Source organism: Mus caroli, unplaced genomic scaffold (genome assembly GCF_978045245.1).
Source record: "Mus caroli unplaced genomic scaffold, Mus_caroli_1 scaffold_11, whole genome shotgun sequence".
Classification (NCBI taxonomy): domain Eukaryota; kingdom Metazoa; phylum Chordata; class Mammalia; order Rodentia; family Muridae; genus Mus; species Mus caroli.
Genome location: NW_028227266.1, coordinates 58,102,025 through 58,166,071, shown reverse-complemented (window position 1 = coordinate 58,166,071; position 64,047 = coordinate 58,102,025). Strand labels below are relative to the sequence as shown.

General features: G+C 45.8%; 2 protein-coding genes across 5 annotated transcripts; one reads left to right on the top strand and one right to left on the bottom strand.

The window, feature by feature from the left end:
• Positions 1-7,445: 7,445 nt before the first annotated feature.
• Positions 7,446-32,235, bottom strand: Hexa (hexosaminidase subunit alpha). The gene is made up of 14 exons (XM_021171746.3): positions 31,970-32,235; positions 17,707-17,799; positions 16,488-16,553; positions 15,449-15,495; positions 14,967-15,077; positions 14,206-14,307; positions 13,066-13,198; positions 11,467-11,647; positions 10,517-10,600; positions 10,175-10,247; positions 9,492-9,675; positions 9,217-9,307; positions 8,549-8,653; positions 7,446-7,737 (listed from the first exon to the last, which is right to left on the bottom strand). The coding sequence occupies exons 1-14, from the start codon at positions 32,220-32,222 to the stop codon at positions 7,674-7,676; spliced, it is 1,587 nt and encodes a 528-aa protein (XP_021027405.1). The 5' UTR covers positions 32,223-32,235; the 3' UTR covers positions 7,446-7,673.
• Positions 32,200-51,737, top strand: Tmem202 (transmembrane protein 202). Of its 4 annotated transcripts, XM_021172860.2 has the most exons (5): positions 45,319-45,405; positions 45,808-46,054; positions 50,155-50,304; positions 50,643-50,774; positions 51,137-51,737. In XM_021172860.2, exons 1-5 carry the CDS (start codon positions 45,328-45,330, stop codon positions 51,355-51,357), a joined length of 828 nt encoding a protein of 275 aa, XP_021028519.1. In that variant the 5' UTR covers positions 45,319-45,327; the 3' UTR covers positions 51,358-51,737. The 4 variants fall into 4 exon arrangements, with proteins under 4 accessions (XP_085700803.1, XP_021028519.1, XP_029337858.1 ...); XM_085844677.1 differs by lacking the exons at positions 45,319-45,405; positions 45,808-46,054 and adding an exon at positions 32,200-32,278; XM_029481998.1 differs by lacking the exon at positions 50,643-50,774.
• Positions 51,738-64,047: the final 12,310 nt, after the last annotated feature.

The window sequence follows — 64,047 nt, the reverse complement described above, 5'->3', positions numbered from 1 at the left end:
AGGGCTGATCCTGCCTTGGTCTGATTGTCAATCCTCCATCACTCGTTGGGCAGATCAGAGTAAAACCTTTTCCTTTTCTCCCAACATGATGGCTGACCCAGAGAAGGAATTTGTTATGAAATAGGGACTTTTCATACAGGACTTTAGAATGCATCCCTTTCCCAAGTGGGTGCTTTGTGGAGTCAATGGCGGTTGTACAGAACTCAATCCTTTGATCTTTACCCAGGGAGGAGCAGTTGGAAAGGCTTCTTTTACTGGCATCTCAAGATTTGCTCAGTATTGGGGAATACATGATGCGTCCCGGGACTCTTATGGATATACTAATACCAGTGTAGAGATCACTGGGTTCAATAAAACTTTGGTAAACCAGATTAATTATCCACCTACCCCAGTCTGTGTTTACCCCCCTTTCTTGTTTATTCTTTCAAATGATTCATTTGAAGTCTGTTCCAATGATTCTTGTTGGATTTCTCAATGTTGGGATGTAACAAAGAACACCCGTGCCATGGTGGCACAGATCCCATGTTGGATCCCTGTTCCGGTGGAAACACCCTCCACCTTATCCCTGTTTCGACAAAAAAGAGATTTTGGCATTACTGCTGCCGTAATCATAGCAATTTCAGCCAGTGCAGCTGCTGCTACAGCTTCAGGGTACGCTATGGCTAGTATGGTTCAATCAGGCAAAAAATTAAATCAGCTTTCAGCAGATCTGACTGATGCCATCACTGTCCAAACTTCTGCTAGTACCAAGTTAAAGGGAGGGCTGATGATTTTGAATCAGCGCCTTGACCTGGCAGAGGAACAGATAGGCGTTCTATACCAGATAGCCTAGTTGGGTTGTAAAAGAAAATTGGGCTCTCTGTGTATTACCAGTGTCCAATATGAAAATTTTACTCATGCAGCTAATCTGTCTAGACAGCTTTCCTTGTATCTTGCAGGAAATTGGTCCGAGGGATTTGATGAGACTCTTGAGGCCCTGAGGGTGGCAGTTTTAAAGATCAACTCAACGCGAGTGGACCTGTCATTGACAGAGGGCTTCTCCTCCTGGATTTCATCTGCATTTTCTTATTTTAAGGAATGGGTGGGGGTAGGTTTATTTGGTATTGCCACCTGCTGTGGACTTGTGTTCATGCTCTGGTTGGTTTGCAAGCTCAGAACCCAACAAACAAATGACAAGGTTGTGATAGCTCAAGCACTTGCTGCCATTGAGCAAGGGGCCTCCCCTGAAATCTGGCTATCTATGCTCAAGAATTAGTTGACATTGGTGGCTGGCCTCTTTTGTAGAGTTCGCCCTAGGTCATTTAGTAGTTACTGTCACATAGCACTGCGGTATCCAGGGACGGGCAACTTTCCTCATGCACAGATCAACCTAAGACACGGGGCCCGGTGGCGATAGGGTTACCCTATGACGGGAAAGGCTGTGACATTAGAGGAACGACCTAAGACAGGAGCCACAGTGGATGGACATGATTACACAGACCTAGTCCAGCCTCATTTTAATAAAATAAAAAGGGGGAGATGTGGAGAGCCGTGCAGCGAGCAATCACGAGCTGCGAGCAATCGCCATTATAAGATGGCGCTGGCCTCCGGTGTGCCTAACTAGTAAACAAGCCTTGTGCGCAAGTGTGAGAGTGAACTCACGCTTAGTCACTGCCCATCTCAGGACGTAATAGTGGGGTGATGGGCGAGCAACGAATCAGGAGCTGACATGCCACATCAGGTGCTGAAACGCCATGGCTGAGGGCTATATAAGCGACCCCATTTTCCGGGGTCGGGGTCTTCCCTCCTGAAGAAGCAATAAAGCTTTTGCTGCAGAAGATTCCGGTTGTCCAAGTGTGTTCTTGCCGGCAAGAACCGTAGCTCGGGACACCGCCTGTAACCTAACTACAAATAGTTCTGTACTTCATATTCCAAGAATGGCAATGATGTGTCTGCTTCAAAAGGTTATATGGCCACCTACTGACTACCTTGTCGTGACTATGACTACTTTGTTCCACCACCTTGCAACCATGCCTTGGTTTCAAGAGGTCATTAGGACTAACCTGTTTGTCCTGCTCCTATAACCCCACCTATTTTCTCCTATTTGGAAACCCCCTACCCCTAAGCTATAAAAGCCTTGTCTTCCTCATATCCAATGCTGACCTCTCGAACCCTGCCTTAAGGGAAGGCAGCTTGATTTAATTAATTAACTAATTAATTAATCAATCAATCAGTTAATTGCTTTAATTTGACAATGATGATTTGGCGGCTCCTCCCATTTTGGGGATTAATAAAAAGAAGGAAAGAGGGAGGAAAGTGAGGAGGGAGGGGCAGAGGGAGGAAGGCTTCCAGCTCCCAGCATCCAGCCCCCAGCTCCCAGCTCCAGCATTTTTGAGTGGACATAGCTAAAGAGTGCTTGCTGGAGGGTGGCAGGAAGAATTTCACAGAAATCTGGCAAGGGAGATTTTCAAGAGGGAGAAGTAAAAAGATTCAAAGTTCAGAACCAGGTCACAGGATACATAGCTTACTACTTCAATGTGTCCTGGCTTTAACATGCAGCTCGTCCCAGTCTTGCTTAGAAAGGCTCTGGATGGGGCTAAAACCAAACTACAGTGTCCTGGGCATGATGGGAAGGGAAAAGTGAAAACAAGTTAGTGCCAACGAGAAAACCTGCACTGAGAGCCTTTAACTCCATTAGAGAAAGATGGGATGTGTGTGGTGGTTGAGGGAAACTAGGGGTTAACTTGGTAAAACGCCCTACATTCAACTCCCTAGTGTTGCACAAACTGAGCATGGTGGTTCACAACTGGGATCCGAGCATTCAAGATACAGAGGATCAGAAGTTCAAAGGACTCCTCTGCTGCATAGTGAGTTTGAGAGCATTCTGGGATCCATGAGACCCTGACATGGATGAACAGAAAACTTGGCTCAAGCCAAGATCTAGCAGACTAACCGGCATCATAGGTGTGTCGTGTGTGTGTGTGTGTGTGTCCAAACAATAAGACATCTAATGTAGTGGCCAGTGGTTGCATAGCAGAAGGTAGGGTTGAGCTTGGAGCTTCATTCTCTAAGCAAATGCAGACTCCAATTATCTGTATAATCATACTGAGCCATGAAACCTTTCTATCTGTCCCTGTGATGGTTGTCGACTTGGCAGGATCTCAACCCAGCCCTGGGTGTATGTGCCTGCATTAGCTTCTGGGAACATCTGTGAAGGACACCTTGGTTATGTCAATTGCAGTAGGAAGATCCGCCATAAACGTAGGTGCCACCATTTGGAGGGCTGAAGCCCTGGGCCCCACAAACCTGAAATCAAGCCAACCACTAGCATCCTCATTGCAGATGCAATGTGATTTCCTCACCCCATAAACTAACCTCAAACTATGTGCCAGAACACCCCCTCCTTCCGTAGGATACTTTTGTCAGGGTGTTAACCCTAAGAGGAAAAGTAAGGAGCCCAGTGAAGATAATGGTGGCGCTAACACCAAAAACGGGATGACATGGAATGGAGTGGTGGGTGGGCCTCTCCTACCTACACACCAGGCAAGTGCCCTACCACTAAGTTACATCCTAAGCCCAATATCATTGTCGAGTACTCTACACATTTGACATGGCCAACACAGAGGAGTGACAAAGCACTTTGTTGCCCAGCTGACTGTCCAAGAATTCTGACTTACAGAGACTAGATAAACATCAGCAGTGCCCTCCAAATTTCTCCATCCATCAATACTTTATGAGGATAGAATATTCAGGTAACTGACTACCCGCTCTCATTCTCACACTTAGCCAACTGGAACACACTCTACCTTCCTTCAGTGTCTGCCTGTCAACAGCTCTGCCTCCTCTTTTACACCCTTCTGTAGTTTCTAAGCACCCCTCCTGTAACCTGCAATAAAGTGATCCATAGGCAATTTATTAATAGATGGATGTGGTGATGCATGCCTGTAATCCCAGCACTCGGAATATTCAGGGATGAAGTCAGGATTTCAAATCGTGAATTAAGGGTAGCCTAGGTTATATCACATCTTGTCTCAAATTAAAAAAAAAAAATTCTTTTTTGAGACATGTTTTCTTTGTGTAGCCCAGGCTGTCCTGGAACTTCCTCTGTAGACCAGGCTGACTTGGAATTCAGAGATCTGCCTGTCTCTGCCTCCCAAGCATGAGGATTAAAGGTGTGCACCACCCAGCTCAAATAAAAAAAAAAAAAGGAAATAAATCACAATTAAGTATCAGACACTGTAGAAAAAATGTGATTTAAATTAAATTATGGAAAGTGACTTTGGAGAAGGGAATAGGATTGAAAGACATACCTATTTTTTAAAAAAGTTTATGGCACTGTGTGTTGTACACATGCATGCATGCTCATGAGCCATAGAACTTATATGAAGTCAAGGAACAACTTGGGCTCAGCACCTTTACCTGGTGAGCCATCTCAACAGTCCCATGTTTCTTCTTTTTAAAGATATATATCCTGGGCTGTGGATGTAGCTTGGTGGCATAATAGGCATAAACTCTTGGGTTCAACTGGTTACAATGAATGGAAGCAAATAATAGTTGAGATATTATAATCCTGTGTTAATAGCAGTATAAAAAAGGATGTTAATTTTCAACCTTTTAGAGTTTATTTGTAAAGGAAACCAATTTTACTTAACAAAGTTCCTAATTCTTATTTTCAGAGTAGAACAAACAAACACACACTCATCATGCCAGGCCATCAGACCCTGAATCTAGATTATGGGTCAGGTTAACCTAACAAGGTACTGATAAGAATTACACGGATAGACCTCATCGGTGTTAGGGATATTAAATGGGGACTCACATGTCTCATATGAACATAGAACACATTATCCTTACCTTCCCAGTTATTGACTTTCCTCACTTCAATGGTCCCGAAATTCCCGGACACCACCACAGCATTCTTAGTGCCGTAGTGGCACCTGGACCCCCAAGCCCTGATGTGTTATCCCTGCAACCATCCATTGATGTGCACTTGAAGTCATCGGGGACACCAGTTAATCATAGTCCTGGAAGGTGTACTGCCGGCCACTCAGCATCCGCTCATGCCTAGGAGAGGGAGGCCACAAGTGCTCTGCTTCCTTTTAATTCCTATGGGTCCTGCACTTCCTCCTTCTAATCAGAGGAGTGCCAGGGGCAGAATGGGTACTTCTCTGCCCCCTGGTGGTGCATTGAGGACCCTAGCAAGCCTGATTCTGTGCACTGTACACACTGGGTGCCTGGCTGTGAGCCGTTGTTCCTGGCCTATGGGCAGTTTGAGATCTGACAGTCTTCAGGTAAATGACCTCATGGTCACAGAACACAAACAGCGGTGGGCGGCTGGAAAAAACCACTCGCTGTCTTGTCTTGACCAGGTTACCACTTTTTTTTTTTTTTAATGGTAATAACATTACAGAAAATATTTCGGGGCTGGGGAATTTGGCTCAGTGGTAGAGCACTTGCCTAGCAAGCGCAAGGCCCTGGGTTCGGTCCTCAGCTCTGGAAAAAAAAAAAAAAGGAAAATGTTTCGTTGAGTATAGTCACAGAAACTTAGTTCTAAGACCTATTTTTGTGGCTTCTTCCCTCACTGACTCAGATCAGTGCTTGCTCTTTTCCTGAACACTAGGAATGCCCAAGATGTCCTGGGAGAGGTCAGGGGCATTTAAAGTCCATTGACAATGTTTCTGTTAGTTGTCAGGTGAGAGTCTGGGGGCTGGCAGACTAACAGGGCTCAGCCAAACAGCAGTAAATTACAGATTTATTCAGTGTGCAGCAAAGAGGCCTCAGCTCTGTCCTTCCAGCATGATACATGGAGGGCTCCCAGTTTGGGGTGAATTGTCTCAAGAAACCGATACCTGGCCAGGCGTGTGTGGGATGGGTGGGACACACATCTAATCACAGCATTCAGGAGACAGAGACAGATTTCTATGAGGTCCAAGCCAGCCAAGGCTACATACTGAGACTTTTGTCTCAGAACAGCAAAAAAAAAAAGATGTGTGTGTGTGTGTGTGTAGTGGGGTGAGGTGTAGAGGTGGCTCCAGGTTAAGAGAACTCCTGTCCTCAAAGAAGACTCACATAGTTGATTCATAATTGCCCATCACTCCGGTTACAGAACACAGGATTCAGATATACATGTGAGCAAAACACTCAGACACATAAAGTCTAAAGTATGAAAAGGGGGGATACTCAGAGAGGGTGTCAAGTATCCATAGAACTTTCATTCCTGCCTGTATTGGTCCATTTCTGCAGAGTCCTCACCAGCAAGCACCCTCAGGCTTCTGAATAGCACATGAAAGAATTCTTTTGATGAAGAGGTAAAGGCTTAGATTAAGGTTCCAGGCTAGAACTCAGGCTTGGCTAGGTGGGACTGACAATTCCTTAAGAATTTTGCTCTAGAGCCGGGCGTGGTGGTGCACGCCTTTAATCCCAGCAGAGGCAGAGGCAGGCCAGCCTGGTCTACAAAGTGAGTGCCAGGACAGCCAGGGCTACACAGAGAAACCCTGTCTCAAAAAAACAAAAACAAACAAAAAAAAAAGAATTTTGCTCTAGCAGAAGGTAGTCACTCTATTCCTGTAGAAATGGCACGACAGAGGCAAATCATAACGGCCAATCAGGTCCCCAAAGAACCTGCGTGAGGGATTGAAGAGTAGCAGTTAAGGACCAAGATATCTGGCCCTGCCTTTCAAAAGCTTCAGTACCCAGAATGCTGGAAGCTGATACCTGGAACCTCTTCCTTGCCTCTGCAGACCAGGCTAAGGGACCTGCAACCAGCAGGGGGCAGCCTGCATCCACAGCTTGACAGTTCTCTAAGGCAGTTTCTCTTAGAGGATACCAGGTCACACCCTCCTCCAGGGCTCTTCCCCAGGGCTTCACTTTCCAAATCAGCTGTGTCATTCACAAGATGCGATGGGCTGACAACCCGGAGGGAGGAGTGGGGAACCGGCTGCATTATTTTGGATTTGTCCAGACCCCTCAGAAACAGGTCCTTCAAATTCAACACCTTGCTGTGAGTGCTGGTGTGTGGTAATCTCAGAATTTGGGAGGCAGAAGGCTCAGAAATTTCAAGGCCAATATATACATCAAGTTCAAGGCTAGCCTGGCTCACATGAAATTCTTGCCTCAAAAAGAGAATCAAAACACTTTATCACAGTGCCTGAACCACAGTATTTGTTCAACAGTACACAAATGGTGGGGTCAAGGAAATTTAAGAACCCAGGAGGAGAGGAGAGCAGAGGCTCACGGGAAGTGACCACTGGGACCAGGCTGAATCTGGAGCTCCCATAGCATCTTCTTCCACAGACAGAAGCCTTGGAAGGGACACAAAATGAAGTGTCCTTTCTGAGGACAGACATGTGGGAGAACTGGCGAAGCACTGCCTTTAACCTGTACAATCCAGGAGCGGGTCCTGAGTGTAACCAGTGGTGACCTGAGGGCCATTCATTCGTTTTTCTTTTTACATAAGCAACCCAAGCTGATTAGAGAAAATGCCACATAGATCTTTATTGAACACCAGTGCCAGCACCAGCCTCCTTCTCTGTAGTCACAGGGGCACACGGGCAAGGGGTGTTCTCCCCTGGCCGGGAGGCAGTGAAAGACTAGCCCTGCCCCGGGACCTGCTCTCTTAAGGCCAGCACCCTCCTGGGTGCTCAGCGCTGCTGGCTCAAAGGACAGCAACCTCCTGGGTGTTCAGCGCTGGTGGCTCAAGTCTGCTCAAACTCCTGCTCACAGTAGCCTACACTGATGGGCTGGGCCTGGATTCCTCTCCTGGAAGAGAACATAAAGAAATGGAAGATGAATTATTTGGCCTTGGACCATGGTAACACCATCTCCATAATAACCAAAAGCCTCCTTCCCATTTCAGTGAATCTCAAAATATTACTGTACCCAAGTTACTTGGTGACCTCCCTCCAAGATTCTCAATGAGGGCACTCTTTCTATTGTGCAGGTCTCTACTCCCCCACCAGAATTCAGTTACTTTGGAAAAGAGGACAGGGCCTGAGGGATGTCTGATGCTCTTGGCCCACTCAGATGTCCACTCCTGCTTCTAATATTCAATAAGCACAGCAGTGGAAAGGACTGAGTCAGGGATTAAACCCTGTCCTCAAGCTAAGGCTCGGAAGCCCTAAGAACTGACCTTTAGGGGACCGCCAAGCATACCTTCATTATCACAACAACAACAACAACAAACCAAACCAACCCAACATGCTTGGAGATAAACAAAATACCACCTCAATTACCCAGTGTCTTAGAGCCCACGACAGAGGACTCCCAGCCATGTCTGCTCTGCACTAGGCTATGTTTCTATCAAATGACTGCTTACACAAGCCACAGTCAAGAGAGGTACAGGTATTCATGAGTCAGTCAGAGCTTACAGGTTCAAATCCTGCTTCCTGCCGATTTTTAATAAAGTACTCAGGGGCTGTATACTCCTAAAATGGAGACGATATATTCCTACCTATGGGCTGTGATACAAATTCTACAGGATGGAGTATTCAAAAACAGTACCTAGCACAAAAAGCTTCTAAAGTTTTGGCTCTTACTCCTTTCTTCTCAGATCTGCCCAGAGCCCGCTTACCTCACCAGCTCACAACGGAAATGTGACAAACGTTTAAAGGCAAAGTCTATATTAGTTGTCAGGTTACTGCTCCACAGTCTCTCGGCGACGGCACCCGCTCTGGGCCTACAGGAGGGAGGAGACAGAAGATTGGGCCCCGTGTGTCTTCCTTCCCAAACTAGCTCAGCTGTAAATGACGCCTTGTTCAAAGCTGACAACCAGATGGGCGCTCTACGGCAGTTCCAGGGCTCAGTTTCACCCTCGTTAGAACCATCCTCATCAGCGTACAGTGATTCCAAGCTCCTCCTCTCCCAGAGACATAGGAATAAGGGTAATCCTTAGGGCGTGTCAGCTGAAAGTTAACGTGGAATACCCCACTGTATTTGGGGAGGTTGCCAAGAGAATGCCCTTACTCTCATCCCAAGCAAGTACCCCTGGGTTCTTTGCGGAACTTGTGAACTGGAGACGATGGCCATTCTCCTGCACACATAATGCTTTATTGGACGCACACGCAGAAGCCACGTGGGGTGTGAGCATCCCAGACAAAGAGAAGCATCATCTCAGAGCTTCCCTCACGGGTGAAGCACTGGGGAGCTGGAAGGGACTGAGACTGTGAGGCACCAGCCCTACCTCAAGCCTAACCTCTGCACCCTCGACCCTACCATCCTGGCCGCACCCAAAATCCTTACCAGAGTCTGGGGACCAGGTTGGTGCTGTCCACATACTCTCCCCACATACAGGCCTCCCCTCCAATGACCAGGGCCTTCTGTTCAGGCGTACCTGAGGGAAAATAAAACAACAGACCGTGGTGGTGAGGCTCTCCTTCAACTATCCTTCCAGTGCGGCCTCCTCCTCAGAAAGGCCATCTTATTTCCTAAATTGCAGTGTGTTCCTTGCCCCTCTTAACTCCTAGCCTGGATCTCAGCCCAGACTCTGGCCAGCCAACAGAGTACCCCGCTCTCACCATGAAACGCCAGGGGTTCCACTTTGTACATGTCCTTCCAGTCAGGGCCATACTTTACACGGTTCAGGTACCAGGGAGCAGACAGCAGGGCCCGGAAGCCAGCCCTGGTGATATCTTGCATCTCCAACATGTACTCTACTGGCATTTCTTCCCGCCACACCTGTATGATTGTATCTGGCCGAACCTGTCACGAAAGGTCAAAGGGCAGTCATGGTACAGAGTTCAGAAGACTTGAGGTTCATTCTTATGCATGGTACCCAGGCCACAGAGAGCTCCCTGCTTCCCAGCAGCAAAGGATGCTTCTGAGCTGAGGTGCTCACTACTTAACAGAGCCCCATGCTGCTCCCCTCCCAGACCCACTGCAGCTTCCCTGTCTATATAGAAGAGGTGGTAATTACCGGTTGAGAGCTGAGGGGAATGGCAGTGGGGTCCAAAGAAACAGAGGATCTAAGTCTATGACTCAGAAGGAAAGCACAGCACACAAAGCCTCAGGAATCCACAATTAGATACGAGGTTCTGACCTAAACTCCAGCGGTCACACTTCTGTAGCTCTTCTAGAGAGCTAAAGAGATGCCGCCCAGCTCTCTGACCGTAGAGCCTATTTGGCAACATGATTGGTCCCTAGAGAGGAGGGAGGCCCGGGAGATTGAGATGGGTGCCTTCTCTTCTCTGCCCCTGCTCACCTTCACTTTATTATCAAATACCTCCTGCCACACCACATAGCCCTTGTCATAATCAGAGACGATGTCCAGCAGCCTGGAGAGGAGAGGAGCATCAGCAAGGTGTCACTCGGCTGTGTGTGGCAGCCCTCCAGGTGCTGAGCCTGGCAGGGCCTAGCCCTGACTGGACATGAGCATCTATCTCTGGGTAGATCTACCACCTGACCACGCTAAACCTGAACAGATAGGACAAAGGGACCCTTAGGGAGCAGGGAATGGTCCTAGGGACTGACTTTGGTACTGAGAGCAGACACCGTTCCCCATAGAAGGTGATTCCTAACACGCCCACCCTCCTTCCTTCCTCACGTCTGGATGTAGAAGGACTCCAGCTGCTTGAAGTCAGTAAAGCCCTTCTTCTTCATGAAGGCCTGGATGTTGGGGTTGGACTTCCTGGGAAGCCAGAAAAGAGTGGTGATTAGTTCTTCCATCATCCTGAAGCCATGCAACCTCCAGGTTAGGCATCCAGCCTCCTGCAACCTGCCCCTTCCACCTAAAATATCAAACCACCAGAGACAGCCAAAGGTCTCCAGTCAACTTGTAGCCATGTAAGACTGTATAGAACAGACACAGGCTAAGAAAGAAAGAAGCCTGATCTTGAGGAGTCTCAAACCCACGCTCTCAGGGAGAATGCACCTTCCATTTGCTCTCTGGATCGCACTAGTCTCGCAGGCCTATGATCTCTGACCTGCTGCAGATTCCTTAACCTACAGTGCCTGTGTTTGCTTCCATGCCTTCCTCATCATGTTCCCAAAAGACAAACTCTCCTCACACCTAACTCTGGGGCCTACTGCTCAGAAGCCCCTGGCCCCTTGTGGGCGCTGCAGATCTGAGAGTTTGAACTTTATGACCTAACATTAAGTAGGTCTTGTCCCAGGCATTCATGAGCTGCCCAATATGGGTGCTGGGTGGGAACCCAAGTCTTCATTCTCTGTCCTGATACATCAGTAAGTGCTCTCTAGCGCGCACTAGACTCTTGACTGGACTAGTTTAAGCCTTCTTAAGTGGGGACTATTTTTCTTTATCCTCCATTTTTCCAAGACAGTTCTCGGCTCAGAATGAGGATATCCATAAATATCCCAGGATGTGAGGGGGCAGGGAGAGGAGTTCATACCAACAGCCTTGCTCCTCATATAGGGCCTCTCTGGGCTGAGACAGGGCTCCCTTACAAGTGAGCCCGTAAGTAGCAGCAGCAGGCCCATAGTGCTGACGGAGTAACCCACCCTCAGGCTGGTGCATGAAGTCCAAAAGGCTCATACCAGCAGGTGAAGTCAACTTCATCTCCTCCCAGGTGGAGATAAAAGTCCGGGAAGACAGAGCTGATCTCCAGGAAGAGTGTGCTCATGAAGTCATAGGTGCTGTTGAGACTGGGGTTCACCGGTCCAAATGTGCCAGAGAGATGAGGCCCAGAGTAGCAAGGTGTTAATAACCCAGGGGCACCTAATTAACAGAGAACCCACCAGTGTTACACATACACCTGCCCATGGATACTCCTGCACAGTAGGCCCTAGATGGAGTAGACGACTGTTCATCCACACGTGCAGTGCATCAGTAACAACCTGTTTAGTCACAATCAAGTAAATACAGACTTATCTACCCTCAGAGACTGAGGCTGGGCTACAGGCAATGAATGCCGATGTGTACGATCTTACCCTACACACATTTTCCAGCGTAAACCACCCAGCTCCTCGGGGCTAAGGCGATAGCACGTCAGCACCCACTGACAGCCCCTCCACTCTAGCTCCTGCTGCCCATTTCCACATTCCCCGAGGGCCGTGTCTGGGCCAGGAGGCAGCCTATTCCAATCTTCCCAAAGGTGTCATCTAGGGTTCACTTGGGGTTCCTGGATACAGAAGCAAGTGACTGAGCAGCAAAAATGATCATGCAATGGTGATCTCCAAAGACTAGCTTCAACTTCTTTGATTTTTATTTTGCTTTGTTTTGTTTTGTTTTGTTTTTCAGAGAGCATTTCACTGTGTGGCCCTGGGTATCATGGAACTCACTCTAGACCAGGCTGGCCTTGAACTCAGGGATTTGCCTGCTTCTGCCTGATGCTGGGATAAAGGTGTGTGCTACGCCCCAATCCCCCATCTTCTTTCATACAAATTCTACCCTAGGGGTCAAACTCCTCAGTATCTACTTTAAGGTATAAAAAACCTACAACAATGTCTGGGAAACACTTTTGCTTTTGTTGGGGGGTGGGGGTGGCGAAGGCAGAAGCCTGAATCACTTATGTCTCAGGCTGCCATTGAATTTTAGATCCTCTTGTGGTTTCCTAAGTGTTGGGTTTACAGATGTCTATCAATATGCATGGCCTCTTCCCTTAGATACACAAACACGTACGTACATACATACATACACACACATACATAATTTTAAGGCTTATCTGTTTTATGTATATGGATGCTTTGTCTGTGTATGTGTATCTGCACACCAAAAAAATATCCGATCCCATAGGGCTACTATTACAGATATTTATTATCTGCCAGGTTGGTGCTAGGAATTGAACCTAGGATTTCTGGAAAAGCAACCAGTTCTCTTAATTGTTGAGCCGTATCTCTCCAGCCCCATCTGCCCATAATTTTACTAGTTAAAGTCTCTGCATAAATTGAATTTTTCCTAGGAGCAGCCCAGGCAGGAAGACTTTGGGGCCAAGACACCCTTAGGAATAACTTCTGTAGCAGGAGCTGGCTCACTTGAGTCACTTTCTTGCTTTACCTCTGGAAGGAACTCCCTCTGGGCAGGAGTTGATGGAGAACAGTTTTTCAAGAGCCAAGGCCAAGATATAAGACATCTAAGAACCAACGCCCTGGAGCCCCTCTTTGAGCAGACCCCTCCAACTACAGCTCCATTCTTACCTGGCCCCCAGGACAAAGTGTGGCCAGGAGTGTCAAATTCTGCCAGCACACGGATACCCCGAAGCCTTGCATATTCAATGACCTCCTTCACATCCTGTGCCGTGTAGATGTGAGTGACAGGGTTGAAGGACCCCTGAAAGGCAGAAGATACACTTCAGAATCTCATTCCCTGTGGCTACTGGAAAGAGAAGATATTCAAACACCCTGAATTTTAGAACACTCGTCCGAAGCCCATGTGTACTGGTGACTTCTTCAAGAGTCTATTATGATAAAACTATGATAAAATTTCCCCAAAGTTATCACATCTACTGCTTTCTTTTGGCCAGTGTGCATGTCTGCATGCGGCAGCAACATTGTGTGTGTTCCAGTACAACTTTCTTTTATTTTCTGAGATAGGATTTGTAACGGTTTGAATAAGAATGGCCCCCATACGGTCATGGATTTGAATGCTTGATTACCAGAGAGTGGAACTATTAGGAGGTGTGACCTTGTTAGAGTAGGTATGGCCTTGTTGGAGGAAGTATGCCACTGGGGGCAGGGTGGGCTTTGAGGTTTTGGAAGCTCAAGCCAGGCCCAGAGGCTCACTCTCCTATAGATATGCTGCCTAGATATCTAGATGAACACCGCTCAAGCTACTTCTCCACCACGTCTACCTGCATGATGACAATGGACTAAATCTTTCTTCTGTACGAAAGCCCCAATTAAATGCTTTCATTTATAACAGTTGCCGTGGTCGTGGTGTCTGTTCACAGCAATAGAACACTGAGTAAGACCTGAACCTGAACCTGAAACTCAGCACTGGGCTCCAGGTACCCACTCCCATCCCCCACCCTCACCAGTCCTTAGGTTGTTCAGCAGACTGCCTCATCTTCCCAGGACAACATCTACTGCTTTATCTGGGCAATCTAAGGCTAATGAGATAAATAAGAAGGAATTATGCCCATTTAACAGAATGTATGTAAATAACATCAAAAAACAAAACCAGGAGATATTAGCCACTGAAGGTTATAAAACAAATTAATGTGAGGACTTGAATCCTTGGGTCCTGACTTCAGCGCTGTTGCCCTTTCCCTCTGATTAGTTAGGCTGAGAACTGCCCTTGAGAACCTGAAGACCATGTTTGGGTAACGTGAATCATACCTTTCTGGTGAGCTCTGGGAAAGTGAAGCTCTCATATGGGAAGGAAGAGTCGTCCACCAAGTGCCAGTGGAACACGTTGAATTTATTGTATGCCATGACATCCTGGAGGTCAGAGCACAGATCAGAACCCCATACTGGGCAGACTGCTCTACATACAATAGCAAAACTCAACCTTCCTCAAGTTCCAGGAATGCACTTATATTTCTTTCTCAAAGTCAGATCTTCCTGTGAGGAAGCATGTTTCAGAGCCATCTTTCAGATGAATTTTGACTGCAGCACTGCAGAACCCTCTCGCTTTCTATGTCCCCATGGATCTCAGAGCGACATTTCCACCTCCCCCCATCTGACTGAGATGTCTGTTGGGAACTCAGCTGTCCTATAACTTAACTCACAGAAGTCAAGGCTAACATCTATGTCAGCTCCCTTAGTTCCACCACAGGGACAAAGGGAAAGCAGCCCCATGTGGTAGATGAGCAACAACTGCACATCAGATCCAGGAGAGCTAGCAACTTCCCCAGCAAAGGCTTTAGAGCAACCTTCCTATAATCTTGACTTAATTAAACTGCAGTCAGCCGTGCCAGGCAGAGAAATCAATTCCCCCAAACAGTATAAGCAACACTGTATCCAAATCCATCTTATCCTAGAGTAGGCAGTCGTCTATACTTTTCCCAGGGGCTCACAGAGTTACATAGAAAAGCTCTATTATGCCCCACTACCCAGCACCTTCGCATGAAATGAAGAAGGCCCTGAGGCTTGGTTACCAGTGTGTCCAGGATGCTAGACAATGGCAGGTAATGGCGAGATGTATCCAGCAGTACACCCCGGTGAGGGAATCGAGGAAAGTCTTTAATCTTTGTCTTGTTGATAAAGAACTGTGTGGAGCAAACACTGAATGCATCAGGATTCAAAGGAACTTACCATCGGGACAGAGAAAGGAGAAAGGCTCTCCCAAGATCCCCAAAATCCAATGTATGAATGTTCTCCAAAATGACTATCCTTCCACTCTTCCCACCAACCTCTCCACATCAAAGACTACACAGAACTGTCCCATGCCAAACCAACACAGCACCTGATACGCTACTCAATTTACAAACTACATTTTCCTAAGGCCAGCAGGTTTATTTTCTTCAAAGCAATATGGCACCAAGATAATTGCTAAATGATCCACGGGAACCACATTACAGTATCTCCAAACAGAATCCACCCGAATTTCTCCCTAGACTCCTGCTGGGGTCAGACTTACCGTGCCCTCAGCTGATTTCCAAACAAGCTGACTGAAAGTCTCCAGACCTGTGGAGAGGAGGAGAGGCAGAGTAAAGACCCAGGCAGTGAAAAAGGTGTGTCCACTTGGAAAAAGGTACCCCAGTGTGCTGACTACTTGGAAAGGGATACCCCACTGTGCTGTTCATAATGTCTCCCAGTGAACCATGAAAAAAGAATCACAACCCTGAGTTCAAGGAATCTGGATCCACAGCTGGGCCTCTTCTGTTTCTGAGGGGGAGGCCCAGCTGCTGAGGGCTGAGGTATGGGGGGCAGCAGCTACCCTCAGCATCTGCCTAATCACGCCCTCTGACTTGGAGTCTACTGAGACCCGAGTACTGGCAGACTGGGTCCAGAGTGTTGCACGTTCTCAGCAGCTTGGGCCCTACTTCGGGAAACAGAAGTCCCATAAAATATCCTGAGTGTCCAGATTTCAAGATAAAAGACTCCATCAGACCTCAATGGTTAGGCAGGACTTGTAAAGCACACTACTGTGTACTGTCTGGACCTCTTCCCACTTGCAGTAGGGTCTCAAATCTGTAGCCTTGCACCTTTTGTGCAAGAGAGCAGAGGATAGAGCGGGGGTTGTGTATTTCTTTCTTCAAAGTACATAGGACTGGCAGTGCAATAACAAAAACTGAGAATGTGTCCCAACCTTGGCCTCCTAAGAGCACATATTACAGGCATGAGCCACACCCAGCTTGCTTTTTCTTTCTCTTTTAAAGAGATGGCGGGTGGTCTAGCTATATTACCCAGAATGAACTCCTGGGCTCAAGTAATCTTTCTGCTTTGGCTTCCTGAATAGCTGGAACTATCAGCCTGCCAGACTAGCATGCCTGGGTTAGCTTTCCTTCTTAAAGACTTCCCAACTGTGGACTGAGTGAGCAGGACCGTGTCTGCAGCAGGGTCCACTCTCACTGCCACGTCTGCTGCTGCAGCAAGTCATGCCCAGCTGCATAATGCACAGTCGCTCCCACTAGCTCCTTATTTCCTAAGTGTCATCTCCTTCCCCACCGTGTTACCTCGGAGAGCGCCCCAGACAGTCTCAGAGGCGAGTAAACACTGGTCATCATTAATGGTTAGGGTGTCTGAAATGACAAAAATTAGCGTGTGAACCAAGCATTTTGTGCCAATCTCTGAATAAACAAGAAAGCAAACAAAGAGGACTGAGGACAACACAGGGGGTAAGATGTCGGCAATTACAGGGAACCCGAGTTTGGATTCTCATATCCCTGACTCAGACTCAGGGGCACACAAAACTGATGTGCTGGGGGACGAGCGAGGCAGGGTGGAGACAAACATCCCAGGAGCTTATGAGCCAGCTAGTCTAGTGAAATAATGAGCTCTGGGCTCAGGAGAGACACTATTTTAAAAAACATTAGGTGGAGAGTAACTGAGGAAGACACCTGATACAAAAGTCTGGCTTTCATATGCACACACACAAGTGCACACATGAACAAATATACGTATTTCACACATACAAATGAATCAATAAATCAGCAAACATCCAAACAGCAGGGCGGGCACCACCTAGCTCTGTAGGCCTGGCCACTGATGCATGTGGCTCACATTAGGCAAAGCACCATGCAGTCTGCTGGTTAGGTTTCCCCATAAGAATCCAGGGATTCTTCCTATGAGCTTTTAGCTTTTGTGACCACCTTGTGACCGCCCTTCCCTCCAGGCTTCAGCCAGTTTACCCAATAATCTGAGGAAGATTCCAATACTCTAATATTCACATTGGAGACTTCAAAGCCACAAATCTGTTGCTCAGGACTAATGACTTAGCTTCACTGCAGTATAAATGACCCCAAAGGATCTCCCTCCAGTATCAAATGTCCTTGAGAAAACCCAGCAAAGTGTCCACATCTCTCTTTCTCTCTCTTTTCTCTTTTTCGAGACAAGGTTTCTCTGTGTAGCCCTGGCTGTCCTGGAACTCCCTTTGTAGACCAGGCTGGCCTCGAACTCACAGAGATCCCCTTGCCTCTGCCTCCCGAGTGCTGGGATTAGAGGTGTGCGCCACCATGCCTGGTTATGTGTTCACATGTCTTAATCAGTCCCTTGTTCAGTCCAGAAGACAGGTGTTCCATGGGACTTAATGTCTGTGTGACATTTTCTGTGGGTCTTGACACTTGGTGAGCCCCAGTCCCTAAGGTCATTCAGCAGCAGCCTAGCTCAGGATAGCTGGAGGAACAGTCCCAGACAAGAGCTGGCTTTGAAGACAGGGAACAGAATGGTACTTACAATTTTCTACCGACTCCAAAGTAGGAAATTCATTACATTCAGCTGTGACGACGGAGACCACCAGAATGTTCTTCCCCAACGTTTGCTGGTTTTCTGTGAAGACAAATAAGCTCAATGGACTGACCTGCCTCCTCCCCCCAGCCCCCAGAAGCAACAGGCAAACCCACAGCTCTCTAGGACGGTCCCTAGCTCTAGTCCCTCTGAAAGGAAGGGCATTTACCCTCGGCACCGGCACTGCCTGGTCATGGTTAGCCTTTGCTCAGCCTGTGTTCCCACTTCCCCCAGCAGCCTGCTCTGACCATGTTTGAACGAGCTGGCCACTCTCCCTATCAGTCTCTTCTGAACAGCCCAGGCAGTTTACAGTCTCAATAGCAGCTGCCCTCAGAGGGCTTCAGGACACTCTGCTGTGCAGTACCTGCTGAGTGGCAGACTCTGCTGCTACCTGGTCACCACAGAGGAAGTTACAATGCAAATCAACTATGTCACAGAATTCACTAACATTTTTTGCCCCCCAAAACATATTTCCATGATCAATTTGCTTTGAAATAGAATCTTGCTTTGTAGCCCTAGCTGGCTCAGAACTTGCTGTGTGGACCAGGCTGGTCCCAAACTTAGGGCAATCCTCTTGCCTCTGCCTAACTGAGGGTCGGGATTATAATTACGAAGCTGCCACACCTAAGGTCCACATCTGGATGTGGATATGTGCATCGTTACCTCACTGTAGACTAGGACACTGTACGTAGCACTGCTGTTCCAAGTTCCCCATAAAGGAGTTCCCACTTTGTTAAAGCCCACAAGGTAAGGCACAGATGAAACAGTAGCCAGGAGGTCCCCACGATGAGGAAACTAAGCCGGCGGAGATGGCTAAGCCTATCCCACTTGTCCCTTCCCCAGCAGGTTCTCTAGGGTAAATCTGCTCTCAAAGGCAAAAGCCATCCTGCATGAGCCAATCCACTCCGCGATGCTGACTACAGACCCCAGGTCACGCAGATACAAATGCCGAAGCATTTCTCTCCCTCTTTTCTAATCTGTGGATTTCAGAGTGGTCTGATATTATTATTGTCTATTTTGTTTTGTGAGACGAAGGATTGCCCAGGTTAACCTCAAATGTATAGCAGTCCTCCTGCCTTAGTCTCTTGAGTGCTATGATTTCAGGCAGGTACCACCATACCCAGCTTGCAAAGTAGTCTGATTTTACTGCCTTGAGCTCAATGAACCTTCTCTGCTCATTCCTGGAGCTGTTTGTATGCAGCTCCCTACAATACCCTTAACACCCTTCAATCTACAATGTCAGAGAGAGGATGGCTTGGCAGAAGGCAAGGAGCGTCTTCAGAACCAGAACAATCCCAAATCTTACCCGTCTCCAAGCAGACGGGAACTAAGTACCACACACAAGCCTGTGAAGAGAGCCAAACCAGAGATGCTAGGCTTTGCCACGTGTCTACACCTCAGCTCTCAGGATGCCAGTCAGTTAAAGTTGAGTTCTCCTACCCAACTAGAATCAAAGATCTCTTCCCTCACTCTAATCCCCAACCCACTAATTCCTACTCAAACCTCTTGGGGAAAAGACCTGCCATTACAACTCTATTCTTCATAGTCCTCCTAAGCTGTGTAACCAGAGGAGCTGCCTCTCTAACACACATCTACGAGTCCGCCACGCTAGAGTCTGACGACAGACTGTACCTCTCTCTGTGTGAACGAATAAACCTGTCTCCTTAAGCCTTTCTTATCCCAGAATGTCACATGGCCCCAATGTGACACAGAATGCTCCTGTGTCCACAGTCAACAGGAGAGGGAAGGTCCTAGGCCTCCCTGTCATCCTAGGTCCTAGGTCTGCACAATGAGAAGTCACAAGTCACCCACATTTATTTACCATGGCCACTGTCCTGATGAAAAAAATGGAGCCAGGCTGAAAACTCCAGGCTTGTCTGAGCCAACACTTGGAAAGCAGGAAAACTCCTATTTTTTGTTAAATGTCATATTTATCTTTCTAAACACACAAACATTTGCTGTCTATAGGCTGAGTGAGGGGAATGTGTCGCAGACTCTTTTGGAGACCTTGAGCAGGAAAGCCTTTTCCCCCAGAACAATGGCTCTCAGATAAGGCTCCTTCTCCAATACCATGGCAATGAATCCTAGCACTCCTAGGACTGCCTGGCTTTGGGCTGATAAAAGTCAGTGCCAAAGCGTGGATCAAACAAGCACCCAGAGGGAAGGTCTGGGGGAAGTGACAGAACAGGAGGGACGCTGGGTCATCTGGAAGGATGTAAGCATTGTGTCACACTTGTTTTCCTGCCCCTGTGCTGCCACTGTGCCAAGGCTCTGAGGAAAGCAGGAAACAGGTAGGAGTTGGTACAGCTGTCTCTACACTCACCAACACTCCTGGCATCAAGAACTGAGGTGTGGGAGGCTGGGCATGGTAAAGAGTCCACACAGCCAGCAAACCCCGGGGCACCGGGCCATGAGGTCAGCTGGAAGAACAGGAAGCTGTGATGTCTCAGGTGCCCAGCAGCAGCATAAGCAAGCTTGCATAGGGCTGGGACAGCTGGTTCTGCAGTGGCCAAACCCAGCATGTCTGGGGCTTCCACAAACGATGTCAGGGAGGGACCACATTCCTGTTCCTAAGACCTCATTCATGACTGCAGATGGACAAAGTTCTTCAGGGTCCTAAGTCATGTTCTCTACCTCCTACCTTGCTCAGCCATCCTGCTTTCACCGAGCTTAAATGAACTGTTCTCTTCTTTGGGTTCATAAAAAAGTTTGTATTCTTTTCTAACTTAAGTAGCTGAAAAAGTAAAATAGTCCAAAGGTATTTGAATATTAAAACCATAAGCACTGTACCCCGTCCTTGGTCCTCTCCACCAACCCCCACTCTTACAATGCCTTCAAGTTCACCACCAACATGGAAGTCTGACAACAAGGGCCTTCTCATCACACAAGTCCCACGGAGGAAGTTTCTCTGGACTCTATTACACAGCTTCTCCACTTCCTGTCTGTACTTCCTCTCCTGCCCCTGTTTCCTTCCTTGCTAGGCAGATACACAGGTATAATGGCAACAATACTCTCAATAGCCTGTCTGTCATACCAAAGGAACAAAATCCTTAATCCTGATCAACTTCACATCTGCCAGCTGTGCCTCAGCCCTGTTTTCTGCGACTCCCCGGGCCTTGGGGGAGAGAAACAGAACAGCAGGACTGGGTTACTCTAAACATCTATCTTGGTTCTTGAGGTTCCTGTGTAAGTCTTCAGGAACTGGATCGATGGCTCAGTGGTGAAACCCTTGCTGTAGAAGCATGAGAAACTGAGCTCTGATCCCTAGCATGTGCCGGAAAAGCCAGCAGACCTGTGATCACAGGCATGGGAGCAAAGACAAGAGAATCCTGGAGGCCTGCTGGCCAGCCAGCCAGCCTGCCCAATCAGCAAGTTCTATATTCAATGAGACTCTGTCTGAAGAGGAGGCAAGCAACTGCCAATGACATCAGACATCTATCTCTGACCTCTACAAGCACACGCACAGACACATACCACACATACATCAAACAACAACAAAAACCCAAGAAAGTTGTCTCCTATGCCCTCTATTGCCCCCTTCTATTCTCTGGAACATCTACTTCAAGCCTGTGCCACCTTCCTCAAGATTATACCTGGTTCCACCTCCCTTACTTCAGCAGCTTGAGAGCTCCATTCCATGTTCCTTTCCTTTCCCAGTCTCGCAGAACGCCTGCAACACTGCACCTGACTTTACCTCCTCCCTTTCCTCTATGGAAGACATTTATTTCCCTTCGCCTGTATTCTGGACCTCCCCTCAGGCTCCTCTCATATAAATTATCTTCAAGTGATTTCTTCCCACTGCCTCTTTCCTCCCAGCACTCAAGTATTTGCCATCTTCCCAGTCTCAAGTGCACATCAACTTAAACACCCACTCTTGCTCTGGCTTTCCTGCCTTAGAGAACATGGAGAGAAAACAGTCTGGGCGGCTGGGACTGAATTCCAAAGTCAGGCAGATTGAAATTTAAATACTGATGGTAGCTTTTTTTACTGTAAGGCCCTGGGCAGGCTATTCACTGAATTGTGGCTTCTCATCTGTAAAACAAGGATCACCACAGCATCTATCTTACCAGGTAGATAAAAGGAAGATAAATCCGCTAATGTTTCTGGCCCATGGTAACATATCTGCATCTGCTTCATCTTCTCTCTGTAGCCTCTTCCTCACCCTCCATCCACGCTTCTCACTACTATATCTCTACTATGACCTAGTTTCCCTAGACATACTCCTGAAAATGACGTCACCAAAATTCTGTGGTTCTATAACTAAGTTCATGGGGCCTTTTCCAGTTCATTCATTTATTCATCATATATTCACTCAATATTTATTGAGGGCCTACTAAGTGCAAGGCTTATTCACTAAGTGCTAGGAATACAGCAGTGATCAAAACGAACAAAACAAAACAAAACAATCCCTGCTGTCAGGAAGATCCTGTTGTCCCGGAGACCACTCTCTACTTTTTGGATCGTCAAGCATCCTTGACAAAGCTTGAACTGAAACAAAGCTTCCTCTATGTGGCCTCTGGTAGCAAAGGGCTTTAATCCCAGCACTTGGGAGGCAGAGAAAGGTGGACCTCTGAATTCAAGGCCAGCTTGATCTACATAGAGGGTTCCTTGCTAGTAGGGGCTTCACAGTGAGACCTTGTCTCAAAAAGAAAACAAATTTCCATTGGCTTGGGGGGGGGGGTGTCTGCTCTCCTGGTCTTCTCCTACCTCCTTGAACATGACCATTTTCTCTGATGCTAGCCTTCTTTCCTCCTCCTCTGTGGAGAGCTTTTGGGGCTGCTTCTAGGAATCTGGCAGGAATTTGACATTGGGCTAGGGCTAGGAAGTAGGCTCAAGGTGAGTACAGCTGAGGAAAGTGTTCTTTGTATCTTGATGGGTCTTGATGAGACTCTGAATGCAGTAATCATGTGACCTTTGTTTATGCTTTGTTTGCTCCTTAACCACTCGGTTTATGCCTTAGGACTGACCCTGTTCTTTGTATGTACCCAGAATAATATAAAAGCAAACTGGAGAAAAATAAACCCACTTCAGCCTCAGCACAGGCCGGAGTCATGTTATAGTGTTGTCTTTTTCTTTTTAATCCTCCCTCCCTCCCACTACCCTTCCCTCCCAGAAGAGCCAGTTGACTGACAGCTGGCTTGGCCACTCCTTGTTTTACATCCTCCTTGGACAACATCTCTCCTCCCACAATAAGCTCATGACTTCTAACTCTGTTTTTCTAGGCCAACCCCTCTTGTAGAGCTCTACAACTGCACACCTCTGGCGCAGGTGTCTCAAGAACCCCTGGATCTTCAGTGCAGAAGGGAACTCTCTTGGCTGAGCCTCTCTCTCTCTCTAATAATAGCATATATTCACCTAAAAAACACTCCCCTGAACACTTTCCACCAAGTAGATTACAGACCTACTCACTCAAAACAATGTTACATGTTAAACATTGTCCTACGCTCTAAAGGCTCAACAATTAAACACAAAAATCCAATTAAGTCTTATAATTATAGCAATCATCAACTCTTAGCATTGTGCCTTTTCTCACCCTGAGTTCAGCCTGTTGTACTCTCCCACATAAAAAACCACCCAGGTGCTCCCTCCCCACCTCCACCTATTCCTCATTTCAATTTGCTACCTTCTGGGATCTCTTGGCATGAACATCTGATCATGACAATCCCCATGTAAAACCTCTAATGGGCCTGGGGATGTAGCTGGGAGACAGACCACTTGCCCAGCATCATCAAGATCATGAAATTCAAGATTTGACCCCCAGCACCAAAAAAAAAAAAAAACAAAAAACAAAAAAAAAGATCCTCTAGTCTAATAGTAGTGCTCCACGGTTTTCAGGTGAAGCCCAGGGGCCACAGGATGACCTGAAGGCTCATCCTCTTTCTTGCTCTATTCAGGAATTCTCATCATAGCAGAGTGAGCTCTTCCCAGAATCCTGGAATTGTCCTGTCTTATCCATAACTTTATACTTCTCTAGTCACAAATTGCTTCCTGCAATTAAAACAAACTTGGCATTTCTCCCACACTTGTTGGGCTGAGAAATAGTTCTGCTTTTCTTCTTATATAAAACTGTTTTGGCCATTCCCCCACCCTTTCTTAAGAGCTTCCTGTGTGACCATGGAGTACACATACATTTTTCATAACACTTATCTTAATATAAGCTGTCTATCTCCTCACCTAGGCTGTGAGTTCCTCAACAGCAGGGACCAATCTGTGTCTTTGTGTTCCCAGTGCCTGATACACGGTAGTCATTCAATAAGTGTTTGCTGAAAAAATGAATGATGCTAGAATTAAAATATGCACATTTAATGCTATGAATGCATAGTGACTGTGCTACACGATAGTCAACCATAAATGGTAAACAGTAAACCTAGAGAGTCTTTTACACACCCAAATCTAGTATTTCTGAAGTCCTAAGGCTAGGGAAAGGTTGCTAAGAACAGACCCAGGCTTATACAAAGCACCTTTTCAGACACTCTCTGAAGGACTTGGGGGTGTAAATCAAAAGCTTTTAGGCCCTTCCACATCTCGGCAAGGGAAAATTTGCTACATGTAGGTCACCTGGATACTACAAACCTTCACCTTAATACAAAACCATCTCTCTTCACCCAGCTCGCTCTTTCCCAAGTCAAAGCACCCCCATCTGTCAGGCACTGGATACAAAACCCTGGCAATGCAGAGAAAATGAACAGGGCTGTGTTATAAAGCAGTATTTGGTTTGGCCCCTTGAGGACACCTCCCCACTCCTTACTGCCTACCCCGCCCTGTAGGCTCTGGCATTCTAAACTGACATGGTCTGTTCCATGAGCACTGTTCTCCCTCACCCTCCTGTCCACTCATCACACTCTGGCCTCCCACTAAGACACATGGAGCACTCAGTGTGGTCACCAACTGGTCTGAGTGCTGGGGCAGTTAAAGGAACAGCCTGCCCTGGTCCCTGCCTTGAGGAGCTCACAGTGTAGTGGGAGAGACATGCGATTACTAAGCCCTGTGGTGAGCTAAGGCAGACACAGCACAACCGCCTCTAGAGAGGTAAGAAGGCTTAGCATCAGAAAAGACTCCTGTGTATGATCTGGAAGTATGGCCTGTGTTTGCAGAGAGGCCTTCTGCAACATGGAACATATGCAGGTGTGACGAGGGTGGGCAGGGCCACGCCATACAACTTTTGCTTTTAGATTTATTTTTAGGTACGTGAGCATTTTGCTTGCATGTATGTCTGTGTGTCATGTGCATGCTTGGTACACATGGACATTAGAAGAGGGTGTTAGGTTCCCTAGAAGTGGAGTCCCAGACTGTGAATAGCCACCATGGAGATGCTGGGAACTGAACCTGGGGTGGCTGCAAGAGCAGGGAGCCATCTCTCCAGCCTCCTATCCAACAGCTGTCTCAGAAGCCAACTGCCCTGAGCCAGGAACTTCCTTGATGCTGATCTCAACCAGGCTGACCCAAGAAACTTCACCTTCCAGACGGGACTAATACTCCAGAGGTGCACGCCCACCCTCTGAAGAAACCAATGCTCAGGAGCACTTTCCTGCAGCCCAGCATTTGTGGTAAAAATCAGATTTTCCATTTTTCTGCATGCATTAAAAATCTGACCTGTCCCTTTCAATGCCATCATGACCAGAAAAAGAACATCTCCCCCAAATTCTTGATCCCAGGAGAGAACTTTAGCCAACAAACTCTTCTGGTGTGCCTGAGAACAGCAACAGTGTACTCATATACATTAAATAAATCTTTAAAAACAATGGCCATTCAAACAAAAGCATTTCCACATTAACAACTAATTCTAAGCATTGTCCAATCACTAGCCATATTCTTTGTATGCCATTTAGTAATTTTTCAGTGTACCACCATGCCTGGCTAGTTGCTTTTCTTTTCTTTCTTTCTGTCTGTCTGTCTTTCTTTATTTATTCCTTCCTTCCTTCCTACCTTTCTTTCTTTCTTTTAAAGATGTATTTATTTACTTCACGTATGTGAGTACACTGTCGCTGTCTTCAGACACACCAGAAGATGCCATTGGATCCCATTACAGATGGTTGTGAGCCACCATGTGGTTGGTGGGAATTGAACTCAGGACCTCTGGAAGAGCATCGGTGCTTTTAACCTCTGAGCCATCTCTCCAGTCCTAGTTAATTTTCTTTGCTTGCTTTATGAAGCTCTGTTTAGATTTTCAGCCTTGCCTGCTTTATTTGAGTCTAGTGCTCTTTCTACCACCGATGGAATCCCAAGGAATTAGCCTTATCTTTTTAAGATGCAAATATTTGGCCTATTTTGTCCACTTTTTCTTTTTATGTTGTTTTTCAGGGGCTTATGTTTTCAAACAAGGTATCTCATGTTATCCTAGACTGGCTTCAGACTTGGGTAATTTTCCTGTCTCAGCCTCCTACATGTGGGACTACAAATACAAGTCACATGTCCTCTTGATCTTTAATTTTACAATTTCTTTTTTGTTTTTTGTTTTTTTTTTTTAGTTTTTCGAGACAGGGTTTCTCTGTGTAGCCCTGGCTGTCCTGGAACTCACTTTGTAGACCAGGCTGGCCTTGAACTCAAAAATTCCGCCTGCCTCTGCCTCCCAAGTGCTAGGATTAAAGGCATGTGCCACCATCGCCTGGCTAATTTTACAATTTCTTTTAGTTTTCATATAGCAAATATAATAGTTTTTTTCTTTGTTTTTTTTTTCCCCCCTATTGCTTAGAAAGGCTTAGAATTGCAAATTCCCTTTAATGCTTTTATCTTAGATTTTGGTCTTTGAATATTTATTCTATCTGGAATTTATATATGACAACAGGTAGCGTTTACTTTTTCCAATGGACAACTAGTTATCCTTATATATTTATTGATGGATCATCTCTTCACTCTGGACTGGAAAAACAGTCTTTAGCAATATGCTAAGTCGCCATATATATACTCTTGAGCACACATTAAGATCCCACATTAGGTCTTGCTGGTCTATCTCCCTGGCAATTTCATGGTCAAAAAATTATATAAGCCCCTCTGGCCCTTTCATGCTACACTCCCTTCCTATAAGGTGCTCCTCTCCATGACCCACCCGCACCACACATCAGCCACCTTTGCACATCCTTTCATGGCTACTTAACGCCTGATACCACCAGCTCTTTTCACTTCCTCCTTAACTGTAGCCCTGTTCTTTCCAGAAGAATGCTACTTCCCCTACATGTAGCTCTGAGAGGAGGCGGCATCTCTCAGGCTGGAGTTGAAGACTTGGTGCTGCTTCTGACCATTTCCCCAGCTGACCCATGCTTGTCTTCTGTGACTCAGGCCATCTAGCTGTGGAATCTTGAGTCTCTCCTACCACAGCACCCTGTCATTTCCTAGGCACTTTGGTATTTATACCTTGTGCCCTGGAGTCTTGTGGCTGTCAGATGATCTGGACACTCAGAGGAAGAACCCACATTCTGGCTTAGTACTTCCCCAGTAATATCAGTAATCTTCTCCTCCTCCTTCAAGAGCTTCCAGCCATTGGGAGCAACTGGGACTTAAGGGTCCTGCTGAACCTTCCTGTCTCTGGAAACTCATCTCCCAAGCTAACCGTGCAACTGGCTGCCTGCGACGATTCTGTGTACTAGACACACCCACAATCAGACTTACAATCAATCAGGCTCATAGGTCTCTTGGTCAATCCTTTCTCTTTCCACTCCTTAGCACTTTCCCTTTTCCTCCTCTATCTTTGTGCATTGGCAGTGGCCCATGAGAACAAATTGCTCACACTGCTAAGTGGCAACTATGGGAGTCATCCTCAGTGCCCCACCCCCACCCTTCCTAACTGTAGACTTCCAAGCACATCATGTCTGAAACCCCTGCCTGGGCAGTCCAGAGAGCCTATGTCCCTGCAGCCACCAACCAGTCCAGCTACTGTCATTACTAACCACCACAAAAACTGCCATCCCTGCTTCTAAGCATCATTACCACAGATGGCCCCAGACCGCCAACTTGGCTGAATGCTACCTGTGTAATATACTTGCTTGCCTTCCCAATGCTCCTGCTTACTAGTGCTCACTAGGTGACTTAATGACTCTTTTCAGAACTTGCTGTCCCACCTGAGATCTGTGCAAATCAACTACAATGACCTTGAATGTCTTGAATGAGGCTTAAAAGGCTTCTTTCCCAGGGGCCTTTACCACAAAATGTTCTCCAACGTCTAAGGGAAGCTTTTCCATATGCACCTTCCCCACATCCTTACACTTGGGTCATGTCCTCCTCTTCTGCATTCATCAAATATCACAGAAAAAAAAATTACACTTTATTGTATGTGTTTATCCTCATTTTCAGGGACTGTAATTTTTTTCACACAGCTGGCCTCAAATTTACTATGTAGCTGAGGAACACCTTGAACTTGAGATCCTGCTGCCTTCACTTACTGAGTAGTGGGATTATGTGTGCCACACACCCACTGTGTGCACACAAGCCCAGGGCTTTGTGCATGCTCAGCAAACACTCTCCTATCTCAGCTACATCCCCAGACGGTAACTGTAAATTACTCAGGGATGAGAGCAGTTTGATTAATACAGTCTTTGAACTTATCACTATTAACTAATTATAGTTGATTAATAAGCACTGATTGTAGTAAAGATGGAAGCAAAGAGGGAGGCTAGAAATACTTTTGGGAAGTGATAAATGCAGCAGAGAAATAACACTCACTGACTGAATGGTAATGAAAAGAAGTCAGATGTTAGACGTTTCTATTTGAAGTCACTAACACTAAGATATGATCAGAGCTTAATTTTCCCCGAGGCTAATAGTCTTCCAAATGACTAATTGTCCTGACAAAAATCTTCATGAGCACTGTGGCCATGAACAGAGGAAATCTTGATAGACAGACAGATCTAGATGGAACCCCCTACCAGAGCCCGAAGCTGTGTAATAACAGTCATTCTGCCTTCAAGTCTCAGTTCTGCAGACAGGTATAACACTTACCCACAGAGCAGGCTGACAAAACATGCCAGATCTTAAGTGCCTGCCACTCAGTACACACTCATTTCCTTGCCCGTTCCAAAGTCAGTTTTGCCACAGCAAACCCTATTATGTGGCACTTACCCAGAGGAGTCCTGGGAGTGGGTGCCTTAGAATGTAACAACCAATTTCAAGGGCTTCTTCCACTTTGTGTGTTGACACACATGGCAAACAGCCTGACAGCTCCAACACTCAAAGGGACATGGACTCAAACTCCTAATTTGACCAATCTAGGCTTGCAGGCTCAGGCAACGGAACACAGCCATGCACGTGTGCTCTTGGCTCCTGTACTGTAACATCAAAAGTGAACAGTAGGGAGAGGTGATGGTAGCACTGTGCACCTGATCAGCAGGCTCCCCCATTTCTGCCCCAAGTTTTGCAAAAGTAATGGGCTGCTTACTGACTGCTGAGCTGCTGAACACCCCCACTTCCTGCTCTTGAGCAGACTAGTCCAAAAAAGGAATTCCAGCCACGCTCTTGCCTGACCAGTGGTCATACCACTATTAGCCAGGAAAACTTAAAGTCACAACTTAAGACAGAGGTAAAAACACAGAGAGAATACCTCCTGGGCATGGTGGTATTTGCTACAGCAAGGAACAGAGAAGAAAATTTAATCTGTTTCTCTTAAGACCATGTACTTTTTTTTTTTTTTTTTTCATTTTTTGAGACAGGGTTTCTCTGTGTAGCCCTGGCTGTCCCAGAACTCACTCTGTAGACCAGGCTGGCCTTAAACTCAGAAATCCGCCTGCCTCTGCCTCTGCCTCCCAAGTGCTGGGATTAAAGGTGTGCACCCTCACTGCCTGGCAAGACCATAACTTTTAGGACATAGAAGCAAGCCACAAAATATTTTGTACATGTGCATACACCTTTCATGCCTACATATCTGATTCTCCTGAGCTTCTCGGATTGTTAATAGCTCTACAATAGAGGGGAAAATCTCCTTAATCAGATTGGTCAAACATGTGTGTGTGTGTGTGTGTGTGTGTGTGTGTGTGTGTGTGTGTGTGTATGTACTTACTGGCAAGGTCTCACTAAGTATCCTGGCTGCCTGCCTGGGACCTCACTATATAAATGAGGCTGGCCTAGAACACACAGACATCCACTTGCCTCTGAGTTACTAGGATTAAGGCATGTGCTGCAATGCCTGCTTTTGGTAAACATTTTCTTGAGGGGCGAAGGAAATCAAAACCCATGACTTTAACAATCAAAAAAGCTACAACATACCCAAGCATGAGCCCTTGTACTTAGGAAGCTTACAATTCCTGTTGTAAAGGGAACAAAACCAATCCAACGGTCAACACCACCAACGCCCGCCCTGCTTTACTGCTGTAGGAAACGAAATAAGAGAATAAGGAAGTGAAAGGAAGCCATGCCAGGGTCATCTCTCTCTCTCTTCCTCCCTTGCCCCCTACATTTTTTTCTCCTTCACTATTTTGTTGGTGGTCAGACCCAGAAATTTGTGCACACTAAGTAATCTACCACTGACTGGCAGCTTCAACTATATTTTATTGTAAACATCACCAAGTCTCCCCCACTATTATCCCCTCCTTCAAAGAGTGCAAAGACATTTACAGCTTTTTTTGTTTTGTTTTGTTTTATCACCGCCCCCAGAAAGGCTCCAAGTGTAGGAAGACAGAAAAAAAAAAAAAAAACAAATAGAAAACAAAACAAAACACAAACAAGGAAGTAGCAGGAGTCTGGAAACTGGGCTCCTATGAGGTCCTAGGATGAGTGATGAATGCATTGTGTTTCAGAGTTCAGATCCCTCAGTGCACACAGACTTCAAGCACAATATCCAAAAGGCAGGGAGAGCAAGTGTAGCTCAAAGAAACAAGACTCAGAGATTTCACATATCATATACAAACAAGTCATACACACACCACAGCAGTTCAGCTGCTCAGGCTTAGAATTAACCAGAATTATCGTGAAGGCATATTATGATCTAAGTAATAAGAAAAACTGCCCAGCCTGTTGAAGACTATGGACAAAACTAACCCAAGGCCCTGAGAGTTCAGAATCAAATAAGAGATAAATGTATACTTTTGGCCCTCATCTAAATACAGTTGTTCCTAATACCTACCTCCACTCTAAAGGTATTTTTATCATTATTTCTCATTATGTAACACTCCATTCTCCACATACTCTTATAAATGTCATCATGAAAACTCTCTTCCTCTTTGAAAGCAATAAAATCAAAGGCAACCCAGTCTTCTACAAGAATAACTACCTGGTCATTAAGAGTGGAGAAGTTCTTTTCCCTTGTTTTGAGATGGGGTCTCTGACAGCCCAAGGTGGCCTCAAATTCAGTATGTGGCCAAAGATGACCGTGGACTCTTGATCTTCCTGTCCACCCCCCCCCCACCCCCGAGTCTGTGTGCCATCGTGACAGCTCTTATGAGATGCAGCAGGGTATTCAAACCCAGGGCCTCATTGCATTGCACTTTACCAACTGAGAGAATAGAGGTCTGATCGTTAATCCTTCCCAGCCCAGCTGCCTGACCTTAGCTGTGTCTCTCCTCTATTTCCAAGATGCATTTTCCATTTCCAACTCTGTGACAGAAGGAGTCTGGGTTGAGACTATAAGATCCCTGCTCCTCCAGCTTCCTCCAAACCTGCAGATCATCTTCTCTTTTGATGATCTTAGGAAACAGTAAGGAGGATGGAGATGCCTTCCGGGATGAGGGGGTCTTCACTTTCAACAGATGATTTGGAATCATCTGCCTATGTCTCCGGAAGCTCTCTGCCTTGTGTTCTGATTCCTCTCACACTTTTACTAACCAAGCTATGTGCCAGACACATGCTGGGCTCAGCTCTGCAGCCCTGGTCACTGCCTCACAGGGACCCTATGCCACTTGAGCATGTTCTATAAAGGATCATTTTAAATGTCTATTGCCAACATATTGTCAATATTCTAACAGCCTGATTGAACTGTGGTCCTACAGTAGGCATTTCTTAAGAAAGAAAGAAAGAAAGAAAGAAAGAAAGAAAGAAAGAAAGAAAGAAAACCTAAATGCAGCTCTCAAAAGGAGGATTCGGGATAAACTGAGACCCCAAGAAGTCACATTAATGAAGGGGTGATCAGGATAGGGGCTAGCTGGGTAGAGAAGGCAAGGGGAGAAACGCGTGGGAGGTGACTGGACTGGGTTGTGCAGAGGCCAACGGGAGGGTGTCTGGGAGCCGGGCCGGGGCTGACCCACGCACGGAAGGCGGCTCCTTCGGAGGGAAGAACCGGGCAGTGACTCACTTGAGAAGCTGGGTCGGGGCCAAGAGCCGGAACCGAAGAGCAGGTTACGGTAGCGTCGAAAGGCCTCGTCGAGGACGACGCAGCCCGCCTGCGCGGCCGAACTGGCATGGTACCGGAATTGGAAGTTGTTGGGGTACAGGGTGTAGCGCCGGTGGTAGGTTTGGATGTACTGGGGCCAGGGCCACAGTGCCGTGGCCAAGCAAGCCAACGCCGCCGCCAGCAGCAGCGAAACCCAGAGCCTGCAGCCGGCCATGGCCCACCGGCCAGCTCCCCTTCCAGCAGGCTGAGCCCACGTGAGACCCCGGTCAGGTGAGCGGCGCCCGCGTGACAATCGGAGGGTCGGGTCACGTGAGCGAGCGGGAGGCAGGGCGGGCTCGATCTCTGTGATCGGCAGGCGAACGATTCTGCTGCTCTCGACCCCGTGGGCGGTGAAGGATCGATCCCCGCCCTGGCCAAGTCTCCTTATCCCAATCCTAAGGGATGGGCTGGGAGGGACAGGCACCGCCCCAGGGCGTGGAGGACTAGCGCGGACAATACCGGAAAAAGGAAAATGAGAATCCAATTTGCAGTGTTAACTGTGTGAAAGCGCACTTGAGCAGTCTAAGTAATCAGCTCCAGGGGTCTCAACAAGGAGCAATTGAAAGACGTCCCAAAGTGTTGAAAAAATTGTTTGTGGTGATTCCTGGTTATGATACCAGAATTAGTGAGGGAAAGGCAGGAGGATTCCTGTAAGTCTATGGCCAGTGTGGGCTATCTAGTGAGTGCCAGTACCCGGTGTGTTGGCAAAAGCCTGTAACCTAGGGCTGTTGAGATGGCTCAGTGGGTAAGAGCACCCGACTGCTCTTCCGAAGGTCCAGAGTTCAAATCCCAGCAACCACATGGTGGCTCACAACCATCTGTAACGAGATCTGACACCCTCTTCTGGTGTGTCTGAAGACAGCTACAGTGTACTTACATATAATAAATAAATAAATCTTTAAAAAAAAAAAAAAAAAAAGCCTGTAACCCGAGTGTTCAGCAGGTCAAGGTAGAAAGACTGCTGTTGTAAGTGCAGAAGCCATGTTTACTTCTATAACTGAGAAGAATTTATGAAGAGTTCTCTTAGCTAGAGGTGTAGCTCCGTGATAGATAACTTTATTAGCACGCATGAGAACGCAGGTTCAATCCTCAACCCTGAAGTGAGCAGGAGGAACAGTGGAAGAAAAGAGAGAGAGCTGTCTCCTCGGTCATTAATTGTGCTAGACTTGGTATCCCAGAACATGGCAATTTCCAAAACCAGGAAGCAAGTCCTAAGGCTTGCAGTCATCTTTTTAAAACAAAACAAAGCTTTAGGCGTCTCATGAAGCCCAGGCTGGTTGCTGTGCAGCTGAGGATGACCTTGAACTTCAGACTCTCTAGCTTCCATCTCCTGAGTGCTCGGTTTACAGGTATATTATGCCTAGTACACCTGAAACACAGTCATGGGGTCTGAAAACAGGGCTCATGCATGATAGGAAGACAAATGCTCTATTGTCTGTGCTACAACCTAAGCAAACCCCCAGCCTCTGGACTCTGTGTTTGGGGCAGCATGTTAAGTGTGTGGAAGTACATGTGGTGTGCTAACATGTGGGCATACGTGTTGCTTGTGTGTGAGCCAGTTGACAAAGTTGTGTGTCCTTCCCCCTTAGTCATGTTGAACTGAACTACCTTCTTGATTCCCACAGATCACTGCTCTACCAGCCGTGGTGGTTGCGGAGACCCTAGTACTAGAGAATTTCAACAAGTACACTTTGATTATAGAATAGATGATGAACTGGAGACTCAATCCATTCTTGGGGTGATAAGGCTCAGGAAGGCTAGCACCCTGGCTGATACCCTCCAAGGAAGCCTAGTCATCTTGCATGTATGCTGTGAGGATAAGGGCGGTGTGAGGCATGGGTTTGTCTCCATTGCTTTTACAAGGTTCATTTTTGGTCCCTTTGCTTATCCATGTCCCCATCAGACCACATGGTGAATGAGACCATTGTAGCCTTACTGCCTAAGCCAGGACTCTGCAGGCAGGAAGTGTTCAGCTGTGTTTGTCCAGTGCGTGCATGAAGGAAGCACTTGTGTTAGATTTTGCAAGCCCAGCCTGACTCAGTGTGTAGAGAAGAGGCCAGCCTGTGGAGGGAGGCAACGGTCAAGGAGAAACAATGACGTGCTCACTCAAGGATCCAAGGTCCCAGAAGAGCCTGGCACAGAGCAGACATTTCATGAGTGGATGTTGGATGACTAATATGGGCGAACCAAAGTGGAGATCTGTGGAAGAGTATGGGAGGCACTAATGAACTGCTGTATCTGGCTAGAAAAACAGAAATCGTGCACGAGGAAGGATGAGGCTGGATCGTGAACTAAGTAGAAAATTACTGAGTCACTCACTCTATACTAGATATGTGTCTTTCCTGTCTTGCTGTTGTGATAAACCAGGCTGTGGTGGCCCACACCTTTAAACCCAGCACTCAGGAAGCAAGCAGAAGCAGGCAGATCTCTTGACTTTGAGGCCAACCTGGTCTGCAGAGTGAGCATCAGGACAATCAAGACGACACTGAAAACCCTGTCTCAAACTAACAGACTAACACACAAAAAACTAACAACAACAACAGCAGCAGCAACTTAGGAAGTAAGGGTTTGTTTTGGCCGACAGTTTGAGGTATTGTCCATCATACAGGGGAAAGCATGCAGCAAGGAGCGAGAGGTGGCTGAGGTAGCTAGTCACACTGAGTCCAGCATCAGGAAGGTGAAGGCAGTGTGTGCTGACGCCCAGCTGGCTTTCTCCTCTGTTCAGTCTAGAACCCCAAGCCAGTGAGAGGTGCTACCTACGTTGTGGGTGGGTATGGCGATATGAATGGGAACGGCCCCAATAGGCTCATATGTTTGACTGCTTGGTCGCTAGAGAGTGGATCTGTGTCAAAGGATTACAAGACTTTGAAGGTGTGGCCTTGCTGGAGGAAGTGTGCCATTGGGGGTGGGCTTTGAGGTTTCAAAAACTCATGACTGACAGGTCCAATCTCTCTTCTCTCCCTCCCCCACCTCTTCCCTCACCCTCCTCTCCTCTTCTCTCCCCTCTCTCTCCCTTCCTCCTCTCTCTCCTCTCTGCCTGATGCCCAAGGATCAGGATGTAGGTCTCAGTTACTGCTTTAGCACCAAGTGTGCCACCATGCTCCCTGCCATCATGCTCCCTGCCATAATGATAATGAATTAAACCTTTGAAACTGTAAGCAAGTCCCCATCTTACAAATATTTTCCTTTATAAGTGTTGCTAAGGTCATGGTGTCTCTTCATAACAATAGAACAAAGATGCACCTCGTGGGCAGACCTGTAATATTCATCTTGGGAGTTTGCCACAGAAACTGGATTCTGAAGATTTGAAAGGACTAGGCCTCCTCAGGCTGTACAGAGACCATGCTGAGGCACACGAAGAGAGCTTCATTTCCCATGTTTGAAAACATTATTTTTCTGGGCAGAGAGGCTTAGCTGGATTCTTTGAGTTACTGGTTATTCGTCCTTGGTTGTTCAGGCAGATCCTCAAAAGAGAAAATGATTTATCAGTGTGTGGGGATGTATTTAAAGAAGAATTATCTCAACTTCTGTTAATGACTGTCATCGGAAGAAGTTTCCAAGACTGATCTCAGCCAGTTGGTCCTGAAATAACACTTGTGTTTTAATGGCAGCACAGCTGAAACTGCAGAGCCATCACCCTGACTAAACAGCCCTTGGCTACCCCTGCTGCCAGATGGCAGCCCTTATGTGGTCAGTGCTATGACTCAGCAGGGCTGGCTTACATAACCTTATTTGATTTTATGGTTCTGCTAGTAGTGGCCACTGTGATTGTGTGGTACTGTCATGGCCTGGTTTAGACGTTCTGTTTAAATATCAAGTGGATAAACATCTCTATTTATATACTTTCTACCTGACTGCACCTTTCCACTGATTAAAATTTTGGCTTAGTTAGAAGTTGATTAGGCGCACTTAACAAAGAAAAGTTCCACTAGCAAAATCCGGATTGTGTGACTGACCAATTACAGAGTTAGGGATAATGGAGCTAGGAGAGCAGACCTGTGCTATTCCGAGTTCTTCCTATGAACTCACACAGCAGGTTTCTGAAAAGCCCAGGGATGAAGAGATGGCTAGGTGATTAAGACTGCTTAGTGCTCTTGCAGAGGACCCAGGTTTGATTCCTAGCACCCATATTTGGTGTCTCAAAACCCTCTGTAACTCCAGCTCCAAGGAGCTCTGACACCTCTGACTTCACACACTCATAACAAAAGTCCTAGTTTCCTCTTCTGTATGATAATGTATATATAGTGTCTTCAGGCCCTAAAGTTCTATTTTGTTAAAGCCACGATGTGCCCCAGCAGTCTATATTCTTTTTTTTTTCCTTTGATTTTTTTTTTTTTTTTTTGAGACAGGGATTCTCTGTGTAGCCCTGGATGTTCTGGAACTCACTCTGTAGACCAGGCTGGCCTCAAACTCAGAAATCCGCCTGCATCTGCCTCCCAAGCGCTGGGATTAAAGACGTGTACCACCACTGCCTGGCAGCAGTCTATATTCTTCTTCTTCTTCTTCTTCTTCTTCTTCTTCTTCTTCTTCTTCTTCTTCTTCTTCTTCTTCTTCTTCTTTTTTTAAGATTTATTTATTATATGTAAGTACACTGTAGCTGTCTTCAGACACACCAGAAGAGGGAGTCAGATCTCATTACGGATGGTCGTGAGCCACCATGTGGTTTCTGGGATTTGAACTCAGGACCTTTGGAAGAGCAGTCAGGTGCTCTTACCTGCTGAGCCATCTCACCAGCCTGCAGTCTACATTCTTAATCTGCACTTGATTGAAAGTATCTCAGATGTAAGATGGCTCTTGGATCATGAGATACTATGAAATTCCAACCATGGAATCAAAAGTAAGTAGAAAACTCCATTTTTGTTTTTGTTTAATTTTTGTTTTGTTTTGTGGTTTTAGTGTTTGTTTGCTTTGCGGCACAGTCTCTCTATGAAGCTCTAGCTGGACTGAAAGTCACTGGGTTGGCCTTGAACTCATAGAGCTCCACCTGCCTCTGTCTCCCCGGTGTTTGGGTTAAAGGTGAGCACTACTGTAACATGGCTGTGAAGGAAGATGAAATATTGTAACTTGTGAGTTGTCCTGGGACTGAGAACAAAGCAGAACAGCCCCCAGGCATGCCAGGGTAGGGCTGTTGTTAAGGCATTCCTAAGAGCATCTTGGCTGTAAAGATGAAAAGGTATTCAAGGACAAATGGGGCTAAATTATCTAAGTTAACACCATCTGGCAGGAATCTCCCCTCAATCCGAGGACAGGCAGGGTCCTCTTGTCTAAAGTCAACACCATCTGACCGGAACCTCCCCTCTGTCTATTACCCCTTGGCGCCGGGTAAAGTCATACATCAACTGGTTGATTATGTGAACAAAGATAAGCCCCAAGCCCACCGGAACAAAGTTCTGATGCCCCTTTTAGCTGACCTGTAATCTTTCTGTTAATGAACCAATCCCGTGCCTTTGTCAAAATTCCTTGTACTCCTAACCCTTTGCTTCTTAAAAAACCCCTAGCTTCCGAGCCCCAGGGTCGACTCCCCTGCCTCCCGTGTGAGGTACGTGTCGGCCCAGAGCTCTGCCAATAAAGCCTCGTGCGTCTTGCAACAAGAGAGGATTCTTGTGTTCGTGGGTGCTTCCTGTCCCTGGACTAGAGTGGGGGTCCCCATATTCGGGGTCCTACATCTGTAAGTGCTCCCCATCTCTAAGAAAAATTAAAAATAAGTGAGTCAAGAGCAGCCTTGGAAACCCGACAATGCCATCAGATGACCCGGGGTGATGTCCTCAGCCTCGTTCTGAGGATGCATCAAGTGGACATCTGGCAGGGCTGGCACTGACCAAGGCGCTCTAGCAGCAGCAGTAGGACAGCACAAACTCAGAGCAGACTTCACAAAGGAAAATGCTACTCCAAGGAGGGAAAACCTGTCTAGGAGGAGGCCTGTCTAGTGCTCTGTCTATGCAGTCTCTGGAAACAAGCGGATGTAACTGTGAATGCTGACTGCTTCTGGAGGGGTGAGTACTGACAGGCTAAGTATGGCGGGGGGGGGGGGGGCTCTCCTCATAGAGCCTTTCAGATAGTTTTTATTTTTTAACATGTAAATATGTGCCACCTACACATTTTAATTTCATTTATTTTTGTCTTCTTCTTTTCTTTTTTTAAAGAGTATGTATGTTATGTATGAGTACACCACTGCTCTCTTCAGACACACCAGAAGAGGGCATCAGATCCGATTACAGATGGCTGTGAGCCACCGTGTGGTTGCTGGGAGTTGAAGAGCAGTCAGTACTCTTAAGCTCTGAGCCGTCTTTCCATCCCTACATTTTGTCTTCTTTCTTATCTCTTTCTGTCCTTTTAAATAGTAATTGTTTTACTTATGTGTATATGTGTGTGCCACATGAATAAAGGTGCCCTTGGAGACCAGAAGAGGGTGTTGGGTACCCTGGAACTGGAGTTACACTCAGTTCTAAGGCACAGCAACCACTCTAGGGTGCCGGGAGTCAAATCAGATCTTCTGGAAGAGTAGCCAGCCCTCTTAACCCGTTAGCCATTTCTTTGGCCCCTTCTCCCTCCCTCCCTTCCTCCCTCCCTCTTCTCTCCCTCTGTTTCTTCCTTTCTAAATAGATCTTACTTTACTACACAGCCAAAGCTGGCCTGAAATGTAAAATCCTCCTGCCTCAGGATTCCTAGTGCCGAATTACAGGCCTGCACCACACCAGGAGGCTTTTCAGATTTAGCCCTTTGAGGTTTTTGTTCTTTTGTTTTGGGAACTGCTCCTGCTGCTATGAGGAAAACACTGCCTGCTTTTCCTGTACCCACAGGTGCAGGCACCCACAGGAACCACCCCTCCCTTCTTCCCCAAGAGAAGGTGTGGCAGCATTGAAACAAAACCCAAGGATGGAATGTAGGAAAGCAGTCAACCCTGGCCTTGCTGCTCACTGGGATTTTCTAGCTGGCCCTGGAAGCCCCACTTCTTCGCTCCTTACCTTCCTCTCATTCTCCAGTGCCTCGATTCTCCTATCTCCTCCCTTTTGACTAAGAGCCCAGCTTCTAGAAATCTACAGCATAGATATTCTGAGACCTTCTGTCCTGTGGCCGTTCCCTAGTATTTGGCTTTAGAAAACTAGTGACACATTACTGTGGCAGGTTCCAGAGCTGGTGAGGTAGCTCCGTGGGCAAAGGTACTGAGTGCTGAGGCTGAAACCTGAGTTCGGTCCCTGGGACTCATATGGTGGATGGAGAGGCACGTGCACACATACACAAAGCAGAAAATACAATTTCCAAATAGCACATTTCACTGATCTCTTTTGGTGTGTGTGTGTGTGTGTGTGTGTGTGTGTGTGTGTGTGTGTGTGTGTGTGTGAGAAGCAGTGTCAGTTCTTCCCAAGGACCTAGGTTCAATTGCAACACCTACTGTACCACGGTTCCGGGGAACCCAACACCCTCACACAGGTAAAAACACCAATGTACATAAAATAAAAATAAATATAGAAAATAACCTTTTTTTTTTAAGTGAAATGCCGTCTTGTTGTCAGTGCTGGGAAGCAAACCTCTGGCCTCTGCATGCTAGGCGAGTGCTGAGCAGCTAGCTGACCAGCATCTCCTTCCATCTCAGTGTTTTTTGTGGATTTCTTTCTTTGTCCGGCACAGTTTTCTCTGTGTATGAAGCATGCATGCTATGTGGACTTTTGCATGTGTGCATACCTGCACGTGTGTGTAGAGTCCAGACACTGCGTTTTTCCTCAGCTGCTCTTTGCTTTGTTTCTTGAGATGAGCTCAGGGGAGCCACTTGTCCTTGCTTCCCAGTGCTGAGGTTATGGGTGTGAGTGGCTAGATCAAGCTTTGCACTCTCGGTCGTGGGGATCCCTTACACAGCATGCACTGCACCCACAGAGCCGTGTCCCTACTTCACCTCACCTCACTTAAAAATATTCTGTGTTATAGTTCTCTCTTACACTTTTCCCTTATGTGGGACACACACACACACACACACGCACACGCGCACACACACACACACACACACACACACACACACACACACACGCACGCGCGCGAAGGAGCTCTTTTATGCATCCTTCCTTGAGGAAGAGATTTGGAAAGAGATGGCAGAGCGTTTAGGTCAAAATGGCTCCAGGGCAGTGATGCACAGCTCCACAGTACGCTTTGTTCTTTAGAGGTGAGGACAGAGGCTCTGGCTGTCCCCGCCCTTAGCAGGTTTTTTAGGAACCTGGCAGAGATAGAGCCACTGGTCAGAACTTAGTGTTGTCTTCACAAAGACTCAGGGAGAAGCACCACTCTTCTCACTTTAAATCAACACAGTTTGTATGTTTGAAAACTTTATTTAATCCCCTATTGTATAAGTGGGTGAACTAAGGGAACAGAAGATCTCTTCTCACCCAGAAAGCAGTATCAACGAGGCTGAAGGACAGCTCAGCAGGTAAGAAGAGTACTTGGAGGATGCCTTGGGTTTAGTTCCCATCACCCACATCAGGGGGCTCACAACTACCTCCAGCTCCAGTTCCAGGGCATCTGACACCCTCTTCTGGCCTCTTAGACACCTGCCTAAATGTGGTGCACATATAATAGGACAGGCACACTCACATACACATAAATACATACTTAAAAATATTAGTAACTTAAGGGAAATATTTGAGATTCTTAAATATTAAGAGCTAGATGTGATCTTAGAAAAATCTAGTCTGTGCCTGTCATGTGAGGGGAAGGAACTGGGGACAGAAGCATGAAGTACTAGTCCTCAAGAGCCACCTTAGGCTCTTACATCTAGTGACACTTGCAGGACCTAGCACCTTCGGGATGCATAGTTGGATATTCAAAGGTTATAAGATTAATTGTGGAGAGCTTTAGGGGCTGCTTTTAGGAATTTGGCAGGAACTTGGCATTGGGCTAGACAAAGAAGTAGGCTCAAGGTAAATACAGCCAAGGAGTGTTTTGTATTCCTTGTATCTTAGTTGTTCCAATAAACCCTTAGGCACAGTGACCTGGAACTTTGCTGATTGCCTTGTTTGTTTACTTTGGTTATTGCCTTGTTTGCTCCTTGATTGCTTTGTTTATGCCTTAGGACTGACTATGTTCACTGTGTGAACCTAGAATGATATAAAAGCTGACTGGGAAAAAAAAAAAGCTGACTTCTCAGCTTTGGCACTGGGTGGGGTCATGCTGTACTTTTGTTTAATTTTTTTTTTGTTCCCTCACTCCCTGGAGACCCTGTTGACTGACTGAGCTGGCTTGGTCAATTAGTAAATGTGTCCCTTAATGCGTGTAGCACAGTGCAACCCCATACATTTTTCTTCTGTCATGGTTTTTCGACAGGAAGTTGTTATGTAACCAGATCATGCTGGTCTTCCTCCTTCAACATCCCGAAAGCTAAGATTACAGGTGTCTATCACCATGCCTGAGTCAAACACATTTTTAAGTGAAATTATTTATAAATTTTTAAGGTGAAATATATCCAGAGAGTGACAGGGCTGGAATGGGAATGGGCATATGTAGGCCCATGACAGGGAGTCTGTCTGATCCCCTTGGATTCTCCCTCAGAGATGCTTAAGATCATCTGGTTTCCTCGAGCTTGAACGCAGTGCATTACACCCATGTCTGTATTTTATTCCACTGCCCTATTCAAAAAGGAATGTTATGGACTTGAATTTGTCAACTTTCAGCAACCTAAGAAATTCAGAAGAAATGAAACAACTTGGGTTTTGTTTGTTTGTTTGTTTGTTTATTGTTTTGTTTTGGTTTGGTTTGGTTTTTTTCAAGATGGGGTTTCTCACAGGGCAGTGGTGGCACATGCCTTTAATCCCAGCACTTGGGAGGTAGAGGCAGGCAGATTTCTGAGTTCGAGGCCAGCCTGGTCTATAAAGTGAGTTCCAGGACAGCCAGGGCTATACAGAGAAACCCTGTCTCAAACAAACAAACAAACAAATAAACAAACAAACAAAAAAAGAAAAGAAAAGAAAAAAGAAACTGCACAGAAAGGAATTAAAATCTTCCATCTTCCTTGAGTCTGTATTATCCAGACAGTGTCAGTAGGCCAGTGGAAAGAGTAAGGCTTGTTAAGCCAGCAAAGGAGCAAACTGGCTTAGGCAGAACTTAGAGCTCTAAGCATGGAGACAGAGGGTGAAGAATATGAAACTTCCCATTTTCTGATGACAATGTAAGCATGACCCAGGAATGAGAAAATTCTTTGTGTTTTAAATACAATACACGATGTCCTTCTCCAAGGGCCTCTGCGATCTTTACGGCCAGCAGTGATGAGCAGGAGGCAGGAAAACAGTTTGGTTCAACATGACTCAGTAGACAGTTATTGGTTCAAATTTCAGGAGTCTGACCTTCAGAAGAGCAGTCAGTGCTCTTAATCACTGAGCTATCTCTCCAGCCCAAGACTGCTTTTCAAAACAATGACAATGGTCTCACTGTATACTAAATGACAGCATACATAGCCACCAGATTCACATGCGTGTTCTGTTATACCCACCACAGAGCTCAGCACGTTCCTAGCTAGTCAGAGGCCTACTCTTTGGGGTAAGTGCTCAGGGTAGGCCTGAGCATCGGGTGGTGCCAATCTGTTCCTTTAATGAGTAGATTGTTTTATTCAAGACATTAGTCACTGTTCACAAATGGTCTAGCATCCCACATTACATCAATGTCATCTGTTTGGTGGTGTGCTTGTTTAATGCCCCTAGTGAAGGAATCCCAGGGATCCCAGGGTAACACAGTTTTCCACCAATATTAGTATTTTATCTGTCATGATGTGGCTTGTGCCAAGGCTGCATTTGAGCAAGCTTGCAAAGACATCAGAGAGGCTGCAAGGATGACCATGTAACACCAAGTAAGGACCCAGGGCTGGGGAAGACTGTTGACATTCTTTTCTCCCCTAGCGGTCTGTATAGTACCTGCTGGCTCTGTGGAAGCTGGCAGCAGGACAGAAGTTTAGAGGTCAGGTCTTGCTTAATTTCTCAGTGTTCTATGTCCTAGAACCAGAGTGTGACATGTCTTCAGCAATAGACTCACCACAACCATCTAGTTGTGGTGCACAATATATGGTGTTTTGTTGTTGGTGGTGGTGGTTGTGGGGTTGTTTGTTTGTTTGTTTTGTTTTTATTTTTAGGCAGCATCTCACTCTGTAGTCAGGTTGGCCCAGAATTTTCTCTGTAGTCCAGGCTAGCCTAGAACTTACTCTGTAGCCCAGACTAGCTTCAAATTCATGAGTGATCACCCTCCCTGTGACTTCTCAGTGCTGAAATTACAGGCGTGAGCCATCACACATACTGGCAACCTTTATTCCATACCTGGTAGAATCCAATTGATAGTGTCCTAAGAGCCTCAAGCCCTTTGTGGCTTCCTGTCTTGGTACATGTCTTCACCGCAAATGTCCTCCAGGTTGATGACCTGGGAAACCCTTTAAAATATAGCTTGTATACCCTTCTCTATTTCTGGTAGTGGTACCTCTCTTCCCTCTGTACCAACCTCAGTGAGTTGTCTAGAAATCTGTTGGTCACCCAGTCTCATTTGTCACTAAATATTCTGCCTCCACACTTGGAACTGGTGCCGGAAAAGTTAAATAGTACTTTGGCAGAAAGGAAGTTTGGCTGGCTTTGCTGGTTCCTGCTAGCAGGAAAATGTGGAAGAGGCAGATTCAGGGGGATCATGAGTTTGAAGTCAGCCTGTGTTACACCCGAGGAGCTGGGGAGATGGCTCAGTTAGAAAAGAAGCACTTCTGACTGCTCTACCCGAGGACCCAAGTGTGACTCCCAGCATTCATATCAGGCAGCTCACAGATCTGTTCCTCTCTTCTGGACTCTGGAGACAGCTGCACTGACATGCACATATTCAGATACACATCTATATCACAAAAATAAAATAAAACCTTTGAAAAAAGAAGTGCTTGGGCTGGAGAGAAGGCTCAGTGGTTAAGAGCATTGACTGCTCTTCCAGAGGTCCTGAGTTCAAATCCCAGCAACCACATGGTGGCTCACAGCTATCTGTAATGGGATCCAATGCCCTCTTCTGGTGTGTCTGAAGTGTGACAGTGTATCCACATACATTAAATAAATAAATCTTAAAAAAAAAAAAGAAAAGAGAAAAAAGGAAAAAGTACTTGTCACACACTATACAAAGCCTAGAGCAGTGGTATGCATTTGTAGTTCCAATGCTGGGGCATGGAGAAGCAAGTCTCCCTGGGCCTTGCTGGCCAGGCCAGCCATATTGGCATGGATTTAATGGAGACCCTGTTTCAAAAAAAAAAAAATAAGGTGCAGTATGATCAAGGAGGACAACTGTTGTCAAGCTATGTATCTGCACACACAGGTACACATATGTGGATGCATGTCCCATACAAATACATCACACGCACAAGAGAAGTTTGCAGGCTGAAGCATGGGCATATACTAGCATGTAGAACTAGTGGTTCGCACCGGCTGAAATACAGAACAAGCTTCAACAGGTCATGGGACCTGGGAAGAGGGTGTGCTGGCAGAAACTTATACTCAGGCATGTGGATTCAGTGGACTTAGGAACCAGTGTTTCTATGTGAGCAAAGCTGGTGATGTAGCTGAGGAACAGAATGCCACCCGCACTGCACCTCTGACGTACAGCACCTCCTAAGAAGGAGGTGAGGGGCAAGGCTCAGAGGCAGACAGTAGTGTAAGGCGACCAGTGTCGCTAGGGCATCGGCTGTGCTGATGTGAGTCAGGGAAACTCCTCGATTTCATGTAGAGCCTAGCACCATCTCTGCATCTGGAAGAGTTGTCACTTTCAGCATATCAGATTTTAGTGTCCAGGGCAATGGCTATCGGCATTAGAGTGGGCCCTGTCAGCAGTGTGTCTGTGGCAGAGTGCTCTTCCATGAACAGAAGATATTGAAAGGAGGGAATGAGAGGACAAAGACAGAGCTAAGCAGGTAAAGCCACTTTGTACAAGCCGGGTGACCCAAGTTAGAGTCCCAGAACACATGTAAAGACAGAAGGCTATACAGAGAAACCTGTCTAGACACACACACACACACACACACACACACACACACACACACACACACACACACACACCCTAGCTCTCTCTGTCTCTGTCTGTCTCTCTCTTGTCTGTCTCTCTGTCTCTCCCTGTCTGTTCTCTCTCTCTCTCTCTCTCTCTCTCTCTCTCTCTCTCTCTCGTAATTTCTTCCTTGTGTTCTAAGACTGAAAATGATGAAAGAGAAACAGGCTCTATCCCCAGGATTCTTCTGGCATGTGTGAGGCGATGTTGAGACAAAATTCCGTGGCAGTTAGAAAGCTGAACTGGCTGCCAAGATGGAGAGAAAGGAACAAACCATGACCTTTTACAGTCCTGAGGTCGTCAAAATAAAGGGGGACCTGAGATACCAACGGGTAAGGAGACAATGTAATCCAGAGGAGAGGAAGGGGGCTTGACTTGAGCAGAAAGTTAGAAAAGAATACCTACGAAATTTTGACTTTTTTTTATAAAGACTTTATTACTTAGTATACAATATTCTACATGCATGCTTGCACACCAGAAGAGGGCACCAGATTTTGTTATAGATGGTAATGAACCACCATGTGGTTGCTGGGAATTGAACTCAGGACCTCTGGAAGAGCAGCCAGTGCCCTTAACCTCTGAGTCATATCTCTTCAGCCCTGAAATTTTGACTTTTAAAAAGAGGTAAGAGGTCTACAGATCAAACCCATCTGGGGATATCGGAGTAGAGAGAGATAGGAGACCCCAGGGATCTGGGGTTAGCTTCTTTGGCAACATTTCTCTCATCCTTGTAGCCTACCCTTCCTACCAACCAACAATCCATATCGACCCAGAAGCGACAGCAGTATGTGAATGAGGCTTGCACCTACATCCGGATGTTCTGTGGTAGCCTCTCTGGCTTTAGTGTCTTGCTACTGGCCTGCACATCCCCACTGAACTTGGTGCAGTTCCTGGTGAACAACAATGGCCTTGAACTCAAAGCAGGACTCTGGACCTTATGCTACCATGAGCTGTGCTGGAGCCACACACCCAAGCCACCCTGTGAGTGCCACAAAAATCAATGTCACAGGCCCCATTTTCTTACTTTATTGCAGGCCTGACTTTCTTACTTTAAGATTTTTTTGGATCTGAGACGAGTTGTAAATATGACTGCCCTTTTTTATTGGTATCCTGTATATGTCCTCTTTCCTATCCTGGGTTGATTCCTGTCCCATATGAATAAAAGCTGCTACTATTCTTTAGGTACAATTCTTTTGACATTTATAAGATACTATCTTGGGACAGGTTTGGATACAGGTGACCCACATGATTGATATTTGAGTAGCCTTTTTATCTGGACCGCTCCTCTTTCTAGATGAAAGCTTTTCATTGACATATGCAGGCAGGCCCTTTTGTACCAGAGCTCCTAAACACATATACAAAACGTAGAGGGCAGGGATGTGGTTAAGTAGGCAGTGTGTTTGCCTACCATTCACAAGGTTTATGCAAAGCATAACCAGCTGTGATGGCACCTCTATAACCCTAGCATTCAGAAGGCAGAGACAGGAGGATCAGAAGTAAGTTTGAGAAAGCCTGGGCGATACAAAAATCTATTTTTTTTTAAATCATGTGATCTTGTCTTAGGGGGAAAAACATATGTTAAGCATGGTAGCACATGCCTGTAATCTTATTCCTTGGTAGGCTAAGGGAAGAAGAGAGTGAGTTTGAGACTACCCTGGGTTACATAGCCAAACCTGTTTCAAACCCCATCTCGTGTGTGTGTGTGTGTGTGTGTGTGTGTGTGTGAGAGAGAGAGAGAGAGAGAGAGTATGTGTGTGTGTGTGTGTGTGTGTGTGTGTGAGAGAGAGAGAGAGAGAGAGAGAGTATGTGTGTGTGTGTGTGTGTGTGTGTGTGAGAGAGAGAGAGAGAGAGAGAGAGAGAGAATGTGTGTGTGTGTAATTTATTTATTTACATTTATGTATGTCTTTCTGGAGTTTTTTTTCCCCTTCCCTGTGAGCCCCAGGGAATCTAACCCAGGTTGTCAGGCTTGGCATCAAGTGCTTTTACCCACTGAGCCATCTTGCTGTCTCCCCCCTCCCCCGGCCCCCAGTACTAGAACCTTATCTTAAGGGTGAACTTTTAAAAGGATAAGAGAGACTGTCACAAAGTGCCAAGGGCAGGAAGTGCAGTGGGTGTGAAGGGACTGACTCAGGACTGGGCTCTCAGACAAAGACAACCAGTCGTCCGTCCAGTCTCTCAGGCTCTCCAGTGTCCAGCTGACACTCACCATTGTTTATGTTTGCTTTTATCTCCACAGCCCAGGTTTTCCTGTTTATTAGTGTGTTGGTGCCAACAGCAGGCTTAACCTTATGGCCCATCATTTCACACAAGCAAGAGGAAATCGACATTTCCAAGCCAAATAATAAAATAGATCCAGCTTAGGCCAAGTTCCCTTTTTGGGTCCCCTTAGCTTTTTTGGTCAGGCAGCTATAGGGAAGGATAGAGCGCTTGTGTATCAAGAGGTAAGTACTGCAAAATATACCTGGCTGTAGGAAGCCTACAGCTCAGTCTTAGAGGTTACATGGACTGTTCATTTACAGTGACACAGTCTTTAGAAAAGAAACTACTTTTTAAAAAAGATTTATTTATTATATGTAAGTACATTGTAGCTGTCTTCAGACACTACAGAAGAGGGCGTCAGATCTCATTACGGATGGTTGTGAGCCACCATGTAGTTACTGGGATTTGAACTCAGGACTTTTGGAAGAGCAGTCGCTGCTCTTAACCGCTGAGCCATCTCTCCAACCCCTAGAAACTACTTTTAAGTTATTTTCTTGGGTGGAGAGATAGCTCAGCGGTTAAGAGTACTGCCTTCTCTTCCAGAGGTCCTGGCTCACAACCATCTGTAAATGAGATCTGGTACCCTCTTCTGGTGTGTAGGCATACATGCAGACAAAATATTGTATAAATAATAAATAAATAAATCTTTAAGTTATTTTCTTTTTAATGTGAAAAATTTTAAATTGCCTTGAGGCCTCCCTCTAACTCCCTCTAACATAAGCCTCCATGGTTAGGCTTATGATTTCTATCAACGGAAATGAATAAGGAGCAGGCTATAGAGAACAAAATGAAATTTATATGGCAGATCTTTTTTAAAAAAAAACAAACCTTAGCTTTTTAATTAAGTATGTTTGGTACCCATGAGTGGAAGTGCCAGCAAATACAGAAGAGGATGCCTAATCCCCTGGAACTGGTTCTCTAGATGGTTATCAGCTGTGTGTGGATGCTGGGAACCACACTCTGGTCTCTGCTAGAGCAGTGCATGCTCTTAACAGCTCAGCATTGTCTCCAGCCTCATGAGGCAGTTCTTAGACAGAATCCTTTGGTATTTTGGTTGCTTTGTTTTGTTTGGCAGCAGCAGCAGCTTCCTCCTCCTCCTCTTCCTCCTCCTCCTATTCCTCCTCCTCCTCCTCCTCCTTCTTCTTCTTCTTCTTTCTTCTTTCTTCTTCAAATAGGGTCTCAAGTAGCCTTCTATGGCCTCCAGCTGACTATGCAGTTGAGGACAATGTGGAACTTCTGCTCCTTCCCAAATCTATATCTTTTTTTTTTTTTTTTTTTGGTTTTTTCGAGACAGGGTTTCTCTGTGTAGCCTTGGCTGTCCTGGAACTCACTCTGTAGACCAGGCTGGCCTCGAACTCAGAAATCCTCCTGCCTCTGCCTCCCGAGTGCTGGGATTAAAGGCGTGCGCCACCACGCCCGGCCCAAATCTATATCTTAAGTGCTAGGATTACCTGTGTGTACAACCTCAGCTGGACAAAATGGAAATAATCTTTGTTTGTTTGTTTTAAGGCAGGGTTTCACTATGTAGCCCTTGGTGTCCTGTAGACTAGGCTGACTTTGAACTCACAGAGATCTGCCTGCCTCTGTCTTCCCAAGTGTTGGGACTAAAGGCATGTGCCACAAGCAGTCCCAGCACTTGGGAGGCTAAGTTAGGCTAGCCTTTCTTACTCTGTTGTCTAAGTTGGGCCCAAATTCAGTAGATAATAAGTTAGAATAACATCCTTTCTCAAAAAAATAAAAAACTGCCAGGCATGGTGATGCACACTTGTAACTCCGCACTTAAAAGCTAGAGACAGAAGGATCAAGAGTCCAAGGTCTTCAGTTACTTTGCAAATTTGAGCCTAGCTTGGGCTAAATGAGATATGTGTCAAACAACAACAACAAAATAAAATAAAGTAGAAAAATGAAATAAAATGCTAACAATGAGCCAGACGTGGTGGTGCATGCCTTTAATCCCAGCACTCCAGAGGCAGAGGCAGGCGGATTTCTGAGTTCGAGGCCAGCCTGGTCTACAAAGTGAATTCCTGGACAGCCAGGGCTATACAGAGAAACCCTGTCTCGAAAAAAAAAAATACTAACGATGCTCACTTCTAATCATGGAGAATGTGGCTGTCTGTCTTCTTGTCTCATATTTTTATATATAATTATATATATTATATATATCTATATTGTCTCATACTTAGTGTTCATTACAATATTTAGATTGAATTTAGATTGCTTTTAGAACTAGAATTGGAAAAAAGGTCTTAAACTGGTTTGTGATGGCAATCAACCCTTGTATAAACTAATTGACATAACTGAAATATTCATGTATTATCCTTAATTTACCAAAAATGGCTTTGCCTTCACAGTAAAGAAAATCCATGTAGCCAAGTATGATAGTGTGCCTGTAAGTCTAGCACAGACCTAGAAAGGTTAGCAGCTCAAGGCCAGCTTGGACATAGTGCAACCCTGTTTCAGAAGTGGGTAAAGGGTGTTTTACGTGATAATGAAAACTTAGTAAAGAGGACCTTACTAGTGCCCACGGTACTACACAGCAAACTCCATTTCACCTTCTTTTGTCATTCTTCCTTCTCTGAGATTTTATCTGGCTTTAATTAGTTATCTGTTTGATTGTTTGTTTGTTTGAGACAAGGTCTCAAGTAGCCCAGGCTAGCCTGGAACTCACTATGTAGCCCAGGCTGTTCCAGACCTCCCGAGTTCTCCTGTTGCCACATCCTGAGTGCTGGGATGACAGCTGTGTGACACTAAGCCGAGCTCTCCAGCGCTCCTCAAGGATGTCAGTGACTGGGCTGATGAGGCCTTTCCTCTTCTCCCTGCAGATTACCTCCAGTACTCCAGAGCCTTGTTCCTCCTCTCCATCCTCTTCATGCTTATCGGCCTTGGCTTGCTCTTAAGCTCTTGCCGCCCTGCAGAAAGAATGATGTCCGCTGAGTTGGATCTGAAGGTGTCCATGCTCAGCTTCTGCTCAGGTATGGACTAGCAAGGGAGTCAGTGTACCAGGGTAAAATAGTCAAGGAAACTGAGTGTCTCTGGGGGTTTCCCAAGTCTTTCCTATCCTTCAATGTTCTTCCACATCACATCGCGTGGCCATCTCCTTGTCCTATCCCATTGCATGGAACATGGAGCTTAATTGTCTTATACCAAGTAGAGGACCCCTTCTTTCTCTCAACTTGGCTAATCCCCAAGTTGTAAACCTTTTGATCTCTGCCATGGGTGTGATACCTATAAATGGAAGAGGAGCTGGGGGTGGCAGCCAAGGCTAACAGAAGATGCTGATAGGTTGTGACATCTTTGCTTTTGGTCCCAGCTGTCAGCTTGCTCCTCTGCCTCAACCTGTTTCTGGCGCAGGTTGAATTGTACACAAAGAATGCCATGGAGTATGAGTTCCTGTGGACCTACTATCTTAGTTGGTGCAGTGAGGTCTTATATATCTGTGTTGGTGAGTCAACCCCCGGTGCTGGGCTTAGGAGGATGGAACAGGAAGTCATTTCTGTAACAGGAGGTAGAATGGAGAAGAAATAGAGACACGGCACATTTGTATGTGGGGAGGCAGTGTGGTGTGGTGGGAAAGCATAGATTTGGTAATCAAAAGCCTAGAATTAGTAACTTGTTCTTTCCAAAAATGAGGTATGGATAGGTTAAATAATTTGTTTAAGGGTACACAGAAAACAATAGCATGATCATTGGAATCCAGCAGAGTGAAGCGTTACTCTAACCAGACCTTAAAAGGATGAATGCGAGTTTTAAGAGTTAAGAAACTGTCTGTCTGTTAAATCACATCTCATTTTTCCCCTCTTCTAGGGATCATCTCTTTTCTCAACTTCATAACTTTCCAATTCCATCCTCCTGATGAGGGTGTCAGCGCGGATCCATGGCAGAAGTCCAGGCTGGGCATTGGGCCAGTGCCAAAAACACTGTCTGCTACAGCTGAAAGGTCACGTTCTGAGATGCAGTTTCTAAGTGGGAGACAGGAAAAACTACAGAATGTGAGAAAGGGAAAACTAGCTACCACAAGACTGTGATAGGATGACAGAAGGCTAAATTTGCTGTCTTAAAAATAGAGAGGGTGAGGTCAGAGAGAAGAGATTGTGAACTTCGATGAAACCTTCTGATATCATGTCTGTAATAGCATGAAACCTAACAAAATGTCTTTTGTGTGCACCACATCCAAAATATGTAAGACAATTATAGAGAAAAGGATGGAGGGCTGGAGAAATGGCTCAGCAGTTAGCAGTGCTGGCAGCACAGTCATGGCGTTCAGAGTTGGAATCCCAGCACCCACATAACAAGCCTCCTCAAAGACTAGGTGGAGATGAGGAGATGGGACATCGGCATTCTCTTCTGGAGTGCGAGCGTGCACACATAAATACGTCTTGAAAATAAAAGAGAAGGTAGTGAGAATTCAGAGAAAATATATTTTAATCTTGCAAAAGATTTATTTTTTATCTCTCTTTCTCTCTATCTCTCTCTCTGTCTCTCTCTCTCTCTCTGTGTGTGTCCTATGTGGGAGTGCCTACAGAGGCCAAAAGAGAGAAAAGAATCTCCTGAAACTTGAGTTATTGACAGTTGTGAGCTATCTGACTTGAGTTCTGGGAGCCAAACTCAGGTCCTCTGAAAAGCAACAATTACCCTGTAATCACCAGAGTCCTTGCTGAGATATTTTTAAAGATGATGATAGCATTTAGGTTCATAAATGAAAAAAAAAAAGCTAGCAATAAATATCCTATGTGGAACAGAGAACTTTTCAGGCACTGGAGAATCCCACGAACCCGCGTGATCCTTGAAAGTTAACTCTGAGTTGTTCTTACTGCTTATGGCTTTGGGCCTTCGAAGAATGAATACAGTTGGGCAATACTGATGGATAGGGATTGGAAACCCCCAATGGAGAAAATATCAACTACCCCCAAAAAGCTGAGAGGTATGGGTAGGTTCTGGGGAACTCATGGAGATCCCAATTATTATGAGGTCTGATACTTAAACTGCTGTGTTCAGCCTGGTGTACAGAATGAGTTCCAGGACAGCCAGAAATACACAGAAACACCTTATCTTGGGGGTGGGGAGGGGAAACTCTATAGTCAATCATGTTAAAAATGATTCTTAGCTCCAGGTGAGGAGAAAATTTTAATGAGGCATTCACAAACTCACTGTAATTCCATAGGACATTTATATTGTAATAGATGGAAGAGAAGGGGGGGTGTCAAACCAAGATGAACAGTTTCACACACCAGAAACAATGTCATCAGCAACAAACAAAACACAAGCTGGGGGGGGGGTAATATAATCCCGAGGTTTAATGTGCTCTCAATTCACCAGTGAGCAGAAGTAAGGAAGAAGGAGACCCCTGTGTGGTGCAAGGCACTCAGCTCTCAAGACAGATTAGGCTCAGGTCCACAGCTTTAGCTCAAAAAAGTTCTAGAAACTTGAAGCAGCTGCCAAGCTCTGACTGGATCTGTAATTTATTTAGAATGTGGACTCCAAGATGTAAAAGGTTGCAGACGCAGTAATGAGGCAGCCCATCTATCAGGTCCCTAACTGCTTCTGCGGTGTCCCTGAACAGCATGACAGCACACAGGATGTGAAGCTCTCCGTCAGAAGACCCAACTCCCAAGTCTGGGTAAAGTCCCTGCTGTGCATGCCTGAAGACCTGGGTTTGGAGCCTCAGAAGTAACCTAAAGCTGGGCACAGTAGCACAAGTCTGTAATCACAGGGCCCTGCAGGAGATAGGAGGCAAAGCAGGGGATATCTCAGCTCTTAGGTCGGCTAGACTTGAACACACAGAAGTGAACACCAGGAGACCTTGTCTTAAGGTGGAAGACGAGGACAGATGCTCAGTGTTGTCCTCTCACCTCCAGGTGCCTGTGCTCACACAGGGGCTCCCACACTGGGGGTGGGGGTGGGAGGATGGGCAAAGGAAGGAAGGGGAAGGATGGAAGGAGAATTAAAACCAAACAAAACGTGACTTTAGGCTGGGTAGGCAGGGCATCTTTGGCCAGAACAAGGAAACCCTAAAACAGCCAGATGACTGCCGAGAGGAGAATGATAGCCCTGCCCCAGAAGTGCCTAGAGGAGCTGGGGATGTAACTCAACTGGTAGAATGCTTGCTTAGCATGCATAAAGCCCTAAGTTCAGTCCCGAGCACCTGACAAACCCAGTATGGTTGGCACACACCTGTGATTCCAACATTCAGTAGCTGTGGACAAGAGGATTAAAGTCCTCTTCAGCTACCTAGTAGGTTTCAGGGCACCATGAGCTATGTGAGATCCTATTTGATTTTATTTTCAAAGATTTATTTTTATTTTATGTGTATGGGTGTTTTGCCTGCATGTATGTACCATGTGCATGTCGTGCCAGTGAAGGCCAGACAAAGACCTCAGATGCTCTGGAACTGGAGTTACAGATGGCTTTTGATAGCAATGTGTATGCTGGGAAATGAAGCCATTCCTCTGCACAAACTTGTGAGCCGCCACTCTATGACACAGGGTTTCTCTGTGTAGCCCTGGCTGTCCTGGAACTTGCTCTGTAGACCAGGCTGGCCTCAAACTCAGAATCTTCCTGTTTCTGCCTCCTCTGAGTGCTGGGATTAAAGGCGTGCGCCACCACTGCTCAGCAAATACCTTTTTTTTTTCTTTCAGAAATTGCCTATATATATAGGAATTCCAAGGAAATGTTTACAAAAACTGAACAGTCAACAATGGGGTATTAATTGATTCCACTGAAGTAATTTGGGGGTACATAGGACAAAAACTTTAGACTAAATTATGAGATAACTAAGGGGAAACAAGAAGAAAGTGTAAATAAATAATAGGAACAAAAAGGAAAATGTAGTATCCACCCTTAATCCCAGCATTCTGGATGCAGAGGCAGGCAAGTCTCTGAGTTCGAGGCCAGCCTGGTCTACGGAGTGAGTTCCAGGACAGCCAGGGCTACACAGAGAAACCCTGTCTTGATAAACAAACAAACAGAGGCTGGAGAGATGGCTCAGCGGTTAAGAGCACTGGCTGCTGCTCTTCTGAAGATCTTGAGTTCAAATCCCAGCAACCACATGATGGCTCACAACCATTTGTAATGAGATCTGACGCCCTCTTCTGGAGTGTCTGAAGACAGCTACAGTGTACTTACATATAATAAATAAATAAATCTTAGAAAAAGACAAACAAACAAAGAGAAAAAAAATTTAAGGACCATCACTGAGTCATCAGCACCAAAATGGAAGGAAGCTGGGCATGATGCCCCACTAGTCCTAGCAGTCATTGGACAGAGACAAGGATTACTTGAGCCCTGGAATTTGAGATAAGCTCACTGAGGCTTGTGTCTTAATATAGTCAGGAAGCGCGGCTGGAGAGATGGCTCAGGAGTTAAGAGCACTTACTGCTCTATTAGAGGTCTAGAACTCAGATCCCAGTACCCACATTAGGTAGCCCACAAATACCTTTATTATCTGTAATTCCAGCTCAAGGGCATTGAATGCTTCTTTCTGACTTCCCTGGGCACTTGCTCTCATGCATGCACACACATGTATACATGCATCCCCACCCCACCCCGACACACACACACACTAAATTCTTTGGGAAGAAAACATAAAAAGTCAGAGAAACATTTCAGATCCTTATTTTATTGTCACCAGTATATTTCAGGCCAGTGGCAAGTTCTTTGGAAATAGAATATCAAATTATCACTCAAATGTTTGTTAGCTCTAAGAGGGAAAATCTACCTTTGCAATGGAAATATTTGGCAAGTGTCACAGTATCAAGATGACACCACACAATGTGCCTCTTGATTTGACACAGTGGGCGGTATGCACAATCACCACTGTGGTGTTTTTGCTTAGCAATGTGTGACCTGGTTTCATAAGAGAAAGAGTCACAGAAATCCAGAATGTGGGGCATTCTAGACAATAACTGGTCCAGACTATCCAAGGACATCCTATGGGGAAGAACAGAAGAAGGTAACAGAATATTTAAACTGAAGCCTGGAAACAATGTGACAGACAGATGAAATGCTTTGATCCTGAACTTCTCAAAAGTGTTTAAACATTCTTTTGATAACTAAGGAAATTTGAACACTGAATGTATGTTGGTGGTTGTATTAGATAAATGTGATGTTTCTCCTCTAAATTAGTAATAATGTGGGTTTGTAAGAGAATATCCTTTTTTGCTTTGGAGGTAAACTGAGATATCTGGAAATGAAATGTCATGGTATGTATTGCCTGCTTTTGGATAGTTTGGCAAAAAGAACAAAATATAGGTGGAAGCACAGAAAACCAATAGGCTAAGATGGTGACAGCTGAGAATACTCAGGCTAGAATTGTGTCTGGTTAGTTTTTACTCTGGATTTGAAGTGTTAAAAAATAAAGTGTATTTTTGGAGGGAGATTTTTAGTGAAAACAGTTATGTTTTGAAATTTTTTTTTGTCACCAGATGATTTAGGAAAATTTGTGTGTATGTGTTGTATACATGTGTGTCCGTCATGTGTTCTAGCCCATGCACGCACTATGCAAACCTATGTGCGGAGGCCTGAGGTCTGAGGTCAGGGCTGAAAGTCTTTCTCTATAGATTCCCACCTCATTTTTAAACATTCTATTTTTATTTTTATGTGTACGGTGTTTGCTTGTATGTATGTGTGCCACTTGTGTGCCTGGTGCTCCCAAAGGCCACAAGAGGTGGGCAGATAGCCTGGAGCTGGAGTTCCAGGCAGTGTAAGGCATTTTCTGGAAACCAAACTCTGAAGGGGCAGTAAGTGCTTTGCCCCGCTGAGCCCTCCCTCCAGCCCTTCCGCCTCAGCTTCTGAGACAGGGTTTTCCCCTAACCCTGGAATTTATGAACTTGGTGAGACTGGATGGCTAACGAGGTCCCGGCATCCGCCTTTGTCTGCCTCCCCAGCACAGGATCACTCTGTTTTCTTCCACATATATTGTGTTTGCTCCAAACATGCCTCCTTTCCTTATTGTTTTCCATCCTTGGATCTTGAGATGAAGAAGAAGAATATGAAACAGGGATGTATTCATGTCATTTGGAGCATTAAGTTCAGCAATTTAGAATGGCATGCATTATGGAGCTTTCTGTTTGTGCAGTGAAACACCTGAGTCAGGATGATTGATAAAGAGAAAAGTTGTATGTATGTATGTATGTATGTATGTATGTATGTATGTATGTATTTACTTTTAAGACAGGGTTTCTCTGTATAGCCCTGGCTGTCCTGGAACTCAGTGTGTACAGCAGGCTGGCTTCCAACTTAGATATCTGCCTGCCTCTGCCTCTGCCTCTGGAGTGCTGGGTTTAAAGGCAAGAGACAAGCTTAATTAGATCAGTTCTGAAGGGTCGACATCTAAGATCAAGTGGAGGAGGCACTCAGTTGGCTTCTGGAGAAGGTGGCGCTGGTGGCGTGCTGTGATGGGGACGCAAGTTTGCTCCTGAGAATGCTCATGTCTCAAACCAATACAGAGTGAGTCAAAGACATTTCAACTTATGTTGAAAAATGTCTTATTTTTTCTATTAGCTATCTCTGTCTGTCTATCTATCTATCTATCTATCTATCTATCTATCTATCAATCAATCTATCTATTTTTTTTTTTTGAGTCAGTGTCTCACTATGCAGCCCTGGCTGTCCTAGAGCTCCCGATGTAGACCGAGCTAGCCTTGGACTCACAGAGATCTGCCCACCTCTGCCTTTGGAATTAAAGGCATGCACCACCACAACTGGCTTAATTTCTTTTTGTTTTCTTTTCTTTTTTAAAAAGTATTTCTTATTTATTTATTTACACTCTAGATTTTATTCCCCTCCTGGTCCACCCTCTGACTATTCCACATCACATACCTCCTCCCCACCCGCTGTCCCCATGAGGATGTCCGTACCCCAGCCCCACCCTATCAGACCTCTAAACTCCCTGGGGCCTCCGGTCTCTTGAGGGTTAGGTGCATCTTCTCTGACTGAACCCAGACCCGGCAGTCCTCTGCTGTATATGTGTTGCAGGCCTTGTATCAACTGGTGTATGCTGCCTGGTTGGTGATTCAAACACTTTAAAATATATATATACTATGTGTATAACTGTGCAACACATGTGTATAGATGCAGTGGAGGCCAGAAGGCAGACATCAGATTCTACTCAAAGTGGAGTTTCCAACATATGTATTTTGCAGTGTGGTGCTGGGACCTGAACCAGGTCCTCTCCAACAGTAGCAGGGACTCTTTTGTGTGTGTGTGTGTTTCGAGACAGGGTTTCTCTGTGTAGCCCTGGCTGTCCTGGAACTCACTCTGTAGACCAGGCTGGCCTCGAACTCAGAAATCCGCCTGCCTCTGCCTCCCGAGTGCTGGGATTAAAGGCGTGCGCCACCACGCCCTGCTAAGCAGCAGGGACTCTTAACAGCTGAGCAGTCTCTCCAGCCCTAATTTATTTTGATGTGACACTTCCAATAACCATCCTGCAAAGTACTTTCCCCAATAGTGTCACCCTGGGGACCAGTCCTGTGACATACAGGCCTCTGGGAGACATTAAATATCCAAATTATACCATGATACAATGGGAAAATTAGATTATCCAGAAAAGGGGGATGGGATTTCTTTCTTCTCCAGTAGCCATTGAGAAAATTCCACTAGCCAAAGTCAGGGAAGCCTGGGCATTTCATACAGAGAGGAGGGATTACTTTGTCTTGGCACCATTGCAATAAATATATCTATTTATCCACATATGTATATACATATGTACAGGAGCACACACACACTGTTTACCACTCAGAAATTGGCCCTGGAGAGGTATTTGAAATCCCAACACTCAGAGTGAAGAAGAATGGGAGTTTGAGTCCCTTCTAGGTTACATAAGGTGATCCAGGTTTAATTGCCCCAGACTTATCTTTTTGATCTATTTCACTTTCTTTCATTGATTTTTTAAAACAAATACCACTTGAGTACCTACAACGGGTCTGAAATAAGCTGGATTAATGCCCTGTTTTCTGGAGCTCATGATGTAGTAGCTGAGGTTAACTCTATCACAAACACTTCATTAATTACCATTGTGTTAAATCACAAAAGGTGATTTAAAAAAAAAAAAAAAGGTACAGAGTGCTATGCGTCCAGAACAGGCTGAGCCATAGAATGAAGGAAGTTTTCCAGAGCAGATATTTAGTCTAAGATTTGAAGAGTAGATTTTGTCCAGGAGAGCAAGGAACAGAAGTGAGAAGGAAGAGCCCAGGCCATTCTCCAGTGCTCTGAAGAGCATTCATCACAGACAAGAATGCCCTAAGATGAAGCTAGCAAGATGGGAAAAGCTGGCTCCTACACACAAGGGCAAGAGGGCTTGGGGAGTGTTGAAATGGTAAGGATAAAAATCGCCTTTCGTTGTTTTACACTTACACAGATGGACCATCAGTGTGTACTCCATTGGGAGCCAGGATGTAGATCGGGTGGGAGAACGTTTGCCTGGGTTTGATCTCCAGCATGCTAGAACACCAGGTATGGTAGTTCACACCTGTAGTTCCAGCACCTGGAAGGTGGAGGCAGGGGGATCAGAAGCTTAATCCTTAGGTTGTCCTCAGATACACAGTGAGTTTGAGGCCAACCCTGTGCTACATGAGACCCTGCTTCAGTATACATACATATACATGTGTGTGTGTACATAATGCTCCCTTGTATCTAGTCTTTGGCTCATGAATGTCAGGCATATTTCTGTGTGCTCAGTACTCTATCCCCCCTTTTATCTACTGAGCAGTTATTCAGTTCTATGAATATGCCACAAACTTCATTCTCTTAACAATCATTTAGATGATTTTCACTCTCAGCCATTATGATTAAACGTGTTATGAACATTCTTGTAAAACTTTTTTTGTGGACATAAATGTCCAATTCTCTCTGATGAACACTTAAGAAACAAAGCTGGAACTGGAGACTTGGCTCAGCAGTTAAGAGCACCTGTTGCTTGCTCTCTCTCTCTCTCTCTTCCAGAGGACCTGGGTTCAGCGCCCAACACTCACTGACAGTTCGTAACCATCTTCAATTCCACTCCCAGGAGATCTACCTTCTTCCTCTCCACAAGCACCATGAGTGCACGCGCATGAGGCAAAACAATCACATGCATTAAATTAAATTAAAAAGTTTTTTTTTTAAGATTTATTTATTACTATACATAAGTATACTGTAGCTGACTTCAGATGTACCAGAAGTGGGCGTCAGTTCTCATTATGGGTGGTTGTGAGCCACAATGTGGTTGCTGGGATTTGAACTTAGGACCTTCAAAAGAACAGTCAGTGCTCTTACCCACTGAGGCATCTCGCCAGTCCCAAATTAAAAAGTTTTAATTAAAAAAAGAATCACTGTCGGGCGTGGTGGCACACGCCTTTAATCCCAGCACTCGGGAGGCAGAGGCAGGTGGATTTCTGAGTTCGAGGCCAGCCTGGTCTACAGAGTGAGTTCCAGGACAGCCAAGGCTACACAGAGAAACCCTGTCTCGAAAAACAAAAAACAAACAAACAAAAAAAAAAATCACTGCTCTCAGGACAAAAATGTGCCTCGAACTACTCGAAGGTTTTTTTCTGTTATGCTCTTGTTAGGGATGTATGTGTTCCCCTTGTTCCACACACTTGCAAATGCTTAATGTTTGCATTGCCTGCACACATGTCTGTGCAGCAAGTGTGTTCCTGGTGCCAGTGGAGGCCAAAAAAGGGCACCTGATTCCCTGGAACTGGAGTTAGAGATGGCTATGAGCTGCCACTGATTTGCTGGGAGCTAAACCTGGATCCATTGTAAGATCAGCCAGTGCTTTCCAGCCCTGTGGTTGTCAATCTTATTTATTGATTTGAAATGGAGATTGACCCTGGGCCTCACCTCCAGACGCTTCTCGCTGTTTTATAGTGTATGCCACTAGGTTAGATTTCTAAATTCAGCTCTTGTTTGTTAACAAGCAAAACTTGCTCAAGTCAGCTCTAGGTTGAATATGAGGCTCTGACTCTTTGGAGCCTTTCAGGGATGCATACCTTACTGGTCCACAGACTACAGTCCATGTAGGAAAGCACTAGAATGGACACCCTTGGCTTTGCCCTGAGTTTTGAATGCCAATAGTTCTTCCAGCAGCTTTTGAATGCCTGGGTTTCATTTTGTTTCCCCAACCTTTTCTTCCTGTGTCCTTCTCATTTGTGCCTTAACTGTCTAGCTTTCAGATATTGCTTGTGCCTAGTGAATGCATCTTCCACTGTGGATCCATGGCCAACATCTTCCTTTGATGGTGAACACCATCTTCCTTTGATGGAGATGGAAACCTTCCTCATGCAGTTCCCCTTCAAGCAGAGCTTAGCACAGGGACCGGGCATGTGGAGCAATAGTCAAAAGGTTGCTTTGCTTGTGTTAGAACCTGGTTTTTATCCTCAACAATCAACCAAACCAAGAAACAACAAAAACTTTAGACTGTATAGGTAAGCCAGCAGCCATGTGAGGGATGTTGTAGAGATAAACCCAAGAACAAAGAAACTTCGGGCTGGTGAGATGGCTCAGTGGGTAAGAGCACCCGACTGCTCTTCCAAAGGTCCAGAGTTCAAATCCCAGCAACCACATGGTGGCTAACAACCATCCGTAACGAGATCTGGCGCCCTCTTCTGGAGTGTGTGAAGACAGCTACAGTGTACTTACATATAATAAATTAAAAAAAAAAAAAAAAAAAAAAGAAACTTCATTTCATGTGGTCATTGCTAGCATGAAAGCTGCTAGCAGAATGCTGGCTTCCAGGCAGCTAGGAAGAGGATCTTAAAGCCCATGCCCACAGTGACACACCTACTCCAACAGAGCCACACCTACTAATAGTGCCACTCCCTGGGTCAAGCTTATACAAACCATCACACCAACATACAGGCAAAACATCCATATGCATAAAATAAGAATAAAATAAGTATTGCTTTTTGTGCTTGTACTGGTCCTGGAGGGAAAAAGCCTAGCTTCTGCATGTGGAACTACACTAGCAAGTTCACCGGCCTGTAAGTGCTGTGGAAATGCTCTGAGAGCAACCGCATCATTGCTGCCGAGGACCACACATCCATCTAGAATGTGACTGATGTTGATAGGGTCATAGCAGGTTTAAAAGCCAGTAAAACCTATGCTATCAGTGGGATCAAACTGGGAATCTAGCCCTTTCTGTTCTCCTTCTCCCTCTCTCTCCCCTTTCCCCCCACCCCCTACCCCCAGCTATTTTGAAGTGAATGACCTTGCTATTTCACATGCTCCCTGCTGTGACAGATGGCCTGGTTTAAAAGAAAGAGAGTCGAATGACCATGGGCTGAATGACCATGGGCTGAAGCCTGTGAAGCTGTAAGCCCAGGTGGCCCTTTCCTTCTTAGGAATTCACTTGTGTTGCCCTGGTGTGTGTGTGTGTGTTCTTTATTTTTTGTTTTGACTGTTGGTGTTTGTTTGTTTGTTTGTTTGTTTTGATAGGGAGTCTCACTGTGTAGTCCAGGCTGGCTCAAATTCATAATCTCCCAGTCACAGTTCCCAAGTGCAAGCATATACCACCATGCTGGACTCTAACAAGCTGATTATTTCAGAAGCTTGTTACAGTTATGAAAAGATGACGTACTAAGTCTTAACAAGAAAATACTTGGATAGTTGTTTTGTTTTTTAACAATACAGATCTCACTGAGTGTGGTGGTGCATGCCTTTGATCCCAGCACTTGGGAGGCAGAGGCAGGCGAATTTCTGAGTTTGAGGCCAGCCTGGTCTACAAAGTGAGTTCCAGGACAGCCAGGACTACAGAGAAACCCTGTCTTGAAAAAACCAATAATAATAAAAAAAAAGAATGTCTTACCTGTGTATATGCAGGTGTACCATGTACTGTGGTGGTTTGAATAAATTTGGCCCAGGGAGTGGCACTATTAGGAGGTGTGGCCTTGTTGAAGTAGGTGTGGCCTTCTTGGAGGAAGTGTGTCATGGTGAGTGTGGGCAATGAGACCCTCCTCCTAGCCACTTAGGAACCATTCTTCTGTTTTCATTCAGAACAAAATGTAGAACTCTTGGCTTTTCCCACATCATGCCTGACTGGACCTTGCCTGGCTCACCCCTTGATAATAATGGACTGAACCTCTGAACCTGTAAACCAGCTCCAATTAAATGTTGTCCTTTGTAAGAGTTGCCTTGGTCATGGTGTCTGTTCACAGCAGTAAAACCCTAACTAAGAAGTTGGTAGGAGGGATTTGGGTATTGCTGTGATAGACCTGATATGCTTTTGTTTGGAGAAATGTGGACTTTGGATCTTTGGAAAGCAGTGGAATGCTTTAAGTGGGGCTTAACTGGCCATCCTAGTAGGAATATGGAAGACATTGGTACTGTGAGTGATTTGAACTGTGCAGACCTAGCTTAAGAGACTTCAGAGGAGAAGAATTTCAGAATGTGGCCTAGAGACTATTTTGTGGTATTTTGGTGAAGAATGTGGCTGCTTTTTTTGCCCTTATCTGAAGAGTCTACCTGAAGAGATTTATATTAATTGCATTGACAAAGGAAGTCCCAAAAGAGCCCAAGAGAGACTTTGTTCCCTGCTTTATTTTCATGAAGAGCATTCTGATTAAGCATAGTAAACTTAAAACAAACAAACAAAAAATACAAAGTGTGTGGTACAAGTAATAATAAAGGGGCACCAGAAAGTGAAATGAAGCTGAATCCTGTGTTCAAGGAGATAAAGACATTAAGGAAGTGGTGATCTCAGGACAAGATCCCATCCAGCTAAGCTTATTGTTTGTGTTTGCAGTTGAACAAGGAATAGTTTGGACTTTTAATCTGGACTAGACTATAATCCAGAAACGGAGGGCATACTTGTGATCCAGATCTTGAGCCTGGAAGACACAGGCTTTTGATCTGGATCTTGAGAAACAGTGGCCATGAAAAGCATAGGACAGGGCCCTACAGATCTTTGATTCAAGGTCAATCTACAGAGCAAGTTCCAGGATAGCCAAGCTTAGGCAGTGAAGTAGTTGGAAAACAGAAAGTGACAATGTAATAGAACAAGGGGGACCATGTTCTAGCCCCAGTGAGCAGCAGAACTCAGCAGCTTTGGCCATGTGGCTATGGCTTTAGAGTCAAGAATAGAAGGGGCAATTGGGACAATTGATGCTGGTTAGCTAGAGTTAAGAAATTAGTGGTGATTAAGGAGAGACCAACATCACTGAGGTGAAATCTTCTGGGAAGTGTTTTCTGAGAACACAAAGAAGCTATGTTCCAGAGATTGCCAAGGTTGTGCCTTGTGCTGCAGCTGGACGTGGCAATGTGTAAGAATCACTCAGGTTGTATTGGTTTTGAAGGTATGAAGGGGTCATGGAAAGCAGCTGAGGCTTGTTACTATAGGAGGCTAGGGAAGGCCATTGGTGAAAGTGCAGCCTCAGTTGTAGTGGATGGCCCAGGACTGAAGGGGTCACACAAAGGAGTTGCAGCTTGGCACCATGGAGAGAGCCTATGAGAGGCTAATGGTGAAACATAGTTGCAGCAGGAGACCATTGTGTATTGGAGATGCCAGTACCATAGGATGACCACCAAGAACAGTAGAAGCCGTGGAGTGGAGTCACTCTGTAGAGTGCTACAGAGTGCAGAGCTGTAGATATAACCCATGTCCTTTGGTGGAGCCCAGAAGATCATGTGTGGATCCCAGACATTGGAACAAGAAGCTATAACATTGAAGGTGCCTTGGAGAACTCAAGATATTTGAGATATCAGAGCTGTTGGATATCTGCTGAAGAATGCTGCTAAGAGTGAGT

What these genes read in the sequence shown, in the direction of transcription:
- Hexa (XM_021171746.3), bottom strand. Translation starts at nt 32,222, where the DNA reads ATGGCCGGCTGCAGGCTCTGGGTTTCGCTGCTGCTGGCGGCGGCGTTG. An exon ending in GGAACCCCTGGCGTTTCATG is followed by an intron (nt 9,308 to 9,491) that starts GTGAGAGCGGGG and finishes ATTTTCCCTCAG; the next exon opens with GTACGCCTGAACAGAAGGCC. An exon ending in AACCTGGTCCCCAGACTCTG is followed by an intron (nt 8,654 to 9,216) that starts GTAAGGATTTTG and finishes TCCCTCCTGTAG; the next exon opens with GCCCAGAGCGGGTGCCGTCG.
- Tmem202 (XM_021172860.2), top strand. Translation starts at nt 45,328, where the DNA reads ATGGAGAGAAAGGAACAAACCATGACCTTTTACAGTCCTGAGGTCGTC. An exon ending in CATGCTCAGCTTCTGCTCAG is followed by an intron (nt 50,305 to 50,642) that starts GTATGGACTAGC and finishes TTTTGGTCCCAG; the next exon opens with CTGTCAGCTTGCTCCTCTGC. An exon ending in GGTCTTATATATCTGTGTTG is followed by an intron (nt 50,775 to 51,136) that starts GTGAGTCAACCC and finishes CCCCTCTTCTAG; the next exon opens with GGATCATCTCTTTTCTCAAC.